Source organism: Gymnogyps californianus, chromosome 1 (assembly GCF_018139145.2).
Source record: "Gymnogyps californianus isolate 813 chromosome 1, ASM1813914v2, whole genome shotgun sequence".
NCBI classification, from domain to species: Eukaryota; Metazoa; Chordata; class Aves; order Accipitriformes; family Cathartidae; genus Gymnogyps; species Gymnogyps californianus.
This window is the reverse complement of record NC_059471.1, coordinates 194,435,929-194,508,017: the sequence shown is the minus strand read 5'-3', so window position 1 is coordinate 194,508,017 and position 72,089 is coordinate 194,435,929. Positions and strand designations below refer to the sequence as shown.

Below are 72,089 nucleotides of genomic sequence, written 5' to 3'. Positions count from 1 at the left end.
AGATGTTAGCAATGCATCAAAATTTAAAAAGTGAATCGCTCCTTTAATCCGTTTCAAACGAACTAATCCTACTTCAGAGCTCAGCTATATTAAGCTGTATACTCGAAAATTCTGAAGGTTCGGGAAGGAGTAGGAAGGACTGGAAGGAATAGTCCAGAAGCACTGTGAAAATTATTTCATTCACAATAAAAATTCTTAGGAAATCCTTGCATTTTGCGGGTAATAATGTCAGAAAGGATGCACATACTCTCACCTGCTCTCTCTCTTTATTGCCCTCTCTGTTTAAGAGAGAAAAACATCCACTGCAATTCCAGACTCTTTCCCCTCCGAGCAGAGGAGGACAGGATTGTCTAGAATTTGTTTTATTTTTGAATGCCCAGAGAATATTCATATGAATCATTTACATTAGTGACTGGAAAAACTAGATAACTACAGATACATGACTTTGGAAATAACTTCTCACCAATCAGAGTATTTGAAAGTGTTGTGATTAACAGCATTTTGTTCAAATAAGATGCTTTTAATTGTGGTTTTAATTGATTATTGATCATTAACTATAGGTGTTCGCAGGGAAAACATTCTGTACGAAAAATTATGATATGTTCAAAAAACCCAGTCATATCTGTTTCCACTGTGCAGTTTATTCAGTTTCACATTAGAAAAAAATTACTGAGTATTTGACAATTCACATGCATAAACTCAAACATTTCAGCCCCAAAAAGTATTGACTTCTTTCAGTCTTGTATTAAGGCGTTCAGGAATTTCACCTAAGCAGACAAGTATCTGGATTTTTAAAAAAAGAACCAAGATAGAGAGACAAGCTATAACTCAGTTTTACTTCTGTTAACAAATACAATCAAAGTGAGTCCTGGTAGTATGCAGTTGCATTCTTCATCTTTTCAGTTGTGTATAGCTGATAGGAGTCAAAGTGATTGGGAAAGAATTATCTTCAGCAAAAGTTTTCTTCAACAGTGTCTTGATTTGGAGTGCTGAATGAGCCACTGTAATGTTATGTCTGCCAGGACAGATAAAACAAAATGAAAACTCAACAGACTGTTTGCAGAGTGTAAAGGGACAACAGAACACCAGCAGGTTAATACAAATAAAAAACCCCCAAACAAACAAAACCCAGAAACCACAGGTTCTCATTCACACCTAATTAAAAATTCAGTACTTAAGACTCCAAGTGGGCTTTTTTCCTGTTGTTTTTTGTTTGTTTTAAAATTATGTGCATTTTGTATTCTTGAAATATAATGACTGACATCAAATTCTCTAAGTCACAGATGAAGAACTGTTGGAAAAGCAAAGATATAAGATGACCATAAAAAGAACTGTAAAATCCAGACTGGAATGAAATGCAGTGTGAGAACAAAGGCAGAAATACACGACCAGAAGGAAAGAGAAGGGCAAACATCTGACAAAGCATTAAGAAGCCATTTAGGTAGGTTGTAGGAGTCCAAGGTCTCTGAAAGACATGCAACGCTAGACTAAAATTTGATAGCTGAGATTGGTACCCCTCCTGATACAATCTAATGCATTGGGCTGAAAACTGCAGCAGTTCACAAACTGATTCATGAGCAGATTAGATGTTTTTGCCTCAAGGCAGTAACATCTGTCAGGGAGGTAGGAAGGTTGTCAGGGGGCAGCAACAGCTCTAGCCCTCAAATTTAAATTTGTTGCCACATCTGTCCTAAGTTCAAGACAGCACTCCATGAATATCCTGGCAGACCAGCTTAGGCACCGAGACTGCAGACAAGAGCATCCCACGGCATCTAAAACAAAGCTAATAACTATATACTAATCTTCCAGACTCTCTCAGGACACAGCAACTGGCAGCCTTACACCTACACCTCCTGATGGGACCAGTTATCTAGGCTATAGTTTGCACTGAAAAATGACTATCATCTCATTCAACTGCATTGACATCAATCAAAAATGCAGAGGAAGAAGACAGCTCCCAGTCTTCTCCTTAACAGCCTAGTAGTTTCATCACTTTAATAAGCTAAATATATTTTCATTATAGTTTTTCATTATAAATGATATTTTCCAGTCCTTTGACCTCCCTAGGTTCTTGCCCAACCTCTTTTCAGTTTCTCAAGGTCTTCCTCAAAATATGGCACACAGTGCTCCAGTAATGCCCGCACTGTTCCAAACACATGCGATATACGCAGTCTGCTCCCATTTGTTATTTCTTTGGGCAAATATTCAGGAACCAGGTTAGCCTTTCCAGGCACAATGTTAGACCGGAAGATATTTGACTGATTCTCTGTTAAGATTTCAGTCTTTTTCATCACTATTCCCAGAACTTCCACAAGTAAGTGATCTACACAGTTCTGCATTAGTGATCATTCTTTTCATTATTTTCCCATTTGCAAATTTTAGCATGCTTTTTTTGCATGCTTTTCTCCTCCAGGCCATCCATATAAATGAACCAGGATCAAAACCTATTTTCTCCAGGATCATTTCAGACATTAAGCTGTTTTTACCAGTTTCTAGTCACAATACCACTTTTGAGATCCTCCACTGCAGCCTTGCCAATTTGATGAGGATCAAGCACTGCATTTCTAAAACCTCAATCACCTTCACTGCCCTTCACCTGTGCAGACAATCCTGACTATGTTGTGTTCCTCAGTCCTTACATCCCAAAGTCCAATCCTCCCCAGTGTAACAGCACATTCTGTGTATTTCTCTCACTCACAGATAACTGTTGCACCCAAAGCTGCAGCAAACCTGGGTTTGGTCTCCTTCAAACCAACGCACCCAAATCGCGTACACCATTTCCAAGAGAAGCCCTCACTGCTTAACACATCCCTGCACACAGGTGAAATCTCCCCCAGCTTTCTGAAGCCCAGATGTCACGGCATAGTCTCCTCACCACCTCCACTACCTGGTCCTCTCTGCCTAGGATGGAAATTTCCCCTGCTGCTGAGAGAAACTGGCTTTCCTCCCACTCCCACTGTCTCTCATTCAGCTGAGCCCTACAGAGCCGCCCTGCTCTTGTAACAAGTCTGGCTTCCTGAAGAAGCAGCTATAAATATCTACCCAGGCTGTACCCCTCCCATCCAGCACCACTTGTCTTAGCAGCCCGCAGGGAAGAAGGGTGGCACACAGGCAACATGGTCCCAGGCAACTGCGGCTGCTGGCTCAGCCTTTGCTTAACCTCTTTCTCCTACCCTGTGGAGGGAAGGGAAGGGGAGAACGTGACAGAGGAAAGGGACAAGAAAGTGCAAGAAAGGGGGGAGAAAGAGGAAAGGGCAAAAAGCAAAGGCAGATGGGAGACAATTTCATGGGGCTTTTATAGGTCCTCACTGACTTCAGGATACACTCTGTGCGTCTCCAGTAGGATAAAAGCACTTGTCCCTCAGTTTGAGGAACACTACCATACAGCCACATGCATGTAAGGCCTGCTTACAAAGTAAAATCGTGTATGGAGCAAAACGCCAAAATTTTTAAAGTATCACCTAATAATTGGAAGGCCTTCCTCTCCAGTTACTGTTTTTTCAGAAGTAACACAGTTTTTGTGAGGGATTCAATTACTTTGGGTTTTAAATATGTTTTTGCAAGGCCCCTATCAAATTAATTTCTTAACTAACTTCTCACGGAACTAAATAATTCTACAAGTGACTTTTAAATTACACATAATTCTGTATTAAAACAAACACAATTGCATAGAATATTTGCAACAAAATCTTTCGAAGTAAACTGAGATTTTCAGTTATATATTAGAGTTAGATATTAAAATCTCATTAACATTTTTAACATCTGATCCAAAGTACAAAGTATACATTGATGATGCTGTAAGAAAAAGAAGCTTACCGATGTTATCCTTCTCTTTACAGGAAATAGAATAGCAACAGATTTCTCTGTCTTGAATAGCTGAAAGGTTTCTACAGAAAAATAGAATAAAATAAGTAGTGTTATAACTCCACAAAAACTAGCAACAGAAATTTCCATTAAATTACATGTTTTCTGCTTTTTACTCAGTAGGTTCAATTCTATCCTCAGATATTAAATTTTTAAAATATGCTGCTGCACACAAAAAACCCCACGTTTCTTAAACTATAAAGATTAAAAGGTTATAAAGTCATGTCACAAAAATTCAAATTTCTCATTAAGTCAGTGTAATAGTGAATAATAAAAACATAGAAATCCATGAGCTGAAAATAACATTTTGTAGTGGCAACCAAGTAACATTACCACATCCCGGCATTCACCTTTTACTCTTTTCACTTAGAATTCAGAGTTTTTATCTCTAATAACTCTTATAATCAAGTAACAGTACTCAAATGATCACACCATTAATCTTCAGGATTTTTATTATATCATACTTAAATGTATCAGATCCGATTCCTGCTGAAAGGACCCCTCTACGTTTAGGAAGAAACTGATTCTTAATTAACTTCCGCTTCTTTCTGGGAATTTCCCTATCCCCCTCAGAGTTTCTGAGCACTTTGTTATTTTTTCATTTATTTATCCTCACACAAGTGACACAGACGTGCAGGAAACAGATCATGTTCCCAGAGCAGATGGAGAGAAAGAAAGGTACCGAGAAAGAAAGGGTCTTGAGGTCACACAAGAGACTCCAAAGAAGAACAGAACTAAACAGTAACCTCCCTGGACTTCAGGAGAGCATACTTGGCCTCTTCAGGGATCTGCTTGGAAGAGGCCCAAGAAAGCTGGTTAATATTCAAGGATCATCTCCAAGCTCAAGATCAGCCCATCCTAACGAGTCCAGAAAAAAAGCCAGGAGGCGAGTCTGGGAAAAAAGCCAGGAGGCCTAAGCGGATGAACAATGAGCTCCTGGAAAAACCCAGTCACAAAAAAGAAGCATACAGAAGGTGGAAACAGGGACAGGTAACCTGGGAGGAATACAGAAACATTGTCCAAGCATGGAGACACACAGTTAGGACAGCCAAAGCCCCACTGAAATTGGATCTCATGAGGGATGTCAAAGGCAACAAGAAGGGCTTCTAGAAGTACCTAAGTGACAAATTGAAGACAAGGGAAAATGTAGGCCCATTGCTCAATGAGACGGGGGACCTGGTTATACAGGACATGGAAAAGGCAGAAGTACTGAATGCCGCCTTTGCCTCCATCTTTACTAGCAAGGTTAGACCTCAGGAATCCCAGGCCCCAGAGACCAGGGAGAAAGTCTCGAGCAAGGATGTTGTACCCTTGATGGAAGAGGATCAGGTCAGGGAATACATAAGCAAACTGGACATAGAGAATTCCATGGGCCCTGATGGGATGCACCTATGAGCGATGAGGGAGCTGGCTGATGCCATTGGGAGGCCACTCTCGATAACCTTTGAACGATCACGGTGATTGGGAGAGCTGCCTGAAGGGTGGAAGAAAGCAAACGTTACTCGTATCTTCAGAAAGAGCGGAAAGGAAGACCCAGGGAACTACATGACAGTCAGCCTCATCTTGATCCCTGGGAAGGTGATGGAGCAACTAACCCTGGAAACCACTTCCACGCACATAACAGACAAGAAGGTCATCAGGAGTAGTCAGCATGGATTCACAAAGGGGAAATCATGCTTCACCAACTCGATAACCTTCTACAATGAAATCTACAGCTTGGTAGATGAGGGGAGAGCAGTGGATATTGTGTACCTTGACTTCAGTAAGGTTTTTGACACTGTCTCCCATAATATTCCTCATAGACAAGCTGAGGAAGTATGGGCTGGATGAGCAGACGGTGATGTGGACTGAAAATTGGTTGAACAGTGGGGCCCAGAGGGTGGTGATCAGTGGCATGAAGGCTAGTTGGAGGCCAGTGACTAGCAGGGTACCCCAGGTATCAATACTGTTCACCAGCTTCATCAATGATCTGGATGATGGGGCAGAGTGTACCCTCCGCAAGTTTGCTGATGACACAAAACTGGGAGGAGTGGCTGATACACCAGAGGGTCATGCTGCCATCCAGAGGGACCTCCACAGGCTGAAAAAATGGGCTGACAGGAACCTCATGAAGTTCAACAAGGGGAAGTGCAAAGTCCTGCCCTTGGGGAGGAACAACCCCAGGCACCAGTACACACTGGGGGCCAGCTGGCTGGGAAAGTAGCTTTGCAGAAAAGGACCTCAGGGTCCTTGTGGACACCAGGTTGAACATGATCTAGCAATGTGGCAAAAAAGGCTAATGGTATCCTGGGCTGCATGAGGAGGAGTGTTGCCAGCTGGCTGACGGAGGTGATCCTTCCCCTCTACTCAGCCCTGGTGAGGCCATACCTGGAGTGCTGTGTCCAGTTCTGGGCTCCCCAGTACAAGAGGGATGTGGAGCTACTGGACAAAGTCCAGTGAAGGGCCACGAAAATGATTAAAGGACTGGAGCATCTCTCATATGAGGAGATGCTGAGAGAGCTGGGACTGTTTAGCCTAGAGAAGAAAAGGCTCAGGGGGGATCTTATTGATGTGTACAAATATCTGAAGGGAGGCTGTAAAGAAGATGGAGCCCAGTGACAGGACAAGAGGCAATGGGCACAAACTGAAACACAGGAGGCCCCCTCTGAACATAAAGAAACACTTTTTGCCTCTGAGGGTGACTAAGCACTAGCACAGCTTGCCCAGAGAGGTTGCAGAGTCTCCATCCTTGGAGATATTCAAAAGCTGTCTAGACATGGTCCAGGGCACTCAGCTCTAGGTGGCTCTGCTTGAGCAGGTGGGTGGACAAGATGACCTCCAGAGGTCCCTTCCCAACCTCAGCCATTCTGTGATTCTGTGTTTCCTAAGCTCCAGTTTAGTTGCTTAGCCTTTGGACTATCCTTCTATACTGAAACCTGACTTCACTTCACTTGCACTTCCTACTGATTAAAATTATGTGATTTGAGACACAGAATCCTATTCTGCAAAATTATTGCTGTACTGGTCACTTTTACAAAATTGTATATTTCCTTTACAATTACCCTTAACATGCATCAATTTAAGTTACTTTCAGTAATCCATAAGTATATGCTTTGGATACATGCCAAAAATACCTGAATTGCTTACATTTACAGACAGTAGTTTGAAACGGTTCTCTTCTAATGCCATTCGAGCATTAAACTGCCACTACAAAGTACTCTGAAAAGTGTAAGTGAGCCTATTACTATCTGTAGCAGTTGGATCTTCAGCGATGGGAAAACAGGATTATCTGAAACAACTTTATACAACCGAAATAATAATCAAGAGAGGTTCAAATCTACTGTAGTCAGTTATCAGCCTAGATTGCTATTTCAACTGCCAGCAGAGCTCGAAGTGGAGTATCTGAGAATGTAAAAAGGAATCTGTTATAGCTGGTTATTGCCATAGACTACCAACAATTTTCTCTTACATATCGAATTTCACAGTGTTTCAGCTTTTTACACAGGCCAACTACTTACAATTTCTCAATTAACTGCTTTTCATCCAGTGCACCTGGGAGGTCTCTTTTATTTCCAAGGACTAACACCTGAAAGAAATCATTCATATTCATGTCAAATGCAGGAGCAATAAAAGTTTGTCTTTAATCAGTTGTTGGCATTATTTTGGATCTTGTACCCAAGTACTTAGAATGCAATAGCGGACATATTCAAAATGACCAATGACTGTGGGAGCATCATGGAAATCCTGCTCCTAGCCAGGGTCAGATGCTGGATGCACACCCTCTGAAAACTGGATCCAATTATTTCTGGGTGTATCAGTATCAGAAGTCTCCTCTGGAAGTGAATCTCTCCATTCCGGATGGCATTATGGGATGGTGTCAGATTGCATTATGCAACTAAACCTGGAGGAGAGCATGCACCAAGTGCACTCAAGCCACCAACAGACATTCAATCCACAGGACCAGACTAACGTTAATCAAAAGTAGGGCCCCAGAAGTACAGGCTGGGTCCTCAAGACCCAGACATGATTCTCTCTACAGTTTTGCTCCCCTGCTTCTTAACATTGACATACTAAACAGCCAGGCATCCAAACCATGTATCACCCAAGCACCAGCCAAACAACTGATTCCTCGCCCACCCCTTTGAGCATCCATGGCAGAAATCAGAAGTGCAGCCATTAGGAATTAAGTCTGAGAAATGCAGAAAATTTACTGAATAGATGCTGGAACTTAAGAATTCCTACACAATACTTAAGGCTTCAAGTATAAATTAAGGTCAGATGAATGGGTTGAGCACAGTCTAAGATAAAGTAAGCAATGGAAGGTTTTTCTAATTATCATTGCATTATTGTTTTCCAGATGTGTTACAATTCTGAGTCAAGATTGTGCCATTATTTCCCATGAATCTGGAACACATTAAAACTCATTACTTGCAGTCTCAGATTAATAAAGCTACCTTAAAATCTATAATGCCAAAGCCTGAGTACAATAAATTGAAGGAAGTTCAATACTAGTTACTACCTATGAAATAAAAATAAGTAAAAAATACATTACTGCACCTTGAAAATTACTCTGCTGGTCAGGCTGGGCAATTGGAATGTGATATTATAACATATAAAAGGAAAGGAACTTAATTAAATACTTCTGAAGATATGACAGACCTATCATTTCAGGAAGGAAAAGTGCGAAGTAAAACAGGATGTGAAGACAGTACAAAAGACAATGTCACTCGCCATGAATAGCGTGACTGTAGATTTCTGTAGGATTTGTTCAATATGTACTTCACATAAGAAACCGGAACAATAACAGCAAACCTTATAAAAAACACAGAAAGTCACTTGAAAAATCCTCCTTCGAGAACGGATGTGTGAGAACTTTATTCTCACAATGATTTCATGTTGGCTGTCTGTCTACTCATCCTCAGATGACTTCAATGATTTGCACTGGCCAAGTGTCCAAATATTTGCTTACAAAAAAGGGGCCAAGCAAAAGCCATCAAGTTGTGAGTAACTTCTTCCTGATTTGTATGTAGCACTGTTTTCTTTCTTATGATCAAAGGTATGAACCCTTGCTTGGTGATGTCAGCATCAAAGATCAGTGGTAACCTGATTGATTCCTACTAGCTCTAAATTGGCAGATTACATTTAAGTAAACAACATTAGTCTCCACCTCCATAATTCCTCACTAGAATTTCAGCAGAATATACTATTCTTTAACACTTCCTACTGGAGAACAGATGCATATTTGCATTTTTTCCATACAGTTTAGTTTGAAAAACTAAGATGTCAAGAAAAAGTCAGGACACAGAAAAAGTCAAGCTCCTCCACAATCCCTGGAAACAGAGGATGCTATTTGATGTCAGTGTATGCCAACCTTCAGAAAGACAAATCTCACATGCCTTAAGATACTGCCAGAAACATATCTGGGTCACTGGTTCAAACCCAGCCAACAAGGGGACTAACTGGAAGTAATTACTGTCTGATAATGTCACATGTGAAAATGAATTTTTTCCTAATCTATTCTGACCTTTAGACTGGAAAACGTACAAACACACTGCAGCACTGATAAGATGTTGAGTCCTCTGAAAAAATGTCACAATAATTTTTGTAAGAGCGCTCAATGTATCAAGGCTGCATCAAGTATTTAAGCTAGTATTTTCAAGAGTCCAGAGGAACCAATTCATGAGGATTTACGCTACATTGTCTACATTCAGGTAAGAATAATAATCAAAATACTTACTGGAATTCCATGCAATTGTGGTTTATCTATCAAACTGTGTAGCTCATTCTTTGAAGCTTCTACTTTTTCTAAGTCTGCTGCATCCACCATGTAACTGCAATGGGAATATAGTTATTTATGGTATAGTCTATTACTTGCAGAAAGTTGCATTAAAAGATCTGAAATGTGACAAATGTGTTTGCATTGACAACAGCATTAAAACAGTCCCGAGTTGTATAAGCCCTGCATTTATTAATACAGGAAGATACAGAATTAAATACAAGCTGTGGGGAAAAAATGGCCTGGAACATGCAATTACTTAGATACCTGGGTTGCTGGATGTGTAAAACACACTACTTTTATCGTATTGGGTCTTCTTATGTGATGGAGGTGGACAGGAAGAAAAGCATATCTATATTAATAATACATATTTTAAAATACATTTTCTGTGGGCATACACAAGAAAACTTACACAACTGCATTGACTCCTCTGCAATAACGCTCCCACATGCTTCGAAACCTTGGCTGCCCTCCAATGTCCCATACCTGGAAAAGGTAAGAACACCCCAACCCCAAAACATTTTTGAACTACACAGTACTAACAGAACAGAACAAAAGAATTCTTACATGCAGCATGCAGGTTGTATTGACAATGCCTAAATGTAGGCAGTTTTTTAAGTGACCTTCCTCAAAAAGACGGGTCTTCTCAGCCCCTTCCAGTCAATGGAAGGGGACAGGCACATTCACAGGGCAAGTCAGTCCTGCGACCTTAGCAGCTCCAAATGTCCATTTGGAGAACTCTACCCTTTCCCACTCACTGCAAGAAAAGTCTTAGTCAGATACCAAAGTGAATTCTGCAAATACACAGTCTAAAACTCAGAAAGAATAGCATCATCATATGAAAACAGTTATGAAGTTGCATTTTTTATGGGGCTAGGGAGACCTGAGTTAAGAATGCATCAGGCCTTCAGCAGGATAAAGACAGATACTAAGTAAATAAAGAGTAGGTCGGAGAGCAGACTGAGTACACGTAAAGGATGATATACTCTAGGGAGCTCCAATACCTCCATAGCTCTCCCATTTGTTTATCAAATGTGCTTTAAAGACACATGGATTAACTGATCAGAACCAGAAAGGAAACAGTAGTGTAGGGTAGGCCTGCAGTGATTAATCAGTGAATCTTAAGGAAAGGAAGCTCAAAGTCTGCCTGGGATTTTATAAAGCTCAAATCCTGCAAATACTTACGCATGCTATTAGTGTCCGGCAATCCCACTGAACTCCTTATCATTAAAAGGCTAGCACATTATTTTTCTGTACAGGAGTGACTTATTCTGCCTTGCTTGCAAAAATTCAGTATTTTTGGTGGATGACAATAATCTTGTTTCAAAACTGTTTCCAAGATCAAAATACCAGGGAAAGGATCTAAATCATGCAGGCAAGGGCTGCGTGATGATGTAGCTGTTGCAGCTACATCCAAAGACAGTTGTGTTACAAGTGACACACCTATTAAAATAGTGATGAACACTTAAAAATAAAAGGAATGGGTTTGTTCCTATGTCAAAGACAAAGAGAAGTAATTATTTATTTTAATCAGATTTAGCTATTAAAACAATAGGTACTGTATACCAGATCTGAGAGGCACATCCATTACAGCACAAACTAAATTTGGAAGTAACATACACAGAGGCAAAATTTTCTTAAGAGTTGTTTTCATATTTATACTTTATAAATCCAAACATATTAAACCTGCTGTGGCAATAAAGACTTGCACAAAAGAGCAAGACTTAATAGACCCTTTGGATAAGGCCTTTTTCAACTAATGTGGACTATATTTTTAATTCTACAATCCATAAATTGTATTTATGTATGAATTTCTCTATCATTTTCAACACCTTATGTTCATATTTTAGAAAAAAATATTTCCCAATTCACCATTAAAATCATTCCCTGATTGAGATCTTATTGTTCCTTCTGGCATAAAATTAGTATATCACCTAAATGTAGATTGCCTTTGATCCCCTTTATAAGATCAAGAATTTTACACATTAAAGAGAGTTGAGTGAACTTCTGACCATGAACTGGGTATCAATTATCATCTGCACTGATATTTGAAGCGCTGTTTCAAAAGTCTTAATAAAATAAACCTTTTATTTTAAAAGCTTGAAAGAGATGAGCACACAGTTCAGTATTATAGTTAGATGACAAACCTCACACCAACACTAATTATTCCAATAACTCATCAGGACCTTGAAACTATCAGTAACCATCTGGTGCACATCTGTGTGTCTGGAAAAAGAAACCAAATTATTTTCTTGGTAGATCAGAGAAGAAAGAAGGGGAAAGAGGACAGGGAAGGCCAGTAGTAAGATTAGATCTTTGGAGACTGACAGCGATTATTCCTGGTAACCAGAAAAATCTACAAGATGATGTAGCCTGGACTAATCACAAAATAAGTAATACAAGATAAAGAAATACTGGGTTTGTCCTTGTTTGATGATATACTATATCTATACCATATTAAACTGCACTGCAGAACAAGTATTATTCTCACTAGGAGAAAGAGACACCTTGAAACAATGGAAAGATAAGTCATTTCCAGTCAGTTTCCCTAATAAGGCTTACAGCTATTCATTAAAGTACAACATGAAGGACGTAAGATAGCCTAGGTGTTTTTAACAGTGCTTGCGAACCCAGTTTACATCAATATAGTACGTTATACTTACCTGAAATAGGGAAAGAAAATAAATGCATTAAATAAAAAAATCCTCACCTCTTTGCCTATGAAATTAAAATGGTCCTAGTAGTAACTTTCTAATACTCTTTATTATATTGAATAGCCAATGACAGAGTTAACTACTTTATTCAAAACACCAATCTCTGCCCCAAACCATTTCCACTGTAAATGACTGAACAGACAGAACTGTGAGAATAAAACAGGCACCCAGGAAGGAAAGGGGAGAGGTCTTAGCATTAAAGAAGTTTTCTTGCCTTGCATGTTTTGTACATCACCTATTTTTGTATCCCAGTATTTAATACATAGGTAAAAAGTATACTCTGGGTGTGAACTGGGAGAGGCAGGAGACTACACCTTAACAGCAGAATATACAGCTAGCTATAAAAAGTTTGTTTTGTCCGGGTGTTTTTAAAAAGAGACTGGACTTCAAATTGCTCCCATGGCTTTCGTTGGTCCCTTATGAATAAAATTTTTGTAATATTTAAGAGGTAATTTTACCCCTAGAAGACCAGCTGATCTTAACAATCATAAAATGCACACAGAACGACCAAACCAAACAGAGAAAAAGTTTCTTTGATGCCCAGTACCACTGCCTCAGAGATTAAAATCTCAAGTTGTTGTTTAGGCTCAAAGGCGTGCATCTTATTCCTACTGCATTTTATAAATCACTGTTTTATTTGTTCCTGTCTACTCCTATAGAGTAGTAATTCTTATTGTGCTTGCAGGTCTGCATTCTCATAAAATAATGCAATGTTTTAATTTGTAAACTATTAATCACTGTACTTTGGACTCATCTTTTACCATACCTGTTAAATCAAATTCATCTAAATCAGGAATCTCTCTGGATATGTCTCTTGTTCAATTTCCATACTGCATGTGGCTCTAAGGCTCCTTCTTAAGACTGCAGCTATCAGCTATGTTTAAGAGCAAATATTTTTCTTTTGCACAGAGGTATTATGACAGTTGAGCAAAAATGCAGCTGGGGAATACATTCAAAGGTTTTTCGAAAGGTTTCAGTTACACGAAGGCTCATTAACACTCTAGTTGCATTTCTTTTAATTAGCTTATATTGTGGGAGGGCTTGACAGTTAATAAGAAAGCTGCAGGAAGGGAAAAGTAGTATTTTCTAGATGTCAGTTTTACATGGCTTTTTTTCAGACATGCTGGGTAGGATATTTCTTGTGGACAGAGATGTGTACAATGACACATTTGTATCTTGATGTCAATGCATGGGTTCAGCACCTAAGATCTCACCGTAGTCAGTGAAACCCAGACAGCTATTCAGCTGACCAGATGTAACGTCTTCTTTAAGATGACAGAATTATGCCCTAGGCTTGATGTACTGACTAGCGCTCCTCTGACTGTTATTAAAGGAGCTTAACCCTCACTGCAGAAATATAGCTGTTTACATTCAGGCATCTTAATTTGCAAGCTGAATCCAAAACTACAAATACCTGGGCTCAGAAATATATCTTTCTGGTTGGAAGTATTCAGAAACCTAACCTGAACAAACAGGTGAGGAAATTCTAAACACAGAAAAACATTTGGGCAGAATAAGGTAGCACCAGCAACGTCCAACACTACATTGTACACAGACACGTCCATGTATACTGAGATGTGACTAACGAGCTCATGCATACACAGCAAGCACAGTCACAGCATTCATAGCCCACTCAATGCGTAATGACAAGAAGTAACTGGAAAGCATGGGATTCATTTCGCTCAACTTCAGCCACCTAAAATGTAGGCATCTAATCCAAGTGACTAAAATCCCTCTATGGCTACTGAAGAGCTCAGAGGGCACCCACAGCAGGAAATTATTCCACCTTGCCTACCAGGTGAACCATTCTTGCAAAGCACTCACTGCTCTCCACCGAGTTTAGACAACTGGCTCAGGCTGGCTTCCTCCTTTTCACCTGGCTAAGCTCAGGGGAGACAAACCCTAAATATTCACCTGTTCTAGACTGGAATCTTCAACCAGTGATGTTCAGCTTCCCCGTCTAATAAACAGGAAAAATAAAAAGAGCTAAATCAAATAACCTTAAAATTTCTAATAAATTGCCCTGGGGATACAAAACTATAGAGCCTTACTTGTAGTACCAGCCATATAACCTATTATCTCAGAAATCGTTTTCTGAACCTCGTGCTGCTTACCTCCACGTTGTGTTCTAAGGCAGGAGAGTACGAGGGAACCCAGCTTTAGAGATAAGACTGTAATCCTCTCAATCAAGACGTAACACAACTCTAAATAAAAGGAGCCAATCCATCCTAGCCTCAGCATTGTGTCCTCCCCAAAGTAGAAAGCCCTGATTCTGCGTGACCACGTGCAATCCTTTGTATCCTCCTTTCACACGATCATGAATCAGTCTCTAGACATCAAAATCCAAGAGATTCTCGTGAAAGTAGGCATATAGAAGTTGTAAGCTGTAAGCAGAACTTGCATTTGGAAGACTGAGGGCAAGCAGACCCAGAGGCAAGGACACTGACAGCTCAAAACAGCCAATCAATAACTGCTGTAGTGATTATTAATTTTGCTTGTCCTTGAAGAACATATAACCATGAAAGCAAAAATGAGTATTTGCTCAACAGCAGAGAAAAGCCAGGAGGATGTGCAACAGTGTGTATGCTGGGAAAAGGTAATCTAATATTGATAGATCAGACAAGAAAAGGACATTCTCCCATGACAGATTTAACCCTACAGAGCAGCTCCCTGGCACTCTCCTTGTGTTCCCCCCTTGCTCTCTACCTCTCAAGTCTGAGCAATCCTGACAGATTCCCAGCATTTATCAGTGAGGCAAAGCTGCTGAAGACAGAGCTAACTAGGGGCAGCATTTATGGTTCCCAGGTGTCCCAACAGGATGTTGGAACAGAACATATGTTTATATAAGCTGCAGATAACTTCAAGCTGGGAGTGGATAAAAAGAAAAGATCAGAATCCTAAAGTATCCGGGCCAACTAGAAGGATGGTCTGAAATAAGGCAGCTGAAATTTAACACACACAAGTTCAGAATGCTACATTTGTATAGAGGGAACCAAATGCACTAGCACAAAATGGATAATAACCAGGTAGAGGTGCAGGACAGAAAGCTTGAGCAGTTCACAAACTAAATACGTGTTTCAACAGCGTTGCAGATCTTAAATCAGCATGTACTAGCAGAAGCATCTTATGTATGATTTTGGAAGTATGTACTGCCCTGTCCTCAGTGTCAGGGAGGCTCCTGTATTGGTTTTGAGCATCAGCCTATAGAACAGACACAGACAAATTTGAAAAAGTCCAGATGAGAAAGAAAGGGTGAGATTTTGAAAATATGACCTATAAAGAGGGAAGGGGGGGAGCAAAACCATAATGTTTCCCAGGAAATGGCTGCCAGATACAGAAGAGAAGAAAAAAGCAGCTCAATTTGTGATGACAGCAACCCATGTCAGATATTAGGAAAAAAACTTTCTAACACTTAGAGTGAAAGAACATTGTACAAAACAAGGGATATTGTAGAACCTTCTTCATGAAAGAACAAATTTTAAGAAACAATTACCTAAGATATTCGGCTAAATATCTGATTCACCTCAGAGCACAAGTTTGGTTTAGATGATTCCTTGAGATCAACTCTTGGTCCTCATTTTTAGGAGTCCTAACAGTTATTCTGAATGACTGGTGAGAGATTCAATACTGCCTGTTCTGACTCAGGACACTGGCTTCTGGCCCCCTGTGTTTGCCCCAACCACTGTAGAGGTTCCTATTAATGCATGATGCTGTCTCACACTCTGCAGCACACAACTCCCAGCACCGGTACAGTCTCCAAGGCTTCTCGTCCCAAACTATCAAATGGGAAAGTGCTTTCATACTTTTCTTTCTTAGTTGATCATTGAGTAATTCTGAGTATGCTCCATACTTATTCTCTGAGCCACTCTCTAACCCTCATTTAACTCGTTTTCACAGAATCACAGAACCACTGAGGCTAGCGGGGGCCTTTGGAGATTGTATAGTCCAACTCGCCCTGGTCAAAGCAGGGTCACCTACAGCAGACTGCTCCAAGGATGGAGACTCCAGAACCTGCCTGGTCAATCTATTCCAATGTTCAATCACCCTCACAGTAAAAACGCTTTTTCTTATGGTTTAAATGGAATTTCCCGTATTTCAGTTTGTGCCCATTGCCACTTGTCCTGTCACTGGGCACCACTGAGAAAAGATTGGCTACATCTTCTGGCTACATTGATGAGATCTCCCTAAGCTTTCTCTTCTCTAGGCTAAACAGTCTCAGATATCTCAGCATCTCCTCATATGAAAGATGCTCCAGTCCCTTAATCATCTTCATGGCCCTTCGCTGGACTCACTCCAGTAGCTCCACATCCCTCTTGTACTGGGGAGCCCAGAACTGGACACAGTACTCCAGGTATGGCCTTACCAGTGCCGAGTAAAGGGGAGGGGTTACCTCCCTTGACCTGCTGTCAAAGCTCTTCTTAATGCAGCCCAGGATGCCGTTGGTGTCTCTGCTGCAAAGGTACACTGCTCGCCAATGGTCAACTTGGTGTCCACCAGGACCCCCAGGTCCCTTTCTGCAAAGCCGCCTTCCAGCCAGTCAGCCTGTAGCGGTGCCTGGGGTTGATCCTTCTCAGGTGCAGGACTTTATGCTTTCCTTTCTTTAAGTTCATAAGGGTCCTGTCAGCCCATCTCTCCAGCCTGTCGAGGTCCCTCTGGATGGCAGCATAACCCTCTGCTGTATCAGCCGCTCCTCCCTTTTCGTATTATCAGCAAACTTGTTGAGGGTGCACCCTGTCCCATCATCCAGGTCACTAATGAAGATGCTAAACAATCCCTGGGGTATATCACTAGTAACTGGACTTCCTGCTGTGGATCACAGCCCTTGTGAATCCAGTAGTACAGCTTTTCCTTACACACAACTATCATAAATCACTGGGACATCCCACAAAAATTCTTTATAGAATAACCACTTTGACTTGAAATCAGCCCAGATATGGCACGGCCTTTTCAGAGTGACCCAAGCCATATGGAATAGCCAGTACTTGCTGAAACACTGCTGGAGCTATACATGCACTACACACAGGCTTGTATTACTGCATGACACGTGAGATGATGGCATGACAGGTAAGATGTTTTTGAAGTGCTGCTGAATAGCAGGATGAAGCATTATAAAGCAGGAGGATTCTGTTTCTATGAGGATGCTTGCAGACTTGGAAACTCTACTGTCCACAGGAGGGAGGAGTGCTGCAACGAGGGAAGCTCAAGAGGAACGCACAGAGATGGGATACTCCTTCTCCTCCTCCTCCTCCCTCTCTGCCACATCAGAGCAAACAGCAAGTAGCAAGAAGCTTGGCTTCGCCCTCCAGCAGACTGGCCTGCGCCGGCCCGGGCTGCAGCTCCCGTGGAAGGACGCTGGCCTCTAGTGGTGACAGCTGGGGTGACCGCAGCCCAACGGCCGCAGCTCCCGTCCCTGAGCTCAGCGCTCCCTCCGCACTGCAACGCCCAGGGCGGGTGCAGAAGCCGGCTGGCAGTGCTATTGTAACAAAACGAAGTTCAAGAGCAAGGAAAAGGAAGCTGCGTTGCCTGTGCGTATGCATGTCTTGTGTTGCTCTATTTCTTTTTTACACCTGAGACTACTCTAAGACCACCACTGCGAGAATTAAAGGTTGATTAGTTGGAGCTTCACAATCGTTTAAAATAACAGTTCGCGATGCATGTCTTCTGAGGCTTTCAAAATTTGGTTAGAAGAAATTTTTTAGCTACTGTCTAGCTTATTGAACAGTAAATCTCACCAAAGCAAAAAGACTACTAATAGCTGATCCAAAAATAGAGAAATTCCATCAAAATCAAATCACTCCGCAAACAACAAAACGTGCTTGGAATTAAAACCCCAAGTTGATTCAGTCACAGATTTTTTTGTCAGAAAAAGAGTGATAGCCATCAGTTTTGTTATGAACTTCACCAAAATAGTTTTAACAGATGCCTAAATTGTAGTACATTAGGTATTTTAATGCTGGAAATCATCCTGTAATTTAATACCTCAACCACAACCTCAAAATCCATAAAGCTTCCTGCTTAGATTTCAAATACTGCTTGGTAAAATCTTTCCTTTTTGCCTCCTCTTTTTTTGGAAATAACAGATGACAGGTTTTATTAAATACACTGACAAGTCAAAATTTGACAATTCATGGTTAAAGCTGACAGCTTTACATTTCTGATCATGCTCAACTTTGATTAAAGAGTACATGAAATTGGCATCTTCCTACAAAATGTTTTGGCTTGCATAAATCAGTGTTTTTCTTTCAGTGTGGTTCAGATAAATACTCATACACACAGGCATGCCGGTGACTATACTTTTACAGACTAGGATTAGAGAATAAATATGAAAATAAATCTACCGGCTTCTGGAAATGACTGCCAAAATCAGAAGAACGTAAAGACGACCGTGGGCTCCTTAGTGCTTGTTGCCTTCTGGAATTGTATGGAATCTAGAGATAGAACTGTAGTAAAGAAAGCAGGCGGTGATGCTGCACTAGCATAGTACTTCCTTCGTAGTGGCCTACCCCAAAATATGACAAAAACCAGATAAAGGATTAGTATCACCTACTTGTTGGTGTTGCAACTTACTTTGCCTAAGGTCATCAGTCTTACACTTCTGGAACGCCATTTTTTTACTTGATTACTTTCTTACCCAGACGGTTTCTCAGCCTCACTCTTACACTAAGTTTAATTGATTCTGTTTTGCAGTGTCCCCTGAGAGCTTTGGAAAAGGTCAGATGCAAGACCTATCTGCTTACCATGAAGATCATTCCTGCCACGTTTGAAGGACTTCACAGTTTTAATGAAATAACACTTTATCCAGGAATTTTAATAATAGCTGACAGTTGGATATCATAATATTTCTATGAGAAAGGTAACCTGCTTTGTTGGGATAGAAAGGTTCAGGAAAATTTCACTCTGAATCCTTGTTGACTAGGCTGCAAATAGCTCATCAAAGGATTCTAGCAAGAGGCATCCCCCTCACCATTCTTCAGTCATCAACTTATCAACAAATGATGTCATTCTTCTCACAGTAAAATTCATTTTGGAAACTTTATCTAGCAATTAGGCTGTAAGATTTTAACAGCTTACCTAGATACAGGAATAGTGATGTACAAGTACTTCATCTTGACAGGCTTTTAAGAATATAAGCATCTATATGTAAGAGCCATATTCCCCTACACCTCTTACTTTCACTGTACACTGTTGTAGCAGAGAGACCATGAGAACTGATTAATTATTCTCCTGTGCAGATTGGCTTCCAAACCAAGTATCGTTTTTGAAACTAATAAATATATTAATAATGTTAGCATTATGCCCTTATTCTTAACAACTGTATTATAACAACTATATGTAACATGACACTTGAGGTCAAAGTGTAAAACAAGGCACCGTTTGACAGAAACTCACACACCTCCTCCCTGCATGAACTTGATCTTGCAATATCATTTGTGCGGACAACTCCAGTACAAACTTATTAGTCACTTCCTTCACCTACTTGAACTATCTTGGCTCAAAAAATACTTTACTTTGAAGACTCTGTCTACTTGTAAATGACTTTTGTTTGTCTAGTTGAATGAACCATCAACAGCCTTCCCATTTTCTTCCACATCTGACAATTCTGTAGCAGCATGGGTATAGCACTCCAACTATCCCTAAGCTTTCTCTATATAAACTCTAAATCATGGCCTTATTGTTTCTATGCAAAAGACAGAAAACAAGGGAACGGAAAGGGAATTCCTATTCCTCTGGATTATTTATGAACTATGGTTGAATGCGGTAACTTCTTTATTGACTGTGGCATCTATGGACTTCCTTGATCAGTGGTAAACCAAGGCAGATGTGATGAGAAGTGTATGAAACTGACGTTTAGGAATAATTAAAATAGAATCCTCTCCTGGATGAATTAGGAAGCATTGCTAAAGCTCAAGTGGAAGGTACTGCTTCAGTACAAATGTACTCTTCTGAAAGAGAAGGGAAGGCTCAGGCAGGAGGACAAAGAACACCTGCATGTCTGAAAGAAGAATAAGGAAAAAACACCTCTGAATAACTGAAAACTTAAGACAATTTGACTACTTAAACGGAAACAAACAGCTTTTGCTTGTGAGTCTGCATTTGCTGCTTCGTATCACAATGCTAATCACAATTTTGTCACTGGTCCTGTTCTCCTACACATCTGCCATTGATGTATAAGAGGTCAATAAAGCATGGGATGGCCTTAGGATGCATTTGCACTTGTAAGGCAGTACCTCTGATGTTCTTGTTGTAAATACACTATCTGATTTGCTGTCATAGCTAGTGTACATGTTAATTTGTGTATAATAAACAGAACCTTGGAGAAGAAAATCTATACAATTAGCACATCAATCAGACTGTTCTTCTGATATCAACGCCCACTGACTTCTCCACAAATTCATAACTAATATGAATCATGAATTAACCATAAGGACTAGAAAACACCATCCAAAGTTCGTAAATCCTAACAATATAGCATTAAACGTTTATTTTTTTTACAATATTGTCACTGATCCATCTGAACCTACAAGCAGTCTATGTGTGCATAATGAACATATAAATCTGGCAGCCCTCTAGCAACAGGCAGCGTTAGTTGTGCTTAAGTTTGCAGCTACCAGAGTGGAAAGATGAAGGAAAACTTCATCTTCTCACCAAATGGAGAGACTGCTTTCTTCCTGTCCAGATTCTACGCTCTAAATATGGTGTTTTGCAGCTAAGTCCATCTATCCAGGCTGCCCTCAAAATGCATTTTGCCTGTGTCTGTACCCTGCTTTCCCACACTGTGGTGGCACCAGCAATCACACAGCTGTTTGGGGAGCACACTACTTATGTAATTTGACTGGGGAGAAACTAGCACAGGGGCGGGTTTGGTTTGGTTGGTTGGTGGGTTTTTTTAGAGGTTGCTTTCATCTAGATCAGTTGGCTGACCTGACTACCACTTTGCCATGTGATCACTGGTGCTGATGGAAAAGGGGTGCAAGGGCTGCATGGCCAGGCTTAAAGTAGAATGTAAAACCTCACACCATGATCTACTTAAGCTGATTGTAAAAGCTGACATTTAAAAGTGCTACCGTGGGCAGAAAAGCAGGTGTATTAAAAGGCTATTTTGTGACTTTTTTTTTTTTTTTTAAGAGGGGCTGGTTTTATTTCCCTTTACAAGAAAGATTCTGTTTGGAAAGCAGAATTTGGACCCCAAAGGAAAAAATATTCAGGAGTTCTGATTTTGATTAAAAAGGCACTCTTTCGGGAGAAGATAAACAGGAATGTACCAAGTTACTGTTACGCTGAAGTATGTTCTTTCTATAGCAGAGTGCAGCGATTTGCTCAGCAACACGTGGATGGTTGTTGAGACACATTCAACAGAGGGACCCAAGACCAGAATTTCTTTTTTTTTTTCCTCATTCGCTGACAAACTCACTCCTGGACTAATCGAGGACATTTGTTGCTTCCTCTTTAAGGGACAGGAGTGGGTATTTTGAGGAATGAGGTGTTTAGGGTTTGGCCTTTGTGGGTATATGCAAATAGATGAGGCACAAAGAAACCAGGCAGTGGAAGAGTGGAACATGTTTGATGAGGATAGTTGGAGGGAAACTCCATAGCAAGGAAAGAGAGGAAACAACTCTCTGCCGATCAGTATACCTTCTTGTTATGCAGCATGAATACTGCCCTACTGCAATCAAAACAGATGTTCCTGTAAACTGAAATTTCCCCTTACCAGCCTTACCTTACATGTAGTGTACGCACTACCACAAGCAGAGCTGGCCACAGAGAAATGAACCCGCAGAGATGAGGGAGAGCTTGGATGATCTTCTATATACTGAGAATAGAGGTGAAGAAGGGCCAAGACCAGAAGTGAAACCTCATCATCGATGAGGTTTTTTCACCAGTTTCAAACACAGCATTTGTAGGAACTAACAGAAAGCATCATGAAATAACAGCCTCCATTTACCAGAAAAAGCTGCATAACTGTCACTCAGCAGAATGTGCACCTTGTGCACTACTTCTGTCTCCTGAAAGACCTTTTACTCTTTCTGATTCCTGGGTCCCCAAAATAAACTGAGCATATGGGGTTGGCTGCAAGAATTAGTGCTGAGAGGTTTTTGGTTCTGGTCACCTACGTTTTCCCCAGATAACATCCAACTGATGCAGGCTTACTCATATTGCCATATAAATTTCTCTGTGTTTTCAGAGAGCTGCCCACTGTGTAAAGTAATGCTAGTCTTGACTTCTTACTTCAAAGAAGAGTTTGGACATGTTGCATTGAGTATTGCAGTGCTCATCGTGTGACAGTTTGGTTATTCTAAACTCACAAACACACACACACACACACCATCTACACTGAAAAAAAAATTCAGGCTTTTATCAATCATTTACCTTTTAGGAAATGTGTGAATTAAAAACGCTTATGTGATGCTACTTTGTCTTCTTGCTCACCTGTTCTGTGATAAGAGTGAGGTCAGATTCTCTCCCAAAGTAGGCTCTAATCATGTACTTATCATTATGATCATGCACAAAGTCACGAAGTTGAGGTTACCAAGGCAATAATGATTCTCCTCCACTTTACTTTTACTCCATTCTCCTCCATTTTCCTTTCAAGCCTTTTACAGTCTTTACTGTGGACCTAGTTTTAAGACACTCACCATCATTTATTTTTGGCAATCTGCCAAAATTTCCTGGGAAATTAGAATCAGACCAAACCATGGGTAATGTTAAGAGTTTTTATTTCAGCCAAACCTGACATGAATTTCAAGAGGGTATACAGGAAGGAGGGTTGGGGTGATGAGAGGAAATAGTTGGGTGACATTAGACTTTCCACTTCAATAGATTTTAAAAGACTGGCTTATTAGGCACTATAACATACAAGCAGCTGTAGAGAAGCCTATTGATTATTCTGCAAGCTTATAACACAGAAGTAGATACACAAGTGAAATGTATAGCTGAAGGCCCTACAGTCATGTGAAATTTTGAAAAAGTATAGCAAGATACTAAGACCAGAAACAGACGGGCAGTCACAGTATTTATACCACTACGGTCATTTTAGGTTTAGGGTTTTTTAGTTCAGCTTTAACACTTCCCAACCAACAAAAGTCAATTATCCCTTTTACCACCCTTTACCTGCTTACTGTTTGGAGAGAATGGGTAGACAGTTAACAACTCCTTATATTCACATTACAGGTCATTTCAGAAAATCCTCCCTAGGTTTAGGAGTCACACCAAACCAGAGGAAAAAGAATATCTTTAGAACTGGAGGAGAAAGGAGGGAAAATGAAAGAAAAGCAGGGAAAAGTCAAGGTAAAGGCAAAAACCTATATCCCCTTCACCTAATTTTAGATAGAAGTTATGAATCCCATCTAGACTAATCAACCAGGCTTCCTTCATAATCAAACCACAGAGAAAGTCTTAATGCTACTGGAGTGATTTATCTCTACAGTGATGCCTATGGCATGAATCACAACCAAACTGGCATCATCTGTATTTCTCTATAGGTCTAGTAGATGGTTCTCTGACAACTGACTTACATTAGATGTTCTATTTCCATATAGCTAACATTACGCAAGCTAAACCGCACTCTCCGCCAAGATGTGTAAGTTAGGAGTGAAATTGCTTCAGATTTCATTTACAGTTGTGAGAGGGAGGGAAGAGAAGAGAGAGGCACCTCCAGGAGTCAACTCAGCTCCCCTAATATCTCAGAATTTTATGACCTTTCTAACCTAAAAGAGTGCAACAAAGCTTCTGCCTGGCATGGATATAATGAAATCAAATAGATTAATGTAACAGAGAAATATATGACTGTATGCTTTAAAAAAGTTATTTTTGAGCTAGAAAAACAGATAAACGATCCTATCATCTTAAAAGAAATTTCCTACACTTCCATATTCCAAGTTGAAATCACTTTGTCTATTAGTTATTCACTCCGTATTAATTCAATCATGCACACCTACCTTTATGGTAACATTTCCTTTTGTTATTTTTCTCATATTGAAGCCTACTGTAGGAATCATATCTTCTGTGAACTGCCCTGACTAGAATACAAAAAAAAAAAAAAATTATATTTATTATAAAGTAGTTGATATACAGCAGATAAGTTTCTCATTTACAATCTAAAATTTTTATTTTACAACACTGTAAAATACCACATTTTCTGCAAGAGCACTGGCCAGCACTTCAATTAATGCATTGTCACGCCAAGGAAGACTGTTCATTTCAGCCCCTTTAAATGATCTTTTATTCTCGTCAGTGACAAAGATCACCCCAGAAACCACGAGACTTCGGATAATTCTTCATCTGATCCTTCAGCAAACCAGAAAGCAGCACAGTCAAAATATAGAATCCAGAATGGTTTGGGTTGGAAGGGACCTTTAAAGGTCATCTAGTCCAACCCCCAATATGATAAAATATGACAAAAGTGACTATACCAGGATTTTTCCCTGTAGTTTCTCACTACTGTTACCAATGATTTAACTCCAAATACAATAAATGGTGAAGGAGTACTTATGTAGAGAGTACTACATGCAGACCCTTTCCTTCTGAGTAGGTGACAGCAGAGGAGTCCCACTGTGGAAGCTAAGAGAATGTCATTAAGATGGAAAAATACAAGGTAGTAACTCAGCACACCATAAACTCAAAACATAAAACCAAAGTGCTGCCTCCTCCCACAGTTTAGAGAAATATATTTACAAGACGGATGCTTGTCATCATGCCAATGGGAACCTTACACAGATCTACCCACTACAGAAGACAACTTTTGAGGAGAAAGGTGAAACTCAGATCTAAGTAGATAACTCATTATACATTCTTCTTCTTCAAAATGTATCATTAATAAGGTATTGTGTCTCCTAGGCATGGTGCATTAAGATATGCAGATGGTTACTTAACAGTTATGTCTACATGGAGGCCCAGGCACTCTCTCCAACACACACAGTAGTCCCGTCCTCCAGAAAGGAGAGCAGGACCTTCTGGACTTGCCACTGCCCTTCCATATCTATCTGCCCATATTCCCTTCACCCACCTCATCATCCCATGTGCCCTGTGGTTTTTTTGGAAGAAAATACAGGTATGTGGACAAGGAGGGAAGTAGGCATGTTCCAAAAGGTCCCTCCCATCTAGGAAGTGGATGATCAGAGCCTCAGGGTGCACTGGAGCAGCTATGTGCCTCACAGTGCCCACATTGCCACCAGCTACCCCTAGTGCTATTGCTGGTCTCTGTACGCTTTCTGCAACTTTTCTCCTCGCTCTTTGTGGCAGAGTGAGAATACACTATGCCTCCAGTTTGTTTTCACAAACTAAGATTAATTACTTTTAATCTGGGACTTTAAAAGCTGTATAACCTTTAACAGTTACTTGATCCTCTCACAAGATTTTGGGGTTTGGAATTAGATCCCTCAGGCAAGAAACAACTTCCATCAATTACTTGTTCAACCTTACCTATGGGAACCTTCTTGCTAAATTCTGTACTATATATCTTCCCCATCTTTTGTTTCTAAAAGTCTCCTTTTTTCCCCTCCTCTTTCCTTGCTTCAGTGACTTGTCAACAGCAGTAGGAAAAAACAGTGAAGACAAATGCACCTCCTGCAGTCTCATACAGATACACGTACCCAGTAGTGACAGAAGTTTTTAACTGGATGGAGTAAGACAAAGCCAATCAGTAACGATCTCCTGTAGCAGGCACTGACCTAATTTGTTAAAATACATAATACATTTATTTGTGGAGGATAGACATATAAACACATATGAACACATAAACCCTGAGAATGTAGCATCATTACTCAAGCACAAGAATGCCTGGAAAACCAGCCAGCCGACTCAGGAGACTATTGTTTAAACAAACTCATAGAAAGTCAGGATTCCACTTCTGCCAGCAAATTATACACCATACGTAATATGCTAAACTGGAAGACAAAAATAAAAAAAACCCCATCCTAACTGCTCTGGTATTGGGGATAGAATGCAAAGAATGTGTCCCCTTTATCGGTCTTTAGTCTTTTCCTCTAAAAACTTTCCATTCTGGTTGAATGGAACCAGCTACAAAGGAAGTATTATGTTTACAGTTCTTCATTTTCCCACACAATGAAGAAAAGAAAGTAATATGTTGAATCTTTTGCCTGCATTAGTCCAAAAGCTCTGATTACTGTGTTTTGTTTCAAGTGCTGTAAGCACCATAAAGTAAAAAATCTGTTCCATTTTGCTTGCTAAGGAAGTTTTACATGACAAATTACCTATTTTTGTGAATATTCAAGATGTGCAAACAAGTTTATTGTCGTATCTCAGTAAAAAAGAGATTACATCCTGACACAGATGAAAATAACTGATGCTAACAAGTTTGTAATGTCCTCTTTAAATGTTGCTGAATATTGAGCTGACAATGAATACTGTCATTACCCCCTACCGTATCAACAACCATGGGCCAGATTTTACTCCATTACATCAGTGCACATCCATAGTAAAAGGCAGTGACGTTATTCAAGGTTTCCATTGGTAGCAGAGGACTAAATATGGCTCAAACTCTTCAGGGAAGAAATTGTCTCAAATGGTGTTTATTCAGTATTAGCAGGATAGGATCTCTGAATACTATTGCAAAGTGGAAAAAATAGTAATTTCCAGCGGTTTGTTTTTATGATCCACTGCAGTTTGCATTTTAAGTAGCCACTATTTTGTAACAATTATTTTCATCTCATCACACTCTAGCTACATACACACAAACGCACAGAGTTCCCAATCTATTTGCCATGCCCATATCAACTGTATTCAAGAGTAAGCTATTATCCATTGCCTTATCCTAAATTGTTTACTCCCAAATTCTCCAACCACCCTTCTTTGGTAATTATCATGGCATGTCATCTCCAGACTGAAACATCCAAAAACTACAAAATCTGCAACCTGTGACACTCCTCAAGTCAGAAAACACGGATGCCTCGTAGAATATTCTTAAGCAATACATTTGCTGGCAAAATCAGACCTGCAGTAACAGCAGTACTCTGGTATTCGAGGTATTAGCACGAGAGAGACAAACACATATGATGCCTTTCCACTGGTGGTGTAGTATAAGTGAGAGGACAAACAGCTACACGCACAAAGTTTAATACCACACACTACTGTTACTGAGGTCTCTGAACTGCTGTGTTCTTCTCTGCTCCATTTATGAAATCAATCCAAGAAGCAATATAATTTGTCATGCCTTTTCCCCCTTCCTCAGCAAAGCCCACCCTTGGGAGATGAACACTTCCAATGGGCATGAGGAGTGCTGAGGCCCATGTTACCAACACCACCTGAGTGCCTAACAAACTAACTAAAATACCAGTTCCAGATCTTTTCTGTTTATTGATTGCTGATGTCCCCCAAAACATACTTTCACTGTGCACTTTCCCTACCCCATTCCTTTTTCTCCTGCTCTCTCTCCACTTCTTCACTCACACTAACTCACAATCTCCTATTTTTCCCTTAATCCATAAACCTATATGAAAGCAAATAACAAACACCATATACTCATATCATCATTGCCTCAATCTCTTTGACTTTAGGCCATACACCTCCCTGCCTGGTTTCGATTCGTGATCTAGTAACTTTTCAGGATAAGGACTGAAGAACATCTGGAAACCTTTCTCTCGTGGCAGGTGAAGCTGCAATACATCTCACAACAGTGATCGCTTTGCAGAAAAGTGCATGCACTAAGCTTCATCATTAGCAGTAACCATATTTAACATACATATTTGTCTCCATCTTCTGATGGAAAGTAAATCTTTGGGATGGACCCAAACACAGAAGGGCGGAGAGCACAGCAACCAAAGATGAGGAACGTACTTCAGCATGGCGACAAAATGGAAAACATCATCACAGGTGTCAGCGTTAGAGAGGAACAAGGCTGCAAGGCCATCACCACAGTGGGAAGGGAATGCCAAAATCAGACTTGAATGCTGGGAAAGAGCTATCAAGGAATTGTGGGAGGCATTAATATCAATAAAACGGATAGGAGGGGAAAATTCAGTGACAGGGGAGTTGCAGCCTTGGAGGATGCACAATATATTCTGAGTTATTTTGGGATACACTGGCCGTGAAAAGCCAACTCTGAATCACGGGCAAGAGTCCGTGCCCAGGAACCTGCTTTGAGATGGGCACGCTTTGCAGTCAGACACAAGAGACATTTTCTTTCTCCCTCTTAAAACAAATTCACACCCATCTGAGCCTGCTGTGAAATTCTCGAGGTTGCAAAGGGCGCAAGAGCTGCCTCATGCCCCCCGCCCGCCCGCCGCCGCCCGCCCGCCCTCCCTCCGCAGCGCATCGCCGCGCCGCGGGACCTCATGACAGGACGCGGCTCCGCCGCAGGCCGCGGAGGCAAAGCCCGCACTTGTTGCCGGGGGAAGCGACGCTAAGCGGCCGGCTCGGGGCGGGCGGCCCCCTCCAGCCACGCCAGACCGCCGCCCCCCCACCACCTCCCGCGGGCCGCCGCCCTGAGCGCCCCCCGCCCCCGCCCTGCCCCTGTCCCTGGCCGGCGGGCGGCCGGGCCGCGGCAGCGTACCGCCAGCACGGTGAGCAGCGTGGTCTTGCCCGAGTACTGCAGCCCCACCAGGGTGAGCTCCATCTCCTCCTTCCAGAACAGCGAGCGCAGCCACTCCAGCAGCCGCGCCACCAGCGCCAGCATCCCGGCCAGCGCCCCCGACCTGCGGCAGGCGCTCAGCCCCAGCGGCACCGCCTCGCTGCTGGGCATGGGAGCGCGGGGCGAGGCGAGGCGGCGGCGGCGGCGGCGGCGAGGCTCGGGACGGAGCCGGGGGTCGGCGGCGGCGAGGCTGCGCGGGGAGCCGAGCAGCAGGCAGGGCTCTCACGTGATGGCGCCACCGCCCTTCTCCCGCTGCCACTTGCTGCAGACAGGGGAGGGGTTTGGGTGGGTTTGGCCCGGCCGGGGGAGCGGCGGGGACGCCCGGCGGGGGGCCCGGGCAGGCGAGCGGGAGTCAGGGCCGGGCGGTGGCCGGGGGCGGGCGGGGAGGCGTCCGTCGTGTGAGGTGACGGAGCCGCGTCCGCGGCGGGGGGCGGGCGGGGCGGCTCCCACACGAAATGGCGGGCGGGGCCGGGCCCGGGGCGGGGGTGGCAGGCGGAGGGGCGTTGCGCGAGTCCTCAGGGCTTGAGGCGGTGGCAGGGAGGCACCGCAAGCCCCTCGGAGCAGCAGGGTGGCTCCGGGCACCGCGATGGACGGATGGGGCGCCGCGGGGATCGTGTGAGGTGAAGAGCTGGTCCCTGGCGGGAGTGTGGCAGGACGGGGCGGCCCGGCGTAGGTCTGCCGCCATGGGCTGGCTGTCCAGCACTCCGCACCCAACAAGGGATGGCCGAGGGCCGCATTTGCAGCACTGGCTTGTCAGAGTTGGTGGACTTGGTCTCCTTGACACAATTGATTTTGTAGGTCCTTCATCTCTAGTGATGGCGGTTCTCACGCCCCTAGGACCTCCAGTCTTCCCATGAAACTCTTCTTGAATTGTTCATCATGCAGGGACAGGCTTTCAGATCCAGGGCTTACCATGTTTTATTTGGGTTCTTCTCTGACAGTTTTTGGAGAGTCTCCCTTAGCGTGCTTACTTGCCTCAACAAGAGATGCTTGTGATGGTGGTTTTGTATAGTGGGCAATGATGGGACATGCCACTTCACCAGGAGTTGTCTTCTGCTTGCATTGGATAAGTGACATTTAACGTACAGTCTTGCCACACAGCATTAGAGAAAGGCTTGTTTTCCCATAAATATGGAGCTAACACTTAGCCTGGATCCATCTGCCAGTCTCTGAAGTTGTCACTGAAATTATACGTGATACTCTAGAAGGTTACAATGCTGGTGGTATTCGTTGATGAAGGACTTTGATACAGGTATAAAGAAGGCACTTCAAAAATTTAGTATGAATACTTCTACTATTGAAACATAGCAAATTCATCAAAACATTTCGAAATTTGTTTTTCATGCTCTTTTTAGAGATGTAATTCAGCATTTTAGAGAATGCAATTTGTGCACAGACCTCACTGGTTATGTCAGTCAGACCACAAAAACTGGAAACTCTTGTGACTTTGCTGTCAAGAGCAGTTGCTTCTGGACTAGCTGTAAAGGTGAAAAACTTTATGCTTTTTCATGCCCTGGTTGTAGATACAGTCAAAATGACTCATACTGTAATTCTAAGATTTTTTTACAGATACTTATTTACTTATTCTTGCAAATTTAATTGAACATTTCCAGAAGGAAATTGGACACTGGAGCTTTGGTACAGCTCTTGAAGTTTCTTGAAAATTGGTGGCATGATGAAAGAGAGGAACCTGATCAGAGCCTACACTGAGGGAGAGTGTAGCAGAGCTCTGCTGTTTCACTTGCCTCTTAGTAGCAGCCAGATGGCCATTCAATACATACGTACAGCCTCACCTCAGCGAACAGTCACAAATTTACCAGCCAGTTACCATTTACGCTAAACGTTACAGGGGGGATCACTGGAGACATGGGTGGAAAAGTTGATGTTGAGGAAATGGGTTATTCTGCTTGGATGGTAAAAGGACCAGGAAGTAGTTCACAGGCAAAACACTATTCTTTTATTTTTCTGCTAGCTATCTCATTATTTTTAAAAACTTGTTTCAGCCAAAGCAATTATCAAATTTTGAGTGAATAGGTGAAATGTTTCTTGCTGTCTTAAAACTGAAAAATAGAAGAATTTCTCCCATCTCCACATATCACCCAGCTGGCGATGTGTGGAATAAAGACAGTCCATTTGTGAGAGTGGATTCTGGGAATGAAGTGGTTCTGATTACTGCATGGGGAAAAACTCACATAAAATCGAGCAGTCTCTATTTTTGCAAGAATTTTTGCAAGAATTTTTGCAAGAATTTTTAAGTTCTGCCATAGTGCTTAAGGCTCATAGTGATGGAAGCTTAAAGAACCAATCTATGGCAGATACAGTAACATTCTGAAAAAATACTTTTCAGTGATATCCTCATAAAAGGCCAGCAGAGGATGGGCAGGTAAATTCTAAAACATTAATTCAGCTGTACACTGACTGAAGTCTTTTACAGTGTCTAGGGGGTCAAAATACAATATATGAAAAAGTCTTGGAGGGTTTCTCCAAGTTCAAAGGTCTGTTACATTGTTCTAAAATCTGTTATATCTTTTGCAAAACTATGATTATGAAAGGCAATTCTTTATTTTGCAGACAGTTTGGTAATAAAATATTGTATGTAAAAATATTGCTACCTTGCTACAATTAGCAGCTCAGAGGGCATTTGTTCTTGTAGCTAAAAGCCTGAGCTGGGGCACAGGAGGCCACAATTCATTATCCTGTGTGACTGTAGACAAGCCACTTAATCTTTCTGAGAAACATTTAACCACTGATAGAGTATTTCACTTTTCTGTCTTGTCTATTGAGATTTACAGACTTCACGACCAGTTTAGCAGTGTTATGGGGCCACGCAGCACCTAGCATATTGAGTCTTCCAAGTGCTCTGTCTCTGAAGTGTTAGTAAAGCAGCTTACTCCATTGCAGAGACTTACTTGTGTTATAAAAATTTATAACAATGGATCTTACGTTACAGATGACGATGGTGGTGATGCTATAAATACATGGTCAGCAAAACTTGACCTGAACCAACACTGCATATCCAGATATTTCCACATTTGGGGAGAAACAAGATGTTTGGGACCCACATCTCTAGTTCGAAGTCCTACCAAAGAGATCAGATCACATTATCTGTAGTTTAAGCATGGATTATAGTGACGGCTGAAGATCTTAATGAGAAGAAGCCTTTAGCTGAATGAAATCTCCAGAGAGGAGAGCATGAGAAGAGGTGATGTCTCACTCCGGTATTTTCAAGTTTGTCCTAATATACCAGATGTTTCGGGAAAAAAACCCTGTAGAATAAGCCATACATCTTTTCTGCTAATGAGGCACTGCATTAGTGAGAGACTAGTTGTCTTTTCTGTTTGTAGGCCAGAGTCAAGCAGCTGCTTTGCTAAAGAGAATAGAAAGACTGTATTGAACTTTTCAGTGAAAGCATTGTAATGTACCCGCCAGTCTCTGTGTGCGTCGTCCGTGCCCTCTGCTGGCTGGTGTGTCAGACACTCTTTAGTATCTTAAATTTTTGTCATGCTCCAGTGAGGGAAGAGGTGAAAAAGGATTTCTGTAAGGATTGTTACATTGGCAGAGTGGGGCAGATTAAGGTTTTTAACTTAAGAACTCTGCATTTTGGATAGCTAAATTTGGTATATGCAGCACATACTGAAACAATGCATAAGATTTACAGACAGCCTAAGTCTACTATTAGTCCAGTGCCCTTAATTACTAGCTGTCCCAGCAGTAAGGTACTTCATGCTTTGTTGTGACATTAACAATATTATCGTTATGGGACTGCAGGGTGCCCTTAGCCTCCCTTTAAATGGGTCGTTGTTAGGTCCCTGACTCAGGAAATCATCACTTGACACTGGCAAGCTATCATCTTGTCTCAACCTGCTAGTAGCCTGAGGGAGCAGTGTGCTCCAGAAGGAGACTGCCAACATATGGTATATTTCTTCTGCAGGATCTTGAAGTTCTGTTGAATAAATATATTTTCTGAGATGAAAACAAAGGCAGAGAAGGGTGACTACATATTGTCTGATGTCCACGTGTATATGCCACTGAACACAACGCGCTGAAATTGTGTGCACAGAAACAAAATGGTGGCTGAATATATAAAGTAGTGATTCACATTAATTTTCATACTGTCTGTTTGTGTCTGATTACTAATCAATAAATACCTTATCAGTTATAAACTAAGGGTTATACAAGCAAACACTGAGAAATGTCATCTAATTACTACTGGCCAAGCAGAACTATAATCAATATATCCTGATGGTGGTAACACATTAGTGAACATGATGAAATCCAAAGTTATTCCCTTAAGGATGCTAATATTGATAGGTGCCCTTTACCTCCTTGCCCTTTTCTTTCTCATATGTAACAAGGGGACAACAAATGCAGGAAGATTTTGCAGTCCTGAGTACTACTGACAGTGAAGAGAGAAGTAGCTGCGAAAGGTTCAGAACACCTACATGAAAGAACTGTTCTCTAAAGACCCTGATCCTTGACTGGTATACACAAAAACTTAGGATTGATCTTGAATACTGCATGTTTACATGACTATCATCATAAAAAAAAATACCATGATGCTGGGTTAAATTTCAGTGGAGTCTTTCCAGAAAAACAGACAGAAGGGTCTGGGATAGTCACACATGGGGAAACATTTAGAAGTGTTAAGGGATGAAGTTAGACCAATAAGCTTTTTGAATCTGTTTCCAGACACCTATACCATGGTTTTCAGTAGGACAGGAAAAAAACTGCCAAGAAAGAAGAAGTCATTGTTAAATAAAGCAGTAATTTTTTTTTTAAGCCATGCAATAAACATTGTTTTGTACCGAAGTTATTCTTCGGAATGAAACTCATGACTGTCTTGAAATCTCAGGCTCTAATTTTGCAGGCTGTTTTGCTTTGGCACACTGTGAAAAACCTTTCAAGTAAGTTTTAAGTGCGTATGCTTCAAGGACAGAATTTAGTTGTCTTCTTAAAAAGGTCATCAATGTGCCATAACTGAATATGTTTTAAAATTATGTAACTGTCTTTGCTGTCTTGTTGTTTGTATTGAAAAGTGATGGATAGGTCCATGTACAAATCTAATCTGTGTCTGGGAGTTGTCTAGTGCATATTGCACAGGTCTGAAATCTTCCACACAATTCTTTGCTGATACATATACAACAGGGTGTCCCAGTGTGATGCAGGGATTAAAGCAAATTTTGCTGGACTCCTTGGGGTGCTAGTCACATCCTAGGCTGTCTACAAAGTGGTCTTATCGGCCTGCCTCTCAAAATCTCTCTCCATGTTATTTTTAATACAGAGAAGCAAGAAACTGTAAGGCAGGGACTAGACTATGATTTCACTTCTGTTCAGATTCTATAAGTGCCAGTAGGCATCTCTCTTAAAAGTGCCAATATCTTTGGGTGTCCCAGAATAAGCAACACAATAAAACAGATCCAGATTCTTCAGATAGGAAAGCAGAATTTCAATTAAAATTTTAGCAAAATTTCTAAACGTTGAAGGAGGGCATTCAAGGTAAACGACTTTCATTTAGACCATTTCATCAAACCCATTTTAGCATTTCCCAGCCCCTAAGTATTGCCAGCCTGAATTCTGCCTAGAAGGGAGAAGTACAAAATAATGAATGGAAATCAAAGAAGTGAAATGAATGTTCCTCTAGTATTTAATCTTTTGAAAAATACAAGAATGTAAGAAACTGAAACTATAAGGCTACAGAGACAACTAATGATTACAGGAAATGCAGTGAATGGAAGGTGATTTTTTTTTTTTGGAGTCCGCTTCAAGAGAATACAAGTTTGGCTTTGAACATAAGAAGATAGTCACCAGTAATGCAAGGCATAGCACCCCTTTTCCTTCTTTTCTCCTTCCTTACTCCATGGACACTCACTGACTCCGTGGTGACTCTAGCATAGAATATAGGCAAGACAAATAGAATACAGAGCAAAATAATATATTTGGAAAATACTGTAATTTTACACAGCACGTAGCTGGCCTGAATCTCACTATGGCAAGAAGTTTGTAGGATTTAAAGCATGAATTGCGGATACGTGTAGGTAACATAAGTATCCCAAATGGACATTTGAAAGGTGGTTGGGATAGCATTGTGCATCAGAGCACAAGATAGATAGCTATTTGTGCATGCGGCTTAGGAAGACACATTTCTGTGGACAGTTTATTGCAATAGTCTGCTTTCCTCTCACCTTCCTTTTACTTTTCTGGTCCTGGCTGCTCTCAAGAAAAAAGAGATGGGATCAGATGGATAGGTCTAATCTAACATACCAGTTACTGTGTTCCTTTATCTTTACAGTGGGCCTGGGGAAAGGTTGTCGGTATTAAATGCCAGGTAGATAAAAACTGTTGAATGGGAAGAGACTGGTCTGTCCACATTCCCCACTGCTTCACTCTTTCACTTCTGCAGTTTACTACTTCTGCATCCACGGGGAGGTCCTGGGTGCTCTATCTCAACTCTTCTGTGATTTTAACTTCTCATTCCTCCTTTTCTGCAGATTTCACGCTTTCCCCATCACAAATGCTCTGCTTGTTATTACTTGGCTGATAGTCAAAAATATTTATGGCAAGACTTCTAGATTTTGTGAACCTGCAAGCTCTCTTATCACAAAGTGCTACAGGTACAGTGTCTTTCAGAGCACTAGATACAAAAAGCCTAACCTCAGGAAGCTTTGCCAAACCTTTAACAAAGCAGTGCAGCCTTTGAACTAGAACTGTGTGTGCCAACATAAAGTTTTAGCCATGTTAAAGCGTTCTGCTGAAAAAATAAAACTTCATATAAGATGTACAACATATGCTAAGGCATTACCAGTGATGTTTCCAGTTTTTAGAAACCCTTTGATAGTTATCAACTGCAGTGTGAAAGGGGGGGACCTCAGGTACAGGAATTATGATACCATGGCTTTTGTTTACCCAAGATCAAATAACGAATATCAAAGCTGCAGTGAAAAAAACATGTTTTTACAGAGGTGATCAAAACCAGCTGGCTGCTTTTGTTCCAGAGAGTCTCCTACATATATATTTTTTATTCATGATTCTACTTGGAACATTAATGGCAGAAAGAGCTTTGACTTGTGGACTCAACACCATAACTGCAATGACGAAACTGTCACTTCCTCTTGATAACTTGCTGTCCAAAAGCCATAAATCATTATTTCTCCATGTTAAGTCTAAAGGCTTCATCTATTTTTCTGCACGTCTGTTACAACTGACAATGTGAAAATTCAAAGGCAATGGATATAATATGCATTTTTTGCTAGATTAAGGCATGAACTTTTTGTAAATAAAGGACTACTATATTGAAATCTCCAGTATTTCCATTAGTGAGGCAGGTTGTATCGGTGGGAGGTGGTGATTTATTTATGCAGATCATGCCTAGCTCTAGGGAAACTTTTTTAATGTATCCATGCCAGCAGCTACTCTTCACCCATCAGAAGTCCAGCTGTCTATTACGCATCTGACATAATAATTTGAAAAGGTTATTTTATCAAATAAACTGCAACTAATTGCTTCTAAATGCTTAAACTGACTATACGTAAATCATAACTAGACTCCTGATATGATACTGGGAGTAGTTTTCTTCTGAGGTATCTCGGCTACTTTCACACTGCTTTTCGCCATGGAATAATATTAAGCAAATAGTCTTAGTTCTGTCAGCAGACTGGGTCAAAAAGGTGGTGCTGAGACTGGGGATCATTGTCACTGGAAGTGAAGAAAGGGAGTCCCAGGTCCTCAGTGTCACTCATCTTGCAGCCTCCACTGCTGGGTTTTCTAAGGAACAAACTGGTTTCCACCAAAGAGACTGTTCAGGAAATAGTCAGGCATAAAGTCCCACGCTCACAGGCTTTTGTCCAAATGGCACAGACAGCCCTATCCAGTTGCTAGGGCTGGCTGGACAGAGAAACTAGGACTGGTGACCAGTGCCAGTAGGGAGTGCAGAGGCAGATCAGATGAGTTGTGAGTGTTGGCCAGACAAAACAACTGAAAGCCAAGGAGAGGGCATCTGAAATAAAGGGGAGGGCTTGGGAGAAGAAGAGAAGAAAGAAGGAAGGATAAACCGCTACAGCTCAAATTTTAAATAATGAAGCTGTAATATTTGAAGTCAACATTTACATTAAAGTTAGAACCTTTTGAAGAGTTATGAATGTATTTAATTAAAAGAAAAACCACAGTGTCCCTGTAGATACTGTGAAAAGTGAAGAAACATTACATTAATCAGATAAAATTTATGCTGCAAAGTCCCACAGTTCTAAAGTTAAGCCAAATATTTTTAAAAGCTAATTTTCATGGAATGAAATTAATTCCTGCATAGAGCATCAAACCTGTTGACTGCTGAGACTCGATGAAATCCAGGTTGAGATGTATTTAACTGGCTTAACTTGAAGTATACAAAATGGCATTATCAACAATATTTTTTTTCAAATATAACTGTTAAAAATGTAAACTGTAAAAAAATGTTCCTTATTCTGGATTATCCTTTCATCTGGTATAATCGGTATATACAGACCAGTATATCTTTGGCACAAATAGTAGTTTATAGAACTAAACTAAAGAAATACATTCAAGCTGAAGTGTCACCTATGGAATAGAAAAGGTTACCTGATACAGATAAGACCATATGCCTTTCAGGAATGATTTTTCTTTGTAAATAAAACCTTTAGAATTTCAAAGACAACAAGGGAAAAGAATATTCTCACTTTAGTGGGTCATTTATATTAAGGTTCTCAAAATTAGACTTAAACAAAACAGATTAAACATCCTTATCTTGTAGGATGAAGAACAGCTGAAAGTACGAGTATCATTTGCTTCTAAATCATATCTAGTGGCAGCTGTGACAGTGTTATATTCTGCAGTTGTTATATTGAGTATATTATTTCCAAAGGTAGATTGGAAATCTTCTATTTCAGGATGTGTAGATAATGTCACCTTATTCTGAGAGGTAAATGAAAATACAGTTCTGTTAGACAGGATCTTTTCTTCAGAGGCTTCTATATTAGAAAGTGAATTTGAGGATATCTGAATGCAAATATCTTCTGAAATGCAAGCGTGAAGGTAATGGATTTCATTTATATCAGCTCTAGGTTCACAACTGTGCCCTGCATAGCAGTGGCAATCAAATTTTTCTATGAATGTTTGCAGATCCTGAAATGCTGGTTGCCCTTGTAGAGTGTATTTTCCATCCTTTGTCATTTGAATGACAATATTCTCAGGGTTCAAGTGAAGATAGTCACTGGAATTCCATTTTTTCCGTGCACAAGCACCAGAGTCTTGGCATAACACTTGGCTACAGATTCTGGCTGCCATCGTAACATTGATGAGGTATGGGGTCAAAGTCCTCCTAAGGTAGTTGTCCAGAGTTCTACAGGTGTTCTGTGAAAAGAACATCATATCTGCATAGTTTAGTATGGAAACCATTAAAATGCTGTCATTCTAATAACAGTACCGTAGTGGATATCTATGAATGTTTCTCCTGAGGTTTTGATAATAGTTATAACTGGTTGTTGGAAGCAAGTTTATCTGAGAAGTTGCTATATAGTTCAAGGATCACAGCAAATTTATGTTGGGTAGTTGCTGGAGATGTTATGAAAAGCACTTATATCAGAAAGCAGATGACTTTAAGCTTTCATTTTATCTGTATATTTCATGTAGCATTTTGAATCAGATGCATTTAAAGAAGTTACATCACGGATCGAAGTTCCTTTTTATGTCTTGAATAGTTTGAAGGGATCTTGGGAAAAAAAACCCTCACTTCTACAGCCTGAACAAATAATTTTTCTATCAAATCATCTCTGTGAGGCTCTTCAATTTTCCCCTGACCTGAATAGCTAGGCTGCAGGAGTAGGGAGCTTTCACGGCATTTTTGAATGGAAAGCATTTTGGGAGGATGGTCAAATTGAAAGTATGCTAAGAGAATTGATCATTCTAATTGATCATGAAGTTGGCATATATTCTGTGTATGCTTGGCGCAGTTTAATAACCAGAGGCTTTGGGAACTCTTTCTTTGTTTCTGACGCTATGTCTCCTTAGGGCATTTGCCTAATGCCGCATATAGATACAGCTAATATTTTCACCCATGGAGATAACTTCGGTGAATCCGAGGTATATGTAGTTTTTTTGTTTTTCTTTTAGGTATATGTAAAAACCCTGCCTAGAAATTTTGGTTGATGCAATTCTTGCAGAATTGAGGCTCACAGTAATATTTCATTGCTGAAAGGCTACTGACTGTGATAGCTGTGAAAAAAAAAAAAGGCACGATTAGTGCACAAATACATAGTCTGACTGGGCTGTGGAAAATTCTGTTTGCTCACACGAATCTCAAAATTCAAGCAATAAAAGTTGTTGCTCATCTATGTTCTGGTATTGGGTTAATGGGCAAAAAAGCTTCAGGTGCAACGGATAACCTTTCTCAAAGGCAGGCATGTACAAAAACGTCAAAGTGGGGTGCTTTTGGGAATTTGACCCTTACAGAGCTGCAGAGATTTATTTGGCCATGCTTTCTGTGACAAGAGGCTCAGCAGTGCTGAAGAGTTTCAGTTCTTTGCTCTTAGAAGACTTCAGAAGAGTCTTCCCATACAGCAGTTTATTATATTTAGCTTGCCTGGGTATGAATGACCTAGTTCGAAAGATTTATTTGAACATCCTTGTAACAATGTTTCTCAGACTATGTATTTGACCTTCCTAAAACAAATTGGATTTTTTTTTTTCCTCTTCTGACTCAGATCTTTCTTACAATGAAATTAATCAAAGTACTACTTACAACACACAGAACAGGCTAGAGCTGAAATTTCACAGACTGACTCCTCCTAGTGCTTTAAATATTATTGCTAAGTGCACCACTTTAAAAAGCAGAAGAGTCCTTTAAAAATTGTTCTGGGCAAGCACAAGTAATTTTTTCTGTACCTCATGACTGGAATGTAATGAAGATACAGATATTCTTTCCTTAAATTAACTAAACAATTGCTAACTTGCCTACAGTTATCATGATAGCTTGTCCAGTTACTCAGAGCCAACGCTGATGCTTCAAAAGATTGAACTCTTATTCTGTGTAGTCAATAACAATCTTCATAAGCCTCAAACGTGCTTGTGTTTTGACTAGAGAAGACTGCTGACAATATGGAGTCATCATTTTAAAAGTAGAAGGATATGATGTAAGTAATCATAATGCTTTATATCCTTTTCACTTTATTGCTCTTTAAAAATGTCATGTAATAATTAATCTGGCATACCTTATTTTGTGTTAAATTCATATCACCCCAGATCACAATTCCAGAAGCACCCAGTGCAGCAGATTCTCCGATGGTATTTACTAGGTCGTCCTGAGGGGAAATGTGCAAAGAATCATACTAATGTAAGTAAGCTATAACATAAGGGCAAAAGGTATAATGCATATAGTAAATTACATATCCAAAATAACTACTTTGAAGACAGTAAGCAATTACACACGATGCAAACATTCTGCTCTAAATTACACAATTTTATTCTGGGATTGGGTTGCGCAGGTGATGCCAGAAAATGTTGCCAACTATATCCAATTTATATATGTCATCTGGTTAGAAAAACAAGGCTGTAAAACTGACCCAGTGGTTAGGCATATGACATACACTCCTCCAACCATTTTAAGTTTTATTTTGCTGCATTGCCTCCTGGCTGCTCAGAGTTGGTAGTAACTGGTTTCAGTAATGCTGCGTGAAGCAGAGGCTGGAAAGCACAGCTTTTTTTTTTTTTTTTTTTTTTTTAAACTTAATTTCAGTTACCAGAAAGTGCTGAAGCAGAAAAGTAGCAAGAGAAAGAGCTTTCACCAACAGGAATCTCTTTTCTCCAGAGAATGGCTCTGGCCTTTTACAGAGATTGATTTGGAAAATTTGTTTCTGTTCAGTTCTCCTTTTAGGGTCAGCTATTAGCCCAGGCCTAACAAAATCTTAAAGCCCATCTGGGATAGGAGAGGACTATGGGTAGAAAAAGAACAAGGAAAAAACAACTTACTGTGGGGCACAACACATGAAAAGGAAGAATGTGAGGATTACAGGATTTAAATTATTAACTAGGAACCCAGCAGGGACCCTGACAGCACCCCTTGCTCCCTGAAGGTATCCATGGAGCTGGGGGCAATGCCTGGTGATGCTCTATCCAGAATGTGAGAGGACACCAGACACAATGCCATCACCAGGACCACAACCTCTAACTTCCCCTTCCTTGTGACCTGGATGACCACGAAGAGATTCCCCAGATTGGTGGATCTCTGATAGGGTGGGTGTATATAAAAATGCGAAGGGAAAAGTGTAGCCAGAACTGCAATAAGATGATTAGACCTTAATCAGACCTAACCTTGACTAACCCATGAGATGCTGAAATACCGTTGAGAAAGCTACTCGAGTACAACTAAGGACAGAATTTTCTTACTCGCTGTTAAACCCTTTTTTAAGGAAAAGAAAGACTCCCTTTTATTGTTTTTTCTTATAACCTAAAAAGCAGACGTTAGGCCAGCCCAGTTTTACTAATTCTCTTTGGAAGAGGTTACTCACATTTCTTTCCTCTGACTTAATGTACTAAATATGCTTTCTAGCTTTGTAATAGTTTGCTACATGTGAGGACTACTTGGAGAATAAAAGGCTATTTGATAAATATCATGAGGAAGGTTTGAAAATAGACCTCTTAGTGTTCCACTTGATCAAATTTCTTTGATGGATTAATTTAAATTTTTATGCAAAATCTACACACTTTTTTTTTCTGATACAAGTTAGCATATTTGCTAAATAAGTGTCACCTGATAATTTCTTTCCACTTAAATTTGAAATATTTAAGGTCTAGCTCCACTCACCTGGGAGAGATATTCCTCATAGACATCTGTGAATACTGGACGTGTATATACAAAAACTGGAAGGGGATGAGTAGAATTAGAGACATATGAAATTCTAATGGCTTCTTGAACTCTGTTGCGAACAAAGAGCTGGGCATTTCTGGAAGATCTTAAGGCTGTCTCTAGATAGACAGATGGATAAAGTGCTGTGCTTTTCTCCCACAACCAATTAAGCTCATTATTTCTTTCTATTTCAATATCTAAACAGGTTCCTGTATAATTATGTGGGTTTTGTTTGTAATCATAGTTATAGCAGTCTGGATAAAGGTAATATCCCCACAGACGGTTTGGCTTCATTTCTATACCCAGCTTTAAAGATTCCAACATAATTGATTTTGCTGCAGCTTCAAATTCCTTTTTAGCTATAGTCCTGGCTTCGGCTTCTGATAGACTGAGGTCTCTCTGCTGAACCAGTTCGATGGATTCCTGTCTATAAATGTCTTTTGATCCCCAGTTCCTTATCCACACAGGTCTCCAGTTTTCCCAGTCAATGACAGCCAATCCAAACTGTTCATCCGAAGGAATATAGAACTGGATGTCCTCTTTGGCTTTTTTTAAATGATTCTCCAGCAGCGAGAGTTGAGGGAGTCCTCCATTGAATGCCTCTCCTGTGACTTCATTTTTGTAAGGATAATAGCCAAGCCTGTCTGGGTAGAAAAGAGTGATGTTTTGCCCAATGGATGTCTTCAGTGTGCTTCCAATAAGAGAAAAAAATTTCATGTCCAGCTGCACTCCAGTCCTTTCAGTACAAAGTTCTGTAGGAGCATTCCAGATAGAAAGGAAAGGTGAATTAGAAACAAGTGGACGAGCTCTTATGTTCAGACATGAGCAGCAAGAAACTAGAAGAGTGGCAAATACCATACCGGATGCTATAGGATACATACAGGTAACACAGATACCAAAACTTTGTATTTGCCTTAGAGTTTCCATTGTAGCATATGCAGTGACATTAGGTGCTTCTGATCAGAGAAAAATTGAATGCTCTCTGGGTATTCAGAAGGTTGGTAGTCTGTCAAAAGCTTTACTATACAATATATTTCTTCAGATTAATACCCATTAAGCAATATTCCTTAGGTGTAAAATAGGGGTGTCCTTTATACGAGGCACTCTGTCATTTCAGGCTGCAGGAAGCCTTTCAACAACTTCTGAGACCTAATGCAGAAAAAGAGACAAATGTAGATAAAGTAAGAGATGATAAATATTCCATTTCTAACCATGAAACAAATACCATATATGATTTTGAATATATTGTAATCTTTGAATAAAATTCCCCTTTGAAGGAAAAGCACAATGTACAAACATGGAGAAAATAAACTGTATATATATAAAATTGATAAAAAGTAGATATAAAACTGACAGTGGAATGGTATCCAGCGAGTCATGGATCAGAATGAGTATGCTGGGTAGTAGTCCTGATTGTGCCAGTGACTGATGTCTGTAAACATGAGCAGTCTCACAATGTCTTCTCTTAATCAACAGTAATCTGTATGTAGAGTTTCTCACCTATCTCAAAATAAAGTTCTAGGTCTTAATTCATTAATTGTACAGAGCACTTAAGGGAAGATACAAGATAACACAAAACTGGAACCTGGACTGTTGTACACATGCAAGAAGACAATCCATATACACTCATTTAATTCAGTGACGTATCTGAAATGTTATAGGCACTCTGTCTTCTGTCCAGAGCTCTTCTAAACAGGCTCAAAAGCTGTGTATCGTCTTGGTATATGGCCATCTCTATATTGCTTGAGGCCATTTGAGATCTACAGAGTAAGTGACCCCAAGTCCAAGTCTGCCCAGGGGTGTAATTCATTAGGAAAGCTGAGGTTGTCCATACACCCACAGTGAGCGGTTGCACTTACTTTTATTCAAGAACATAGTGGTAGTGGTGGTAGTCATGGTGTGGTCATCAGCTTTTACATAGTAGCCCAGTAGCTAAAGCATTCCTCTGTAACTCACCTGAATGCACTTTCCTCCTGATTCTGAAATGGTGCAAACCCAGATCTGTCACTTTCCGTAGAGGCCTCATGATAAGGCCATAGAGTATCTAAGGAGTATATAAGAGTGTGCATGAAAATATAGGAGTCACCATGAAGTGGGCCACAGGGTGGCTGGCAATGTAAAATCTCTGAGGACAGATTAAAAAAAGGTAAACAAGATTTTGGTTTGCATTTACTGAATTCAGCTAGGAGTGGAAACCACAAATCTCTGGTCCCTACACCTTGAATTCTCTCTCTCCCTCTGTCTTTTCTGTGGCTACTTAGTGTAAAATTTATAAGCTGTATGGGCACTGAATCGTAGTTGTCCCTTCCCCCAACAGTACGTACAGACAACAGGTTGCAGTTATTATCCATGTGCACTTTTTCATCATCCGTCTGGCTGCATGATTATATTTTTAATTTGTTTCAATAAAATGGCAAAATGCCTCCATCCATTAAATTGTTGCATACCCAGAAAAGTTTGACGGTATAATGAGAGGTTGATGGAGACTTGAACCTTCCTAAATCCAGCCTCAAGCCAGATTCACAGCAGAGATTGTTGCGGTAGTAGTACAATGAGATTCCCTGTGTGTATTCACTGAGTTTGATCACATCTGAATCTACTGAAAACTCCAGATCTGCTTTGATTGTGGGAGAAAACTATGTGTGAAAGGAACTATCATGGGGGGGAGGGGAGGCAGAGCAGCGTGACTGAAATATAGACCTTTGGGGAATCAAAACAATGAAGGAATCTATGTCAACAAATGGACTAGGTCCTGCCCCTGATCATGGACATGACACTCACTAGAGATGATTCTGAGATTCTTCTTCATTTGAGGATAATTTGCCTCTTCTGAGGACTAGGAGAAAATGAAGGACAAATGGAAAAGTTGTACGGAAGGAGGAGATCTTTAGGAGTCAAGTTTCCCAGAGGAGTTTTGCCTTACAGGGATCTTCAAGAAATGCCAGAACCCAGACACTTAGGTTCCCAGATTAGCAAGTCTATTTTGCAGACCCCACTTTGCTTCTTCCTCATCCATCATTTCTGATGCCAACAGGCAGTAGGGATATTTTCCCTTTTATTCTTTTTCTTCCTGGGCATGCTGCCAGCTCTTGGTCATCATGTCAGTGGAGAAGCATAGAGCTGCTAGCCATTCCTATTACCAGGTCCCCAACCTGGCTGAGGAGGGAACAACAGCAAATTCAATTTTCTTGGCTTAGAGGTGCCAGCACATGTGAATAAAACCAGCTACTCAAAGACACAAGTATGCACAGCTGAAAGACCAGCAAACAAGCACCAATAGCAAGGATTCTTGGAAGAGGGTTTGGCAGCAGAGGAGGAATTTTTTTTCAAAACAGAAGCTTATAGTCCTGGAGTGGGAAGTGCAAGTAGAAGGAGCAGAAAGTACACCCGTGCAGTATCAGACATCCCTTCAGAACTCATCTGCAGGTATATAAAAGACAGGTAAGGAAGGGAAGTAAGATGTAGCATAGGTGGTGAGGCGCAATGTACAGCAGAGCTAGAACTGCAACAGCTTCCTCCCACCAGCCATGATGGCACCTCTGTCTTCTCAGTCACACTGCCCCCAAGTCTCTGGAGCCCAATTTCTGACCATAAGTCAAGGAACTTCAAGCACATTCTACCAGGAATATCATCAGCACCTCTCTTCCACAGACCAGCACAAACTTTCAGCTAGGATTTTGGCCCTGTCATCCTGTTTCCCTCAACATAATATAAATGGCTTTTGCACGACACTGAGTGTCCACAGTGCTATGCATATATCTGCAAAGAGTTCTCCGTATCCTTTCACAAATAGCTGAGCTCTGCTCAAATGTAGTTCTGCACTTTTTTGTTTAGTTTAGCTTTTTTTTTTTTTCCTCCTTTACAGGAAAGCTTTTCATTCTTTCTTCAATGGACAAATTTTCATCAACATTTTGGAAGAAATGGAAACCAATGGTTTGAAGGCTAAACTACCAATCAGAAAGGCCAAGAGCTGTAAAGGAAGAGTGAAACCACAGGTATCTGAGACCCTAGGATCGAGAGGTATGTATGATGACTGCTTATTGCTTTCATATTAATTAAAAAAAAAAAGTTGGATCTTCTTTCATGATCAAGCTCTTGGGTTCTCCTGGGATGATGAGCAAGCAGCAGTAGACAGGAGTTCTCACAGTTCTGTTTTGGATTCCCTCACCTGGTCTTCAATTGTCCATTTCACTTTTATCTTACAAAAGCCTTATCAATCACAGGAGGCAAACAAGTTCTTGGTACAGAAGCAGCAGATGGACTGAAGTCTAAACATCCATACAGATATTTCATCATTCCACAGGTGCTGATGTGATAACTAAAGAAACCCTGCCAAGAAGCAGTTTCATAAGCTAGACTTAGATCCGATCCCTAGGAAAGAAGGTATGGCTGTGTTCATTTAAATTGCTCCAAGAGCAATACCTCATTTGCATGGCATCTGCTTGATGAGACTTGTAGAAAACAGGGCTTCATGCACTTCCCCCAACTGCCCAGAGGTGACAGCAGGAAAAAGCCATCTTTCCTCTGAGCTAAACAATCTCAGGTCTCTCAGCCTCTCCTCGTATGACAAATGCTGTAATCCCTTATTCAGTTTGCTGGACTTGGGAGCTCAGGGGTGGACACAGCACTCCAAGTGTGGCATCACCAGTGCTAAATAGAGGAGAAAAACACATTCCTTGACCTGTTGGTGATGGATACTCTTGTTAATGCCACGCAGGAGGCTGTTCGTCTTCATTGCTGCAAAGACGCATTGCTCACTCTAGTCAACTTGGTGTCCACCACGACCTCCTAGAGCCTTTTCTGCAACTGCTTTCCAGCCAGTCGGCTCACAAGCCTGTACTGGTGCATGGGGTTATTCCTCTCCAGGTGCAGGACTTTGCATTTGCTTTTGTTGAACTTCATGAGGTTCCTGTCAGCCTGTTTCTCCAGCCTGTGGAGGTCCCTCTAAATGGCAGTATGATCCTCTGGTGGATCAGCTGCTCCTCACAAGTTTGCATTGTTTGCAAACTTGCCAAGGGAGCACTCTGTCCCATTGTTCAGATAATTAATCAAGATGTTAAATAGTATTGGACCCAGTGTGAACCCTTAGCGTACATCACTAGAAACAGGCTTCCAGCCGGACTTCCTGGCACTGATCACAACCCTTTGAGGCGGGCAGTTCAGCCAGTTTTCAGTTTCACTGTCCATTTATCTAGCTTGTACTTAATCAGTGAGAATGTTACAGGAGACAGCGTTGAAAGCCTTGCTAAAATCAAGATCAACAATATCCACTGCTCTCCCCTTGTCCACCAAACCAGTCATCTCTTTGTAGAAGGCTGTCAGGTTGGGCAGGTATGATTTCCTCTTTGTTAATCCATGCTGACTACTTCCAATCACATTCTTGTCCTTAATGTTTGAAAATGTTTTCCAGAATTATTTGCTCTGTCAGCCTCCCAGGGATTGAGGTGAGGCTGGACTGACCAGCCTATAGTTCCTCAGATCTCCTTTTTTTGCCTTTAAGATAGGAGTGACATTTGCTTTCTTCCAGTCCTCAGAACCCTCCCCCAATCACCATGACCTTTCAAAGATTATCAAGAGTGGCCTTACAATGACATCAGCCAGCTTCTTCAGCACATACAGCTCCTCATGGGCACATACCATTGTGCCCCATAGACTTGTGTATGTCCAGTTTGTTTAAATGTTCCCTAACCTGATCCTCCTCCACTGAAGGTAAGTCTTCCTTCCTCCAGTCTTTCCCATGGGTCTAAGGAGCCTGGCATCCCAAAAGGCCAGTCTTTCCAGTAAAGACTGAGGTAGAAAAGCCATTGAGTACCTCTGCCTCTTCCATGTCCTTTGCCACTGGATCTCCTGCCTGCCCCGTTCAGCACTGGGCCCACATTTTCCCTTGTCTTCTGCTGCTGATAGACCTGTAGAAGCCCTTCATGTTGCCTTTCACCTGCCTTTGCTTGATTTCCTGCATGTGGAGCTGGACTGTTTCTGAGCTTGGAAAAGGTGATTCTTGAAAATCAGCCAGCTCCTGGACCCCTCTTTTCTCCAGGGCTGTCTCCCACGGGATTCTTCCAAGCTGATGCCTGAAGACATCAGGTATGCTCTCCTGAAATCAGTGGTGGCAATCCTGCCATTTGCCTGGTTCCCTCCTTTCAGGATCCTGAACTCGACCATCTCATAGTCTCTGCAGCCAAGACTGCCCCCAACCTTCACTTTCCCTGTTTGTAACTATGAGGTCCAACAGAGCATCTCCCCTTGCTGGCTCCTACATTATCCAAAGTGACATTTCCTGAGATGGTACAGACTGAGACTTCCAGAACAAACTAAAAGAATTCCATACAGAAATTCTGGGGGAAAATATTTTCCACTTATGCAAATACAGCTTATTAAAATGAAATAAAATTATCACACATAAAGAGCCGAGATACACTGGCATTTGCCAGAACAGTGATCCTTTATGTAATTGGTTTTGTCATAACAAAATGGGATCACCTCAGAAAGGAGTTGTAGGAGTAGTTCAGCTTTTACTATGCCTCTGGCTCTGGTTATGAAAGATTTCCTCCTCCCATCAAAGTCAGAATACTACAGGACACAAATTTTATTCTTTGTTCCTGTAAGCTTTTTTAATAAGTGGATTTCAGTAATAGGCTGATTTGATGTAGAGGAAAAGAAGAAGGCATTGTTTTGAATACTGTATTTACTAGTTTAGCTAGAACTCATTTATTATTGACTAATCTTGCAAAGTTTGATCTAACTGATTTTTGGGAAATGGTTCTCCTCCAAATCTTGCTGTAATGTACTCTGCTGGGTATAAGTTAATAGATAATGTGATAGTTTCCAGTTAAAAGGATTGCCTTTGGCCCAGCCTAACGATGACAGCTCTGATAGATGTTACTCTCTTCGGTCTCCTTGAGTGTCAGTCTAAGTGAGCTGAGTCATAAAGCTGCCCTTGTCTTTGTCAAAAAGTCAGTATCTTTACAATGTATTAACACTAATTGCTCTGGGGCTACCAGACTAGAAGTACATACTGATGGATCTAAACACCCTTAATCTTGGGAAATAGCTTCTGCTTTAGATTTTCCCAAATTTGGCATTTGTAAAGGTTAAGTATTAGAGGAAATCATATGAATTTTCTTGGTTTAATTATTTCATAACTTTTCACAGCATAAACTGGACTGCAGAAACACACATGATTGAAGATGCAAGTGTGCTCCTGTATTTTGGTAGCTACACAGTCGTGGGTCTGGGCCATGCCACGTGACCCTGGGAAAAAAAAAAAAAAAAAAAAAGCCCCACTTGGCCAAAGACAGTTAGAAAATAAAAGGGAGAGGAGTACTATACGCACCCTTGAACTTCACACAAATGTTATGCACCACAACCGGATGATGTGTCCCATCAAAAATCATTGATTATGCTGTTTGGCTTATATTCAAGAAGTGCCACTAAATGTTAGAAGAATTCAGCTTTGGGTTTTTTATGAAAATTAGACATGAGAGTCCACATTTAGCCTTGAAATAATTAGACATCACTTAGTCAAGTCAGATCTGCTAACATTAAAAATAAACTTAAGCCAATAAGCACAACCAGTATCTGACATTCTTAATAGTCTTAACCACACTTCTCAATTTTCAAGCAAAAATCCATAAAGTCTCACACTTTCCCTGTTTTAGTTTGAACACTGAGGAGGCAGAGGTGCTCTTCATGACTTCTAAGGGAGGAGTGTTACTGAGCTGTGGTATCTGGTTGAACAATAGTATGTAAGAACACTTCTAAGCCTGAGATCACCAATGTAATTATTTTAGATTATAGATGACAGTTTTCAAATGTTTATTAACTGGTTCTTGCATTGCAAACAACGCATGTGTTACTGCCTATTTAATTAATGACATAAAATAATAACAGAAAATACCGATGTGAAAATTGGTTGGTATTTTCCCTGTGCTGAGGAAAATATGGATACAGAATTTTGCATGTGGAACTGCTTTTTTTGATGGGGCAGAAGAATCTAACTATAAATCTTTACATTTAAGTCTTTAAATCCCTGTAAAGCTGTGGTATAAGATACGTGGTCAAATATACAGATGGGACTGGAATATTGAGGATTTAGTCCCTATTCTTTCATTTTCATGTAAACACTAGCTACATTAGTGTAAAAATAACTCCCAACATTACAGACAAAATATGGTACTAGACTAACTTTATAAGTTCTTGGGACAAGTTGCTTTGTATCTTCCTGTTATCTGAAGGCTATGAAAATATAAAGTTGTGAAAGATGTCTAAAGACTCAACTCCAGCTTCTGTGAAGAGATCAGCACTGATTAAGTTCTAAGGAGAAACAGAATAAACTCCTAAGGAGCAGAGGAACAAAGTAAGGATATGTTTAATTAAGTGTTAACATATTTAAACTTGGAACCTGAAGCAGAATCCAAAGCTTTTTTTTTTTTTTAAAAAAAAAAAAGGTACGGGCAATCCCAATACAGTCCATAGACTTAGTTTCTCTGAATAGAATCAAAACAGCCCGCACTGCTAGGAAAGAGCTGGCTGAGGTCAACATTTGTATTTTTCATGGATCAGTGGAAAATACTTAGTGTGTCTGACATCCCTCCTACCCTGTCCTTGGGTGCCCCAGGTAGTGCTGTTGTGAGAAATGGCCGCATTCTCTTCCATTCTGTTCTGGAGGGGTCCTCCTTCTGGATGAGAGGAACAGTATTGCTGCTGGAACTTCAGCTTAGAGAGGATTTAAAACTCCCTGCTCTTTTTAGAGGTGCATGTCCTGGGCTAGAGGCTGTTTGTTCATTACAAACAGGTGTCAGAGTCATGAAACAGCCAGAGAAGAAAGGGAAGAATAACCTTGTAGTTATATTGCATTCCCCACTTAGGTCATTTTGGCATTGCTGAAAGACAAGGCAATGATATTCAACTAACACAAACACACACGGGTGGTGTGAGGATAACATTAACACTTGTGAGGAATAGGAAGCTCCTCAGAAAGAAGGTCCACCTCTGGAAGTATGAACCATCTGTGCTGCACAGCTGATGGCAAGTTTAACCTGATCAAACATTAAGTGTGAAGGATGGTCTTTGCATGGTAGGATGTAGCCTCGTTGTTATGCATGCATTAAAGGCTGCACTTGTCTGTAAAGTCAGAATTTGGTAAACACTTATTTTGACAGTGGTTTCGAAAACTCCACCCTTACTCCAGTATAATCTTCTCAGTTGGGCTAGGACAACTGTTTATTAGGCCACATAATGAATTGTTCAGGTTAAAAATACCTCAGCCGAAAGAAGAGAGAGGAAGGGGTTTTTATGACTAAGTACACGAACCAGCAACACTGGCTAGTTTAGCCAGCATGTCTGATTTAAGAAATGCTTGTCAAACTACACCCCAGTGCTGCGGCTGTCCTTATCATCAAGAGCTGCCAAACCATCTCTTTCATCATTGCTTACTCCCATTCTTGAGTTCTGAGTACAGGGCAATGAGTGCACGAGGATCTGAAGCCTGAGAAAACCTCCAAACAAATTTCTGTGCTGGCATTCCTGACTGTTGCCTGTGGAAGAAATCAAAATATGCCAATGATGTAAAGGTCAGGAGCTGAGCATCCAGATTGTAGACAGCCCCCCCTTAAAAATGTGTATACAAAAGATTTAGGCAAACTACCATTCAATTATTTAAATGTGAGTCCGCTATATGTTTTTGCTAGTATATCTTAATTATTGTTTATAGTCTTACGATGACTACTGCAGTGTTCCATGACTAATTTCAAATGTTAGGAAAAACTGTATCCTCTTCATTCTCATTTTTTTCTCTTGCAAGTTCTAATTCTCAATTTTATAAAAATTCTTAATATCCTAACAGCCTGTTTATTGATGTTCTAATTTGTTTTTTAGCAAATTAGCCAAATAAACTGTCTGAACACATTTCCAAGAGTATTTGGAAAATTTCCTTTGCTGTATTGTGTATAATTAGGCTTGGCAGAACTCAGATTCTGTAATGACAGTTTCTATCGCAGAGGAATCAGGAACAAGATAAAGAGTCCATCACATGTCACTTTGCAGAGTATTCCATCTCACTAAGGGTATTCTGCAAGATGTTCACTGTCTGCTGAGTCTCTAGTGCTTTATGGCAAAACAAGTCCAAACATATTCTCTATAGCAAGAAATATGCATTACTAGTCAATATAATATTAAAAAATATAATCATATATCTACGACTAATATCGATTAGTATACAGCTAATTAAAGCACAGATCAACCTGGGAGTATATTTGGATCACATTTCTGTACTACACTACTACTACCCTAATGTAGAATATTGGGGCAAATCACAGCCCAGTTTTTAAAAGCAACTAGTGGTTTTCTTTGGCTTGTTTTTAGTCAAATATTTTTCACTGTATTACACTGAACCTTCTTGAATAATTCTAATTAGAAGCCTTCAAAAAAAAACCCAAACAAACAAAAAACCCAACCCTGATTTTCTTTGGTTTAGCCTGTATATTCAACCTGTTCTTCCCTCTGACTACTTGACAAAGTTGTAGATAAAATTTTCATAGAATCATAAAATGGTTTGGGTTGGGCGGGACCTTTAAAGGTCATCTAGTCCAACGCCCATTGGGGACAACTGAGTAAATTAAATAATCTTTGAATAGTTTCACCAAGATAATGCTTTGAAATTCCACCCAAGATGCCCAATGTCAGGTTTTTTTGCAGCAGTATCTTGTATTCCAGTATCATTTTAAACTCTTTTGCACAGCAATTTTTACAAAGAGCTGTAGTGCAGATCACTGTGCACTTGGAGTTGCAGTACAAGAACAGGCTTCCTAAGCAGTTTACTAAATCTTCTCAGTGAGCTCTTCCAAACAAGACAATGTTACACCTACAAGTGTATAGACAGTATCAAAGGGAGCCCATAATATGGAGGATTATAATACGCTATTAGTAAACATGTATGGTCAGCATCTCGCATAGGAATATTATTTTGAAAACCAGAAGTCTGAACTGAACATAAAAATATGCAATATTCTTTCTTTCTGAGCCTTCATGCAGCACAGAAATAATTGCAATACATTTTTGGACAAAGCAGATGGCATTTCACATCTGTGTTAAAAATATATTTTTTCCCCCAGCAAATCATTACCCTAGTCTAGGGATTAATGTGAAAAAATTATCTACACTGTACAAAAGTAGCTGTGCCTTTGGAAGAGGTGAGATTGCTCTGGAGAACATCTGCAGAAGAGACAGAACAGGCTTTTGCTTAATCCTTGGAAGTAATGCAGTATTAAAATTAACACAGCAGCCAATTCTGAATGTGAAACCATTCCAGTGACAAAATTATGTCCTCTTTTTTTGAAAAAACAGGGTCTTTCAAGAAAGATGATAGTGGTGTTCCCTTTTAAGAGTAGGGGAGCAGATGTACCCCTGGAGTGAACCCAACTTGCATGGATGAAATTGTTCCTGGATTTTCAGTAGCAATGCTTCATAGCTAGGGCAACAGGAGCTGGAGGTGGGGGGGGGGGGGGGTCCTCAAAGGTAATTATCCTTGGAAATAAATACATATTATTAACCTCAGTACCAGTTTATATATTAACATCTGTCTTCACAGTATGCAGTTTCAAGTTCTTTTGTGCTATACCTGAATGCTCTCTCTTTTTAAACTTCCTCTCCTGGGACTGTAATTCATTCCATATTCCTTTCTCCCACATGATTGTATACAAATAAATACAATTTGAGGAAAATATGAAGCTGCAGTAAAGAAATGAACCTTCCCTCAAGAATAATTTCTGTTTCCTACTGTGTCCCTTTTCACCTGCTGTTTCTTCACAATCCTCATAGTCTTTTGTTATTTTGATAAACCTACTAATACCGAGGAGCCGGTGTAATTGCCACCCATCCCTGCAGATAAGCGAGAGAGATGGGTAAGCAGATGTCAAAGTCCCAAAACAAAGGTGCGTACAAAGCTATGCAGAACACTGGTGATTTATAAAGGAGACATTAGCATTATCGAGCACTGTTTTGGGAAATGGTTATGCAAAGAATCAACAGTTTCAACTGAAAAGAAGAAAGGAGCGCAGTTGGACCTGCCTGAGCAAGCACATTAGCATAACCCTTGGAGAAAGCCTAAGGAAAAGGATTTACAGCGAGGGAGCTGAAAGCAGAGGCTTGCGGCTCTGAGCAAACAGCAATTTCTGTTTGTTTGGATCTGCCAGTGCTGGGGAGGCAAAGCTGGTGCAATCCTTACAAACAAACAGCCAGGATACCTGACCTCATCACCATGTCTTCTTCTAACTGAAATAACCTGCAAACCCTCACAAATTTTGACTAAACAGTGAAACGGAGAGACACGATGAAGTCCACTATTGTTAAGGATAAGAGACCTTAACATCTAGCATGTTGAGAGAGTGAGTTTGGACCACTTGCTACGGGAGCTGGGACTCAGACAGCGTGTGCCATTCAGGCCTGGCTCTTGCTGCCCACATCCTCATCCTCTCAGATTTCTCCTCCTTGGAGGCTTCAGTAGAGACCCATGCCAACCCACACCTGTGCAGGGGCTGCCCAGCACGCGCTCGATCGTTTATAAGCAACTCTGACTCAAACCTCTTGCCTTGGATATTTTGTGGATTGCCTTGCCCATCTGTGGCTTCATATGAAAAATAACTATTACATTGCAACATATCATTTACCCGAGTTGAAAGGCTGAAAACATTCAGGTGTCTTTTCTTTCACCCCTGACTAGAAGCATTCACTAGGGACGAATAACTTCTTATTAAACTTTCCCAAGCATAAATTTATTCAGTAGACTCCTAAAGAAAGGGAAATCCCTATTAGCCTACTCTTACCTGTAAATGAAACCTATTCCCACCTCCCAAGAAAAATTGCCTAGACTAACAACTTAACCTAAAAAGCTTGAAACAAGTGTTATTTAAAGTAAGATTGTTTTAGCCATTTTGTTGGTATGGAGACACAGATTTTACTCAATACCTATGACAGCTATATATTTGCAGTTTATGAGTAATCTTGTGTGTGTGTAATAGTTCAATGACTCACTTGCATTGAAAAAGATGTTAAAACATGCTGAGAGAGAAACAGGTGATAGTATCATACATGGTTCATAACAGCATTTGTTACACCTCATGATTCCTGACAGTCTTTCTGGAAAGTCCTACTGAAATTTACCTCCCCTCTCTGAGATTTAAATTTCAAAATAGTAAAAAATTAAGCAACATAAAAATAAGCAGTAAATACTCACCTACATGATTCCACAGGTCAGAGCTTACTGGAGTGAATGAACAGGTGAGTGGACAAAATAATTAGCCTTCTCTGGAAAGGCAGGGCTCTGGCCCAGCCAATTGGGATCTGTCATTTCGTGAAAACCTTAGCATAATTACAGGGTAGTTGATTAAAGGTGTCTCCTGTCACAGCTGATTGCAGTGAGTAGTATAACAACACATTACCTGTCAGAGGTCTTACACTGTGTTTTATAGTCTACTGAACAAATGCTTTGAAAGAGTTCTTTTTTCCTAAAGTAAGAAATATTTTATAGTTTGACTTAATTTTGCTTTTTGATGCAGCAGTGGTTTGACCAATGGAGGCAAAAGTTTTTTCATGGCTATGCAGAAATGGGGTAGGGGGGAACAAAACTGCATGCTGCGTTGCCAAAGCGTAGAGTACCCCCAGGCGGTGCAGCCACGCTGGGCGGGAAACAAGGTCGCAGGAGGAGATCCTCCATTGGCGAGCAGATACCGAGGTTGCTACGCTTGAAGATCACTGAACTGGGCACCATGTTTGGCCCTCTGACTGCTCTCACAGAGATTTGGGCTGGACCACTGGACCATCTCTAGCAGATGCTGATGTAGGGTATGTTAACACCCACATAAGGATAATTAAACAACCTTCCACTATCTGTCATTAAACTCCTAGCTCCGATTATGCTCACGCAGCACTTTGCATTGAGGGCTTCCCACAGCAATGGGGTGGCAGGCGGTGCCACGGGTTAGAGCCATTTTGAGCTGTGGACCCTCTGTTGTACTTGCAATATGGCCATTTAAAACCTGTTTCTTTTCTCCGTCAGCATAAAAACAATTTTGTCTTTGGAATCAATTTCAGTCTCAAGACTTTCATTTCAATATTGAAACATTTTTGTCATTTTAAATGTCATATATAGTGTTTTCTTTGTGTAATATTTTTACTAATTTTTTGGTACTCCGTGACATATCCTTCTTAAATGTATATAATGATAAATCCCCAAAATGACAAAATAGTAAAAATATTCAGTTATCTTATTTTTTAAGGTCAGCTGTATAACAATGATTTTAAATAATTATTTAGAATAAAAATTTAGGAAAAAATGGTTTAAAAAATAATAGTTTATAAAACTATTTTAAAATTATGAGAAAACATACTGTTAAAGCAGTTTGCTATGATGAAGAAAGAAGATGGAATAGTATTTTTCAAAATATATGTTTTCACATTATCATTACTCAGTAATATGCTACTGTACTCTTATTTTACATAAGAATTTTAAAACAGTATTGATTGGTAAAAGTCTAGAAACAATGAAAATAAAGCTTTGGAATTTTAAATGTTAATGCTAAAATTTGGTTTTGTCTGGGTTGAATTCTTCCACCTACTATTTTTGTAAAAGAAAACACTATCCTTCTTCGTGGAAAATATGGAGCCAGCTTTATGTGTCAGAAGAACAAGGAAAATAAGATAAACAATAATGAGACTAGGTAGGTCAAATTACTGTTGAGAGACTCATGGTAGCAAAAGCCATTGCTGTTTCAGCCCAAGCTATAGACTACACGGCTTTTCCACTTCACCTGTAGCAGCAGTTTTCTCTCCTGTAACATTGCATCTTTATGGTACAGGATCCACTCCACAGGACTCTTACAGACAGAATTTCATCTGGCATCTTTACCACTCATTTTGTGGTCTTGCATTCACTTCCCTAGTCAAAGAGGAATTTCCTCCCAGAATAAGCCAGCTCTTGCTGGCTGCAGTATTAAATAAATAAAGTGAAATAATTCTCAACGTTTGAAGGAAGCATTACTGTGCTTGGTGGAAGTGATAGCGTGGAATAGAATAAAGTCAAGGAGCCTGAGGAGATACGGAAATGGGTCTGCAGAAGTACGGGAAACAAAAGAAAAAGAAGAGGTGCAGAGAACTATGACCAAACCATTCTTCACACCTCATTAACCAACTAGTTTGTCTCAGACGTCCAGCAACATCCCCTCTGGCTTCTGTCATCAAACTATTTCTTTCAAAACAAGACTTGCAGTCGCTGGTACAGAAGGTTCCCATCCCCAGAACAAGCCCAACAGGGGGGTGGTCTGCAAATTATTCACTTCAGTACCCTCAGGCTTCTCTGTGGGCACTGCTCAGCATTAAGAACAGCCTCACTGCCCGCTGAATGTGTCCCCCGGTGAGGCTGCCAGCAAAAGCGTTAATTTTGTTTGTGTTTTTATGATGTGGACATCTGTCCATTAGCAACTGGAGAAGAGCCACCAGTGTCACGCCCCACAGCTGCCAGCCTGTCAGCAGACACTAACAATTTCTAGTTGCTACTGAATGAGCTGGATTCAACCCAATAACCTGGTGCTAAATGTTTCTGTGCTCCTCCAAATCACAAGAGTATGGCTGTTCGGTGGCTCCTGATTTCACTTGGATATAACACAAATTGGAAGGTGTTCCTGCTGGCTGTGGGGCAGCAGGAGAAGATGAAAAAATAGAAAAGCCACAGCTGGCAGCTAATAAGAGAGGAGATGCCTTCCCGGATGGGAAGAGAAGCTGGTAAAGATATGCAAATACCACCCAGTTTATATCATTGAATGCTACAAATAAAAAAAATAGGGTGCATAATGTGCAAAGGCAGAGGTGGCCCAAAGCTTCTAAGCAGTGTAGGCAAAAATTGAACTCTGCTGCCCCAAGAATGAAGCATGGAGGAATTGATCCCATTATTAATCAGTGGCAAAACTCAACATTGTGATTTTGGCAGAATGGGTTGCAAGGCTAAGGGCACCCGGTGCAGTGAAGGGAGGCAGGGCGCTGAGCTGAGGATGTGGTATTTCCCTTCCCTTCTCTCCACACATCCCCTGCTCTCCTGCCAGTCTGATCCCACTGAGATGAATCCTGCCTCCCTGGCATCTCTCCATCTCTCAGCAGGGCAACACATTAAGGCACCTGTAACACGTTTCTCAGCGGCTGTCCTCTGAGCCTCAGTCACACATGTCGGATCCTACCCTGCGCACACCATATCCCCTTCTCCTAAGCCCACGCTTCACTGAGGTCCTCTTCTCTTTCTCTATTCCAGCACAGTTTGGGACACCCCCACCTCCAACCTTCCTTTCTCCAAAGTGCCCGTCTTAACCTCCACATCCCCTAGGCAGAAGGACCTACTCTATAGTATGCTCACCCACCATGTCCGTGGGACAGAGCCTGTCCTCCAATCTACATTCCTCAGGACGCTTTTTTCTTTCAGCCTTTCACAATATGGGGCTGACTCCCCTAACTCACTCCCAGGATTCTTGACGTTGGTGTGCATTGCCCTCACCCGCAGCCAGAGCCCGGCAGCGTTGTATCCCTTGCAGGTAAGCTATGGGAGCTCAGGTCGCACTAATAGTTTTGGTTAGCACCGTGTATGTTTGGCATGCTCTGTGCTCATCTGGCATTTGCTTTCCGCATTTAGACATGACTTCGTCACGTGCCTTTGTCACGATCTACCACTTCTTTAGTTTTTCTAAGATATTCTAAGATTTTCTAAGATACTCTTAAGATTTTCTAGATATTTTCCACAGTACTTTGTCAGCTCCAGCCTAAAGAATTCAAACTGCTTTTTGGAGAACTATGGCTTAACTCCACCCAGACCCCCTATCTGGTACAGGGTTCAGCTACCCACAGAGGTGGGCCATCATAAGCAACTATCACCTGCATTCTCTTTTGCTTGAAGGAGCCACTCTAGGTGCTAGTGAAGCTCTAAGTCTCACTTTTTCTAGGACTGAGGTCTGCACGAGGTCTGATGAACAAGCATGTACTATGGACATCCTCAAATCTTACTCTCTGAGCATCTGTGTCAGGGAACTGACCTGAATTCACACGGTCTCATTCTGGCCTTTGTCACCAGGTTTCCCTGCTGTAGAAACCAGAGCACTGGGGAAGAGAGATGGAAATCAGTGCACTCCCATGCCTTGCCCCAGGATGTAGGTTAAGCATATAACAAAACCAGGGAGTTTGGGAGCATACTGTCATTTAACCTGAAAGAATATTTTCCTTCCTATATGTGCATAAACTTTCCAGGTGGAAGTAGCTCCTGAATGCACCAGAGCTCTGTATTGTATTACAGCAGTTGAAGTCACTCTGAAAACTCCCACTGTCCACTGTGGCACTTGACTACTCCGTGGGTATGTCTGTATCATGTAAGGGAGCCCAAAGAGGAGTTTCCTCTTATTTCCATATAAAGCAGTTTACCTCCATGGTACAATGAAATGCAGAGATACCAGCCTGGATCTTGAAAGTGGTAAAGCATGAAAAACTGCAGCGTATTGATTCAGCACAGAACATTTTTAGTTTGTCTGGACTACTTTTAGGGCCTGAGCTGGTCTCTTTGTGGGATAGTTCTGCACTGTACCTTCTAAGCCTAAAAGCCCACATGGATCGAACGGGCAGGTTTCAGTCCCACGCCCGGTTCTGCAGAGCAGCTATGCTGTTGCTGTCTGTGCAGAGCTTTTAGTTTGGACACAGCACCACACTCCTGCGGTTATGATTTTTTCTGTTCTGGCACATTTGCATATGCAAGGCTACCTCTGACTTGTGCTCCTCTGTGCAGGCTAAAGAAATCCTATGATGGGCAGCACAGCTGCCCCCGGGAGGCCTCCTACAATGTGGCTTGCACTCAGTGCCTTCCAGGACTCTAGATCAAAGCTTTTAAAGGCAACATAGAAGGCTCTTCTGCCTTTTCTTTTCTTTTTTTTTCCCCCTACAATTTTGAATAAATAACTCATTTTCGTTTTGAGAATGACAGATCTAATTTACATTTAAGTCTTTCTAATCCCTTGCCAAGCTGCCATGACAATAGGCGCTGTAAAAATTAGTAAATAACAATTTTCTTATTTACCTGATTGCCTTTCATGTCTCATTGTCTTTTATGTCAATCTATGCCAAGGCATTTTCAAGTTATATCTTCAAATGTGAAAGCTAAAAGCAATCTGAGTGAAATGGTTTTATGTCAAGAAAGATATATTCCTGTGTGTCGTGTACAAATTGAAAGCAGCAGCTTTAATAAAGGAGTAAAGAAAGAGACACCCTTCCCTCACCCAGCCCAAGTGCAAAAAGGTTTAGGAAACTAAACTCCAGCTTAAACCAACAGCAATAGCACAGGATGCTTCTGAAGCTTATCTAGTCCCAAATTCTCACCTATGAAAATCCATACAGTGCAGGTAGCTCTAGTGCATCTATGCAAATTTATACCAACGAGCCCACATTCATTAATATAGTGGACATTTGGGATTGTGCCTTTAGCAAGAGTAAGCCCACTGGCCTATTCATGTGCACTGACGGGGATGTCTAGAAAAGGATCCTTTCCACATGGACAGGTTCAAAGCACATGTGGGGAGAAGAGAGGGAAGCACACATCCTCGCCACAACACCATAGAAAAGGAACTAAACCACTCTGCGTCCTTGCCATTGCAGAATCATAGAATCATAGAACGGTTTGTGTTGGAAGGGACCTTAAAGATCATCTAGTTCCAACCCCCCTGCCATGGGCAGGGACACCTTCCACTAGACCAGGTTGCTCAAAGCCCCATCCAACCTGGCCTTGAACACTTCCAGGGATGGAGCATCCACAACTTCTCTGGGCAACCTGTCCCAGTGCCTCACCACCCTCATAGTGAAGAATTTCTTCCTTACATCTAATCTAAATCTACTCTCTTTCAGTTTAAAGCCATTACCCCTTGTCCTATCACTGCACGCCCTTGTAAAAAGTCCCTCTCCAGCTTTCTTGTAGGCCCCATTTAGGTACTGGAAGGCCGCTATAACGTCTCCCCGGAGCCGCCTCTTCTCCAGGCTGAACAACTCCAACTCTCTCAGTCTGTCTTCATAGGGGAGGTGCTCCAGCCCTCTGATCATCTTCGTGGCCCTCCTCTGGACTCGCTCCAACAGGTCCATGTCCTTCTTATGCTGGGGGCCACAGAGCTGAACGCAATAGTCCAGGTGGGGTCTCACGAGAACAGAGTAGAGGGAGAGGATCACCTCCCTCAACCTGCTGGTCACGCTTCTTTCGATGCAGCCCAGGATACGTTTGGCTTTCTGGGCTGCAAACACATGTTGCCGGGTCATGTTGAGCTTCTCATCAACCAACACCTCCAAGTCCTTCTCCTCAGGGCTGCTTTCAATCCACTCATCACCCAGCCTGTATTTGGGCTTGGGATTGCCCCGACCCATGTGCAGGACCTTGCACTTGGCCTTGTTGAACTTTATGAGGTTCACATGGCTCCACCTCTCAAGCCTGTCAAGGTCCCTCTGGATGGCATCCCTTCCCTCCAGCGTGTCGACTGCACCACACAGCTTGGTGTCATCGGCAAACTTGCTGAGGGTGCACTCAATCCCACCATCCATGTCACCAACAAAGATGTTAAACAGCGCCAGTCCCAATACTGACCCCTGAGGAATGCCGCTCATCACTGGTCTCCACTCGGACATCGAGCTGTTGACCGCAACTCTTTGAGTGCAACCATCCAGGCAATTCCTTATCCACCAAGTGGTCCATCCGTCAAATCCATGTCTCTGCAGTTTAGAGACAAGGATGTCGTGGGACAGTGTCAAATGCTTTGCACAAGTCCAGGTAGGTGATGTCAGTTGCTCTTCCCTTATCCACCAACACTGTAACCCCATCGTAGAAGGCCACCAAATTTGTCAGGCACGATTTGCCCTTAGTGAAGCCATGTTGGCTGTCCCCAGTCACCTCCTTATTTTCCATGTGCCCTAGCATAGTTTCCAGGAGGATCCGCTCCATGATCTTGCTGGGCACAGAGGTGAGACTGACTGGCCTGTAGGTCCCCGGGTCTTCCTTTTTTCCTTTTTTAAAAATGGGGGTTATGCTTCCCCTTTTCCAGTCAGCGGGAGCTTCTCCAGACTGCCACGACTTCTCAAATATGATGGATAGTGGCTTAGCCACTTCATCTGCCAGTTCCCTCGGGGCCCACGGATGCATCTTATCAGGTCCCATGGACTTGTGCACCTTCAGGTGCCTTAGATGGTCTCGAACCTGATCTTCTCCTACGGTAGGCGGTTCTTCATTCTCCCAGTCCCTGCCTTTGCCTTCTGTGACTTGGGCGGTGTGGCTGGAGCACCTGCTGATGAAGACTGAGGCAACAAAGTCGTTGACTACTTCAGCCTTCTCCATGTCCCAGGTAACCAGGTCTCCTGTTTCCTTCCAGAGAGGGCCCACATTTTCCCTAGTCTTCCTTTTATCAGCAATGTACCTATAGAAGCTTTTCTTGTTGCCCTTGACATCCCTGGCCAGATATAATTCTATCAGGGCTTTAGCTTTCCTAACCTGATCCCTGGCTGCTTGGACAATTTCTCTGTATTCCTCCCAGGCTACCTGTCCTTGTTTCCACCCTCTGTAGGCTTCCTTTTTGTGTTCGAGTTTGTCCAGGAGCTCCTTGTTCATCCACGCAGGCCTCCTGGCGTTTTTGCCTGACTTCGTCTTTGTTGGGATGCATTGCTCCTGAGCTTGGAGGAGGTGATCCTTGAATATTAACCAGCTTTCTTGGGCCCCTCTTCCCTCTGGGGCTGTATCCCATGGTACTCTACCAAGCAGATGCCTGAAGAGGCCAAAGTCTGGTCTCCTGAAGTCCAGGGTAGTGAGCTTGCTGTGTGCCCTCCTCGCTGCCCTAAGGATCTTGAGCTCCACCATTTCATGGTCACTGCAGCCAAGGCTGCCCTCAAGCTTCACATTCCCCACCAGCCCCTCCTTGTTGGTGAGAACAAGGTCCAGCATAGCACCTCTCCTCGTTGGCTCCTCCATCACTTGGAGAAGGAAGTTATCATCAACACATTTCAGGAACCTCCTGGATTGCTTATGCCCTGCTGTGTTGTCCTTCCAACAGATATCGGGGTGGTTGAAGTCCCCCATGAGGACCAGGGCTTCTGAACATGAGGCTGCTCCTGTTTATAGAGAACCTCATCTGCTCAGTCTTCCTGGTTGGGTGGCCTGTAACAGACCCCCACTATAATGTCACCTGTCCCTGCCCTCCCTTTAATCCTGACCCATAGGCTCTCAGTCAGCTCCTCATCCATCCCCAGGCGGATCTCCATGCACTCCAGCTGGTCACTGACATAGAGAGTGACACCCCCTCCTCGTCTCCCCTGCCTGTCCTTCCTAAAGAGCCTGTATCCTTCCATTCCAACACTCCAGTCACAGGAGCCATCCCACTTTGTCTCTGCATTTCCAATAAGATTGTAGCCCTGCAGGCATGCGCACGTCTCTAACTCCTCTTGTTTATTCCCCATGCTACGTGTGTTTGCATAGAGGCATTTAAGTTGAGCCCCCAATGAAGCTGACTTGTAAATACTGGAGAGTACAAGGAACACTTACCAGTCTTCCTGTACTCCTAAATTCTTGCCATTTAGGATACCAGGACCACTGGATCCCAGCAAATCTTGCTTCTTGTTCTCAGCTGCCAGACTTTACTTTTTTGTGCCAGCATGTGTCTTATAGGCCAGAACCTTTCTTTTCTGTTATGGGAATATAATCCACCTGGATGTCATTCATGTGGTAGACATGCAAAATCCATGTTAATGTTCTCCACCCACATTTTTCTAAAATACTAATGTTTTTATTAACCATCGTCACTGAGAATAATATGAGGTAGAAAATATGACATATGATACTGACCAGGAATAAACTGTCTTTGGTAAATAATCTTGACTTTCACCCCAAACACAGAGACGTATCATTGCCCCAAGCAAAGATACATGCAAGGCTCACGAGGGAGGAGGCTTTGTTTCCTGGCTATTGCTTTGCGATAGTTTGTGTATATGTGTAAAAGGAGGCAGAGAAGAGAGCAGGAGAGGAGGAAGGAGAGTGCCTGGAAATAAGCTCTCGCAGCTCTGGCTGGGGTGACTGGTTACAGTTCCCTCCTGCCCTCCCGTCTCTTTACACGTGCAGCAGAGACAGGTAACACAGACGGAGGCAGCATTCCTCAGCCCAAATCACCTTCAGCTGTATCTCACCTGAACGCAGCAGGCCCTGGACTGCAGCAGCCGGGAGCAGGCATGGCAGTGCCTCTTCTGTCCAACTACACGTTTCCAACTATGAGAAACAGTATTGGACCAGTCAATGTGGACTTACGTGAATTTCCTTGAGAAGCCTATATTCCCTACTAGTTTCCGTTTGGTCCTCTGATTTTTTTTTTTCCCTTCTTCCCTTTTTTTATTTTTTAACAGATTGGCATTTACTGTCAAAAAATATTTTTATGAAACAGTTCTCATCCAGCAGTACTTCACAGTGTGTTTGATTGATAGGTTTTTGTTCTCTTCACCTTTGCATGTACGGAACTTGATCTGGACTTTGATCTCAAGGATTTTCTTGAGACTTACTTGCAGTTAAATTAGCTTTCTCCTGAGCATTCAAAACTTCTCTGCTGAGTCTGTTCCCGCCCCACACCGCTTGTGAAGTCAAGTCGAGTAAAAACTCATTACAGCTTTGCCGTAACTATTCGTGCACTGGAAGGAAGTTCTGAAATGTATGCACTAAAAGGTTATGATCAATCTTTGCCCTGTTTTACAAGGGCTCCAGAGGCCTCAATTATTTTTGTTTTATTTACCTGTTGCTGGCTTACATATCACTTCTGCAGAAATCAGAAATAGATTAGTACCTATTTCTAACTAGATCTACCCAGAAATAGTCTGTCCCTCTCACACAAACTACCAGAGGGTATTCCTTATTTGTTTTTGCCAGAGTGACAGAGGAATCAGACTCAGGGAATTTTGCTTGTGATTTCCATATTAAGAACAACAATACAAGTAATTGTAAATCCAGTCTGACAAAGTCTTTATGCACTTCTAAAATAACTTGGAAAAAATTGATTATTTAAATAAATAGGAATCTCATTTTATTAGAATGCTTGAAGAAACACATCCCACTGTCTGTTACCTTCAAAAACTAAGAGTCCAATTTACAAAGCCTGCTGAGAAAAGTACTAATTAAAGTAGGTCATAAACGTTCTGTGTGAAGATGACTACCTGAATTTGAATTAAAAACAAAAAAGTCAAGGCTTTTCACAGGGGCTGAGGTAGGAGGTTGCTTACCAGCTAGCTCCCATACCAGCAAATTTCCACACCTAACACAGCTGGAATGTGGCCTTAAAGAAAATCTGCATTATAAACTGCCTCTGAACTGCTTCACCTGCCTGTGAAACGAATTTAAATGACTTCTGAAAGCTGCAGAGGTAGCAGTTCATTTGGATTGCAAAGCAGTATAGAAAAGGTAAGTGTCTTCCCAGGCTAGCAATCTACATATTAAAGACATAAAGAGAACTACTCGGAGTCATAAAGACCAGTGCCAAAATAAATTCAGGAAGACCCATGGCAAGTGAAATGGTGATTCTGGGCAGCAGTGTCAGTGTTCATGGGTTATTTATCTTATGTAGTCTTAAAATGTTGTTGTACATTATAAAAATTACACTACACTTCAATGTGGCACTACCCAATATTTTTAGGCCCTAAAGGAATTGCTTTGGGAAATGGCAATTTCCATGAGATTTCATGTCTAGACTACATTTGATTTTCAATAGTTTAATTCTTTGCAATATAGAAATAGAATTTCTGGAGGGTATTTTTTATACTCTTCAACTAGTCATTTGAGAACCTTTACAGTTTCTTCTATGCTTGACTCTACTTGGAAACTGTCTATATAAAGATGATATATGAACTTCTGGAACGCCTGTATAAAACAGAGTGAATTATTTATTTCCAATTTCATCTTTCAGACCCCAACTACAGGTATTTGAACTTGCTAACAAAACCACTTGTAATCAGATCATTATGAAACAAAGAGAACGTGAGAGCAAGATAGAGAATAAAAAGTTCAAAAGCTTTCTGTAGGATTGTTTTAGATGGTGGGTTTTTTTGCTATTTTCTTGCTTCTATGTTGAGCAAACTTACAGTAAATCATCTAGGACAGATGTTTCTCTGAACATAAAGGAAATGATCAGTTTACTGAAAAGGGGGAAAGATCTTGCAAGCTGGGGAAATCCTACAGATGTAGGAATTCCACTCTGAGTATTATATTAGCAATGAAAAAATGTTAAGAAGCATCTCTTTCTCTCCTGTTATATTACTTCTGAATTCATGTGCTCCCAGATAAGAGGAACTTGATAATGGATTAGACAATAGTTAGAGTCTCCTGTTTCTTAAACAGGGATTTTATCATACTGATTTTTAAAGGAAAGCTTAGGGAAATAATAATTCATTTTAAAAATCAATTGTCAAAGAAGTCAATCACTTCCAATTACCACAGGATACACCACCATTTTGCAACCTTATTTAGTGGATCACCTTTTATTCACTACTTCAAACAGTTTTATAACACACAATTATCCATAAACCACTGCTGGGTATCTCAGGAATAGATTTAGAGTCAATTAATGTATGTCTTGCTCTGATCCTGCCCTAAATACCTGCTGCAGCTTTGCACAGGAGGAAGTGTTTACATGATTAATGCTAAAGCATACAGCACCTATCCATAGCAGAGAGAGAAAGCTGAGTCTTGCCTTGTGGCCATTTTGTAAGAACTTGTCCAGAGCTACTGATTCACTTTTTGTAAACTCAGTCTGTGTCACCTTCTTCGGGCCAGAGGAATTGCCATGAATCCAAAATATGCCACTCATTTGAATTATGAGATTATTAATTTATAGCTTTCCTTTGGCATAAAACAGCTTCTTCTTGCTTGTAAATATTTCCATACTGGTTAGATATGAGCAGAAAGATTACGCTGAAGTAATTTGTTGCCAAGAAAATACAGAAAAATGTTCAGGAAAATACACTGGTATAAAAAAAGATGTAAAAAAGCCCCCAAATGGGCATGCCCAGTTGCCCAATTGGTAGCTCTTGTTTGCTAGAGGCATGTAGCAATAGGACTCTTTGTTAGCATGACATGTACCCATATGCATCACAGGTAAAAGTGCAGAAAGGTGTATTTATTCATATGTGTGTCTGTTGATGTGCACTAAAATTATGCGCCAGCTCAGCATGCACAGCCTCTTCAAAATCCTACTAGAGGCTTACCTGTATCTTCAGACGAGTGTTTATTTTTTGCTTAGCGTGGCCTACAACACGAATGGCCTACAGGTCTGCCAGAGGTCTGGCCTAGAATGCAAAAAAAAATAATTCTTCTATGGAAGGAATGACCAGGAAAAAGTTGGATTCAACTCAGTAGAGACATATGCAAAAATTTATATTGAGGTAGAAGAAATCAACCAAGTAGAATACCAAAGATGTAGCAGAACATGGAAATCAATAGAAGTCTAGGAAATACAGCATGGTAGGACTGAAGGAATGAAGGACATATCTTTAAAGGAGGTTATTAGGAAAACGTGGTAATAGTTTTTATAGGCATGAAATGGGAAAGGGTTCAAAAGGGATGAAGGAACGCTTACGTTCTCCATGTCCACTAGGGGTTAGACAAGGACTAATGAATGTCAATCACATTAACAAAGACTTAAATTGAATATTAGAAAACTTTGTAGCAGTAAGAGCAGATAAACAGTAGAATACTTTGACTAGGAGAGTTGGGAAATCTTTCAAGGCAGTTGTAGGTATAATTAATCCTGAATTTGGACAGCAAGGGATAATCAGATGATCTCCAGAGGACCCTTTCAGGATTGTAGTCTTTGAATTCTGCAGTATTCAAACATCCCTTTGACTTAGAATTCTTTTCTTTAGTTTGGTTGATACATAATACATAACACCTTTTGGGTGCAGAGATGTCAGACAACATTATAATTCAAGAGATGAGACACATTGCAGGATTGTTTGCTAGATAAAGCCTTTAAAGGCTGCTCACATTTTCATTGCAAACCAGTGTAGAAATACGAGAACCAAAGTAATTTTGAAAACTCCTCCCAGTTTCTGGTGCCACATATTTGTCTCCAGAAGCATTAAAAGCTCCTTACACTGCCTTAGCCAGTGTAAGGCTAATTCAGAAATTTTAACTAGTAGAGTCTCAAGATAGGTACTTAGACATTGCACCACGCAGAATTAATGACTATGTTTAAACATATAGGCCCATATTTTTTTTCCAGTTGCTCAGATGAAAAGACCAGTTTTAGGCTCATTTATTTCCTCCCTGAGCAAAACCAGACTTTGAATTTCTGCACGCTGCAGCCAGTAACACTAGAATGAGTTAAACTTTAAACTCACAGTTGATCTTGCTTCTGCGCTGCAGAACTCATCCAAGACCGCACAAGCCCATACGAAGCAATTTGTCCAAGGCTGGTCTGTGTAGCCTTGCAAGGAATTTCTCAGTGTGGCAGCCAGTTGTTCACTCTTGCATGCAATATGATTACAGAATTATTAGGACTTTTAAAGGATTTTAAACTCTATAAACATGAGATATAAAAAAACACTAAAAATTCGTTGCAGGCGTTATCAAAAATAGATGATCAAGACTTGAGAACATTAAAATCTTCCTGAAACCTATAATCTTTATCCCATACATAAACAATACTGGTCCGTTCTCCATCCCTTCTCTTAATGGATTCAAAGTATGTACAGTTAAATCTATTTTTTTTTCCTCTATCATGGCGTCACAACTAAGTTGAAAGTTCCAGTCTATCCAGTTAGTATCTTAGCTACCTGCTGCATCACATAAAATTGGTATAGTGACTGTTCAGCGCTCTGTCATAAAATTTGCAGTACAGCTGAAAGTAATTGAGTTAATGGCAATGAAGACCGAGCTATTTTCCCACTCTTCAGGCAAATCAGAGCCTAATAACCTTGAATGATACTCACAGGACATTACAGGGAAGTTTGCATCCTGCTGCCTATTTTATCCTACTGGATAAGCTAAAAGATGACTATTAAGCTGCCAAATTGATACTTTCCTGTATCACTTAGGATGGGATTTCTCTCAGCCATCTACAAGTTAGGTCCCTGCTCCAAAGTAGTTATTCCGGACACTCTTTATCATTGACAGAAGAAGACAGAAACCCCTAGAGCATGACTCACCCCATCTATGTACAATACCTATCTAGTAGATTTATCCTTGCCAGGAGATACCTTCTCCCTCTAATGACTGAGTAAATCATGAACACATAGCTGGGTCCACAGACCTAACACATAAATGGTTAAAGTTGTAAGAACTGAATGCCACAGTGCAGTTTACCCAGGTAACTTCAGGCATTTAGCTGAGGTGCCTACTTTAGGAAAGCAGTTGTCATAGACTTGCTCTGCAGGAACCTCTCAAGTTCATCTCAAATCCTGAACGGTGGGTGAGGGGGGAGGAATCACCCTGCAGAAGTGCCTGTCTCTCTCCATTGCCTGCAGATGGTACCTAATGAGAGCAGGCCTCTAATTAGCGCATGAAAGGTAAAGTATGTAGATGAATTCAAGACCTAAATAGTCAGTTATTCACACAGAAAATGAAAAGTAATTTCTCTCCCTAGGAGATGGAAGCACTTTCTGCACTATATTGCACTACTCAGGATGTGATAAAGGACAATGTGAATATCATCATACAAAATTACTCAATTTGAAAGTCAGTGCACAGTCTGAAGGCATGCTAGGGACCCGCTGGGGCAGCAACTGTCTGGTTTAGAGGCTCATCTACATTTTCTCCAAGATACTGCATAACTGAATACTTGATGTTTAGCCTAATTTTCAATAAAATTATACAAAGATAAATTCTAATAATTATCTACTTAAAAGGAAAAAAAAGACAAAAAGTAAAATGAAAACATGGATATCGATAACTTTTCCAAAGAGCATACAGCATTAGTTTAATCAAAGCATTGCCTGGTCCAAGTTAGCTCTAAAGATGCCTGTATAAACAATTATTATCAAATTGCTGCAGTAATACACTGGACAAGTTATTTTTTATAAAGAACAAATATAGGACATCAGCATGGTCATCAATAGGTTGTGAGCAGCAACTGGGCCAGATTCAATTATGAGTGACTGAAAGAAAACAAATGCAGACACCACTACAAGCATGCACATGTACAAACCCTGTGGTTTTATTAGTTACACTAGTAGAGCTAGAAGTCTAGTTTTAGAAAATCAGGAATGCTAACAGATCCTGAGTGCTTCACAAGTACCATCGCCAAGCACTTGTTCATTTCCCCATAACATCAACTAGAGGAAACAGTTCAAAATCGGTTTGTGTAACAGATTGATTACCCAAAGATGGGCCTAAAATACTTTGCAAGCAAAGGAACCACCCTCTTAAATTAATTTACTTTCAAAAACAGATGCTAAAGCAAACCAAAGTAAAGGAAATGTCCAGCAGAAACCCAGCTGTAGATACCGTCCTGATCTATACGGAGTGGCTGCCCTTCCATATGATCGTGGCTGTGGCACGTGAATGAATGAGTGTTACATCAGCCAGTCATAAAGCAGGAGGAGGAAGAAAGGGGCCAGCATTTCTTCAGTCCCTTCACTGTGCCACCATAGGTAAAACTGTGCCTGGGAAAAATCACCCTAGTGTACTGTCCATGCCTTTTCAGCAGCACTTGAAAACACAATATACATTTGCTGTAATATACAGTGTATATCACAATGAAAGAATATATCTGCAAAACAGAGAGAAAAATTCCCCTGTTTTTTTCTCATTCAGCTAAGCTATAAATTGCCATCTGGAAGCAGGAGTCAGAAAATGTAGCAAAATAGGTAATGACAACAGACAAGCCCTGGAAGAAAAATTGTTTGCACCATCCTCGCCATTGCTCCCAGACCGGGTTCCATATCCCAGCAAGGTGCAATCCGTCTGGGAGCTGTGGGAGCATGCACGACTCTTTTATGGCAAATTCTTCCTTTAAAAATTAACTCACTACCCTAGATTAACAGCTGGCACTTAGCAAATAGTGTCTATGCTCTACTGATTTTACCTCCTTTATAGCTTTCTCCGTGACTGCCCTTGAGTTAATGGTTACATCATGCATTAGTAGGGTAGTGCTCATCATTCATTTCCCAACATAGTGAGCATTGTCACATGCTGGATCCTAAACTGGTCTAAGCCAGCCTAAGTCCTGTGTAATTAAATTTGGCCCAACACATGGAAGTGTGTTTGACAAGAAGCATCATTCTCCCCATCCGTTCTGCAAAGGGAGGATGGGAGAATTCAGATGGATGATATGAAACAACCTGGCGTCTTTTTGCAGATCATAGCGCTACGATTGCAAGTGAATGTCTCTGCATCGCACTGCAGGGATTAGAAAACTGCAGAATGAGTTGTGATGGCCTAAAATGCTTCAGTTCCTTTAGTTCTCATCCGAAATAATTCAGACAAAGACAATTTGCATATTAAATAAAATATTTTCTATTTTTCTTATACAGGAACAAGGTGCCGGATTAACTTGTTTTACTGAAAGTATCAATGATATTGAGGTTAATGACATTTCATTCTCTGAATATAGCTGTCAGAATCTTACAAGTGAGATAAAGTTTAATAGGCCACCTGGTCTGTTCTTTAACAATTCACATATTCTTTTCAAATGCTTCCCATAGAACAAAATAATCTTACAACTTTCATTTTACCCTAATATTCACCAGATCTTCCCTCCTTTCTTAGGTTTAGTCCACTGTTTTAGTTTACAACCTTTGACATCACACAAGGTAGATCCTCCTTTTCCTTCTATCTACAGCAATTTTTATTAGAGCCTATGATTTTGTCCTTTTACTACAAATCATTGTGCAATCAGTCATTTTTATCTTTTTTTTTTTTTATGTATGTAGTGGTCTCTTCAGTTCCTGTTCATGTTCTCTTTCTCTAAATTGCTTATAGTGCTTAACATATTTTTAAGGTAGGGTCCTGCTCAGATCAGTGTGCAATATTGCAAATGTAGGGATGTCCCACTGCTTCATGATGTCCCACTGCTACATAAAATTTGATTGGTATTTTTTTGCGGTTAGATGAAGCCACTAGTTTGTCAGCCACTGATATTTGTTATTCTCTGTTAGCGTTTCTTTTCCTAGATACAACTCTTTCACTGAGCAAATGCTTTATATTATTTTTCTCCAACTACCTTTCTTCCTTGAGGGAGAAAGATTTTTCCTCCTCTGATTGCTACCGCTAAGTTTACCCTATGCCCACTGGCCTGTGAAACTTGAGCAATTTAC

General features: G+C 41.0%; 2 protein-coding genes across 3 annotated transcripts; both read right to left on the bottom strand.

The window, feature by feature from the left end:
• Positions 1-621: 621 nt before the first annotated feature.
• LOC127024807 (ADP-ribosylation factor-like protein 8B) lies at positions 622-29,245 on the bottom strand. Of its 2 annotated transcripts, XM_050909497.1 has the most exons (7): positions 28,841-29,245; positions 24,270-24,350; positions 10,032-10,105; positions 9,581-9,674; positions 7,362-7,429; positions 3,817-3,887; positions 818-1,015 (listed from the first exon to the last, which is right to left on the bottom strand). In XM_050909497.1, the coding sequence occupies exons 1-7, from the start codon at positions 29,027-29,029 to the stop codon at positions 966-968; spliced, it is 627 nt and encodes a 208-aa protein (XP_050765454.1). In that variant the 5' UTR covers positions 29,030-29,245; the 3' UTR covers positions 818-965. The 2 variants fall into 2 exon arrangements, with proteins under 2 accessions (XP_050765462.1, XP_050765454.1); XM_050909505.1 differs by lacking the exon at positions 3,817-3,887 and having other exon boundaries at positions 622-1,015.
• Positions 29,246-36,049: 6,804 nt separating this feature from the next.
• On the bottom strand, positions 36,050-51,219 carry SPAM1 (sperm adhesion molecule 1). The gene is made up of 4 exons (XM_050915306.1): positions 51,204-51,219; positions 41,727-42,917; positions 40,135-40,224; positions 36,050-38,278 (listed from the first exon to the last, which is right to left on the bottom strand). Exons 2-4 carry the CDS (start codon positions 42,693-42,695, stop codon positions 37,619-37,621), a joined length of 1,719 nt encoding a protein of 572 aa, XP_050771263.1. The 5' UTR covers positions 42,696-42,917; positions 51,204-51,219; the 3' UTR covers positions 36,050-37,618.
• Positions 51,220-72,089: the final 20,870 nt, after the last annotated feature.

What these genes read in the sequence shown, in the direction of transcription:
- LOC127024807 (XM_050909505.1), bottom strand. Translation starts at nt 29,029, where the DNA reads ATGCCCAGCAGCGAGGCGGTGCCGCTGGGGCTGAGCGCCTGCCGCAGG. An exon ending in AGAGGAGTCAATGCAGTTGT is followed by an intron (nt 9,675 to 10,031) that starts GTAAGTTTTCTT and finishes TTCCCATTGCAG; the next exon opens with TTACATGGTGGATGCAGCAG. An exon ending in AAGCAGTTAATTGAGAAATT is followed by an intron (nt 1,016 to 7,361) that starts GTAAGTAGTTGG and finishes CTGTCCTGGCAG; the next exon opens with ACATAACATTACAGTGGCTC.
- SPAM1 (XM_050915306.1), bottom strand. Translation starts at nt 42,695, where the DNA reads ATGGAAACTCTAAGGCAAATACAAAGTTTTGGTATCTGTGTTACCTGT. An exon ending in ATGAGGAATATCTCTCCCAG is followed by an intron (nt 40,225 to 41,726) that starts GTGAGTGGAGCT and finishes ATTTCCCCTCAG; the next exon opens with GACGACCTAGTAAATACCAT. An exon ending in TGAATTTAACACAAAATAAG is followed by an intron (nt 38,279 to 40,134) that starts GTATGCCAGATT and finishes TTCTTTTCACAG; the next exon opens with AACACCTGTAGAACTCTGGA.